We start from the raw sequence: 72089 nt of genomic DNA, 5'->3' as shown, positions 1-72089 counted from the left end.
AAGGTAACTGCTAGCTTTCCTAAAAGGCCCAGCAAATACTTTATCAAGCACCTGCTATGTTCAGAATGACCACTTACACAAGAATAGTGTTTTGCAATGTACAAAGCCTATTTAAGCTTCCTGATAGCCCTGTAAGAGTATTATCATACATACTTTATAAAGGGAGAAATCAAGTTCTGAACAGCCAACTAAATTTCTCAGATTTTTCCTAAGGAGAGGAAAAAGTCTCCAACTGACTTCAGAATCACATTCCTTCCAATAGAGGCTATATGTGCAAAAGTGCTTGCAAATATCAAAAGCATTGTACAAATAAATGTCAGTTATTATTTGTCTCCCTGGCTGGCAGGGGAAAAAAGGTGAGAAGTTTTCCATTAAGGAGAATAAACAACATATCAGAACCTAAACTCTACAGGACACCTACGGGTATACAAAGGACTCTTCCTGTGGAAGATTACCAGGAATTCATATTCTAATAAGACATTTCAGGTCTGAGAAGATGCAATGTTCTCTAGAGATAATGAGAGGTCCCATAGGAAATTCTGCATTACTGAAGGCCATTCATATGCAGCTTAATCCATCCCACCCCTGTAGAAAGGGTCTGTTGGGATGTTTGAAATGCAGACAGATAAAACTCTGTCTGAGAGGGAACCTTAGTAGGGAAGAGAAAAGGGATCTCAAAAGACCAGAGGGTTAAAAAAAAAAAAAAATTCAAGCGATGGATTACATTTCCTATAGTTCCAGAGGAAAACCTTCATTGAATGTTCCCTCACCATTCCAGAAGTCTCCTACACAATTCCACTAGTGCAAAAAGATTGAGAGGGGATTGGACTGTTGTTTCCTACTATCTTCACACTTTTTTTACACTTTTACAAAATCCCCCATCCTTTCACCTGTGTCTTTTATTTTGAGATCGCTCCATCAGTATATTGAAGTCTTCCTTTAAACAAAGCATTCATTCTGCACACTGAAAAACAATGCATATGTTAATTCCCTCATGTATCAATGTAGAAATGTTAATTTTATTTATAATTATTAAGACATGCTTTCTTGCATGATATTTGCAGGAAGCACCTTGAATATAATTCTAAACCACCCCACATCTACGGAAATCACACTTTAAAGTAACTTAGGGTTTCATATATTCTAGTGACTTCCTAATGATAGATTAACCTAAATGAGTCCACTAAAAAGTCATAATTAAGCCAGGCACAGTGGCCTATACCTGTAATTGCAGTGACTCAGGAGGCTGAGGCAAGAAAATACCAAGTTTGAGGCTAGCCTCAGCAACTTAGCAAAACCCTGTTTCAAAATAAAAAATAAAGAACTGAGGATGGAGCTCAGTGGTAAAGTGCCCCTGAGTTAATACCCAGTACCCTGCCCCCAAAGTCAAAGTCATTATTTTTTTTTTTAAAGAAAAGCTTTTTTTTTTTTTTTCAGTCTTCTGAGGATCTTTGCAAAATCAAGATTTTTAAACTTTTTTTTTTCCCACCTAGCTTTTTTCCATAGATAGGCTGGGGGAGTTTTTGTTTAAACTAGAGTAAAATTACCAATCTCAGTAAGGCACATAAAACACAGTTTCTCCTTTGGGAATCGACTGATGGAGTTAAGATGTCAATCTTTCATCCAAGCAGCGCTGGAAGGTTCTGAGATGAGTAGAGGAAATCATGGCAGCAAGGAATTGTGGGAAAGTCTCTGACAGACCTTGACCCTTGTTTCTATACCTCCTATCCAACCTTGTTCCCATCTGGAATTCTCACTTCCCAGTACTCTGAGGGACACTCCCTCCTGATTTTCTTAAAATAGAATGTCAAAATCCTCAGGGCCTCACCTTGAAAGATTTGGGCACTGCATGAAGACTTCCAGGAGCAGGGGTCTGGAACAGGACGTTGTAAAAGCTGGCAGGGGTGTCCCTGCAAATCTTGAAAATATTTTAGTTATTTTTTTTTTCTTGGTGGTCTCAGTCTTGAAGAGGGACAAAAGAGGCTAGGTAAATTTAGGACTAATAAACATTATATTACCAGTTTTCAGATGATTAACATGCTTACTTACAGAACTGAGCAGGAATCTGGAGATAGATTCAATAATGAAGGCAGGAATGCCAAGCTTGATCCTGCTTGTTACCGACTGGGCATCTGCAGGCCCAAATGAAGAGTCAATGCTTTTAGCAAACACAGCTTCCAATTCTCAGCTATATTTTGATCCTCATAATGAGCCTAAGAAGGAGGGTTATTTTCCATTGTGGGGTGTGGAACCTGAGGCACACAGACACCAGGTAATGTGCCAAGTTCTTCAGCCAGTTACTATGAGCCAGGATTGACCCCAACTGTCTGACTAAAGGCCCTGTACTGCTCCTGATCAGATCAAGAATTGAAAAAGAATGTGTTTCTATGTGTGAAAAACAAAAAATGGCCATCAATTATCTTTTCTTGTTGCTCCAAAGGCTCAAAACAGACATTTTTTCTCATCTGAGCTTAGTAAATAATTACTTGACGCAGTGCTTGGGTTCTCCTGAGTGATAGAACCAGCTGGGAACAGACCTCTTAGCCTGGTATATTTTGTGAGGGTTAATAAGCAGCTAATGAGGATTTGGAATTTAAATTGTATATTGAAGTTTAAGCAATGCTGACCACAGATTTATTTTTAAAGTACAGTCTTAAGTAACAGTTGAGATCTTGTTTGTTTTGAAGAACAGAGCTCTATTGACTGAACAAAAACATTTGTACCACATACACCTTTGCTCCAAAAGAATGTGAATAAAATCTCCACACACATCTGCTAAAATCCCCAAACAAGGAAATGGTGTGGTGGGCGTGCACCCTCTATGACGACGGTAACTGATTTTCAGTGAGGTCAAGAGTATTCCTAATGTTTCACGTGTATTATTCATTTAATCCTCAAAACAAGTTTTTCAGGAAGCTCCAATGTAAGCCCACTCTAATGCACTAATAAAAGACAAAAATGGGAAAAAGGAGAAAAAATTTTAATTTGTTATATATGACAACAGAATGTATTACAATTCATGTTACACATATAGAGCACAATTTTTCATCTCTCTGGTTTTACACAAAGTAGAGTCACATCCTTCATGTCTTTATACATGTACTTAGTATAATGATGACCGTTAAATCCCACCATCTTTCCTACTTGTATGCCCCCTCCCTTCCCCTCCCTTCCCTTTTCCCCTTTGCCCTATCTAGAGTTCATTTAATCCTCCCATCCCCCCCACCCCCAAGCATATTATGGATCAGCATTATTAAATCAGATAAATTATTCAGCATTTGGTCTTTTGGGATTGGCTAACTTCACTTAGCATTATATTCTCCAGCCTCATCCATTTACCTGCAAATGCCACGATTTTATTCTCTTTTAATGCTGAATGATATTCTATTGTGTATGTATCCACCATATTTTTTTTTATCCATTTATCTACTGAAGGGCATCTAGGTTGGTTCCATGGTTTAACTATTGTGAGTTGTGCTGCTATAAACATTAATGTGGCTGTGTCCCTGTAGTATGCTGTTTTTAAGTCCTTTGGGTACAGACCAAGGAATGGTATAGCTGTGTCAAATGATGGTTCCATTCCCAGTTTTCCAAGGAATCTCCATACTGCTTTCCATATTAGCTGCGCCAATTTGCAGTCCCACCAGCAATGTATGAGTGTGCCTTTTCCCCCACATCCTTGTCTGCCGCAGTCTGGCTGGGCACAAAATCACGAGCCACTCAAGCAGGAACAAACTTTATTTTGAAACTGCGTAGGCTCCCGGGAAAAAGCTGCCGACCGTTCTCCTGGTCCCCAACAGGAAGTCCCTCCTCCGGAATTCCCTCCTACCGCACTTCCCCAACCAATGGGAACTCTCCAGGAGTCCGTAGCAGGCCGAGGTGGACAGCAGGAGTAGCAGGCCAAGGTGGACAGCAGGAGTCTAATATCCATAAGAATGCAGATCTTAACATAATCATATTATCTCAATGGCTTGCTGGCATCATCTTTCAACCAAAAATGCCATGCATCATACTGCTTGGCTATGGCTCTTAGCACTTGTCAACACTTATTGTTGTTTGTATTCTTAACAGCTACCATTCTGACTGGAGTGAGATGAAATCTTAGAGTCTTCTAGGTATAGAATCATTTGCATTTCTCTAATTGCTAGAGATGTTGAACAATTTTTCATATATTTGTTGATTGATTGTATATCCTCTTCTGAGAAATGTCTGTTCAGTTCCTAGATCCATTTATTGATTGGGTTATTTGGGTTTTTGGTATTAAGATTTTTGAGTTCTTTATATATTCTAGAGGTTAGTGCTTTATCTGATGTGGGTGTGGTAAGAATTTGTTCCCAATTAGTAGGCTCTCTATTCACTTCACTGAGGAGAAGCCTTTTAGTTTGAGCATCCCATTTATTGATTCTTGATATTAATTCTTGTGCTATAGGAGTCTTATTAAGGAAGTTGGAGCCTAATCCGACATGATAAAGACTTGGGCCTATTTTTTCTTCTAATAGACACAGTGTCTCTGACTTAATTCCTAAGTCCTTTATCCACTTTGAATTGAGTTTTGTTCATGCTGAGAGATAGGGGTTTAATTTTATTTTGTTGCATATGAATTTCCAATATTCCCAATACCATTTGTTGAAGAGTCTATCTTTTCTCCAATATATGTTTTTGGCACCTTTGTCAAATATAAGATAATTGTAGTTATATGGGTTAGTCTCTGTGTCCTTTATTCTGTATTATTAGTCTACAAGTCTATTTTGGTGCCAATACCATGCTGTTTTTGTTATATTGCTCTGTAGTATAGTTTAAAGTCTGGTATAGTGATGCCACTTGCTTCACTCTTCTTGCTAAGGATTGCTTTGGCTATCCTGGGTCTCTTATTTTTCCAGATGAATTTCATGACTACTTTTTCTATTTCTATGAGGAATTTCATTGGGATTTTGATTGGAATTGCATTAAATCTGTATAGTGCTTTTGGTAGTATGGTCATTTTGACAATATTAATTCTGCCTATCCAAGAACAAGGTATATCTTTCCATTTTCTAAGGTCTTCATTAATTTCTTTATTTAACATTCTATAGTTTTTGTTATAGAAATCTTTCACCTCTTTTGTTGATTCCCATGTTGTTTTTTGTTTTTGTTTTTTTTTTGATGCTATTGTAAATGGGGTAGTTTCCTCATTTCCCTTTCAGTGGATTTGCCATTGATGTACAAAAATGCTTTTGATTTATGGGTGTTGATTTTGTATCCTGCTTCTTTGCAGAATTCATTTACTAGTTCTAGAAGTTTTCTGGTGGAATATTTTAGGTCTTCTAGGTGTAGAATCATATCGTCAGAATTAGTGCTAATTTAAGTTCTTCTTTACCTATCCGAATCCCTTTAATTTCTTTCATCTAACTGCTCTGGCCAGTGTTTTAAGAACAATGTTAAATAGAAGTGGTGAAAGAAGGCATCCCTGTCTTGTTCCAGTTTTTAGAGGGAATGTTTTCAATTTTTCTCCATTTAGAATGATGTTGGCCTGGGGCTCAGCATAGATAGCTTTCACAATGTTGAGATATGTTCTTGTTATTCCTAGGTTTTCTAGTGTTTTGAACATGAAGGGTGTTGTATTTTGTCTCATGCTTTTTCTGCATCTATTGAGATGATCATATGGTTCTTATCTTTAAGTCTATTGATGTGATGAATTACATTTATTGATTTTCGTATGTTGAACAAACCTTGCATCCCTGGGATGAATCCCACTTGATTATAGTGTACTATCTTTTGGATATGTTTTTTGTATTTGATTTGCCAGAATTTTACCGAGAATTTTTGCAACTATATTCATTTGAGATATTGGTCTGAAGTTTTTTTTCTTTGATGTGTCTTTTCCTGGTTTTGGAATCAGGGTGATATTGGCCTCATAGAATGAGTTTGGAAGTGCTTCCTCTTTTTCTTTTTTCTGAAATAAATTGAAGAGTAATGGTATTAGTTCTTCTTTAAAGGTCTTATAGAACTTGCTGTATATCCACCCAATCCTAGGCTTTTCTTGGTTGATAGGCTTCTGATGGTGTCTTCTATTTTATCGCTTGAAATAGATCTGTTTAAATTGTGTATATCATCCTGATTTAATTTGGGCAAATCATATGACTCTAGAAATTTGTCAATGCCTTCGATATTTTCTATTTTATTGGAGTCCAAGTTTTCAAAATAATTTCTAATTATTTTCTGTAGTTTCTGTTGTGATATTTCCTTTTTCATCATGTATGTTGTATGTTAGTAATTTGAGTTTTCTCTCTCCTTTTCATTAGCATGACTAAGGGTCTGTCAATTTTATTTATTTTTTCAAAGAATCAACTTTTTGTCTTGTCAACTTTTTCAATTTTTGTTGTTGTTGTTTCAATTTCATTGATTTTAGCTCTGACTTTAATTATTTCCTGTCTTCTACTGCTTTTAGTGTAGATTGTTCTTCTTTTTCGAGGGGTTTGAGGTGTAGTGTTAATTCATTTATTTGTTGACTTTTTCTTCTTTTAAGGAATGAACTCCATGCAGTAAACTTTCTTCTTAGAACTGCCTTCATAGTGTCCCAGAAATTTTGATATGTTGTATTTGTGTTCCCATTCACCTCTAAAAATTATTTAATCTCCTCCTTGATGTCTTTTGCAACCCATTGTTCATTCAGTAGCATATCATTTAGTCTCCAGGTTTTGAAGTAGCTTTTATTTCTTATTTTATCATTGATTCCTAATCTCATTCCCTTATGATCTGATAGAATGCAGGGTAGTATCTCTACTTGTTTATATTTGCTAAGAGTTGCTTTGTGGCATAATATATGGTCTATTTTAGAGAAGGATCCATGTGCTGCTGAGAAGAAAGTGTATTTGCTCACGGAAGGATGAAATATTCTATATATGTCAGTTAAGTCTAAGTTATTGATTGTATTATTGAGTTCTATAGTATCTTTGTTCAGCTTTTGTTTGGAAGATCTATCCAGTGGTGAAAGAGGTGTGTTAAAATCACCCAGAATTATCGTGTTGCAGTCTATATGACTCTTGAACCTGAGAAGAGTTTGTTTGATGAACACAGATGCTCCATTGTTTGGGGCATATATATTTATAATTGTTAAGTCTTGTTGGAGTGTGGTTCCCTTGAGCAGTATGTAGTGTCCTTCTTTATCCCTTTTGATTAACCTTAACTTGAAATCTACTTTATTTGATATGAGGATGGAAATCCCTGCTTGCCTCCACAGCAGTCCATGTGAGTGGTATGATTTTTCCCAATCTTGCACCTTCAGTCTGTGGATGTCTTTTCCTATCAGATGAATCTCTTGGAGGCAGCATATTGTTGAGTCTTTTTTTTTTTTTTTTTTTTTTGTATCCAATTTGCTAGTCTATGTCTTTTGATTGGAGAGTTTAGGCCATTAACATTCAGGGTTATTATCGAGATATGATTTATAGTCCCAGCCATTTTTGTTTATTTTTGGTATTTAACATGACTTGGTTTCTCCTCTGATTAATTTTTCCTCCTTATACTGATTTTTATCATTGTTTTTCATTTCCTCTTATTTTGCTGAGGATGTTCTGTAGTGCAGGCTTTCTAGTTGTAAATTCTTTCAACTTTTTTTATCATGAAAGGTTTTTATTTCATTATCAAATCTAAAGCTTAATTTTGCTGGATATTTTGGTTGGCATCCATTTTCTTTTAGAGCTTGGTATATATTGTTCCACGATCTCCTGGCTTTGAGGGTCTGGGTTGAAAAATCTGCTGAGATACAAATTGATCTCCCCCTATACATGATCTGATCCCTTTCTCTTGGGATTTTAAGATCCTATCCTTATTCTGTATGCTAGGCATTTTCATTATAATGTGCCTTGGTGTGATCTGTTGTAATTTTGTACATTTGGTGTCCTATAAGCCTCTTATATTTGATTTTCCAATTTGTTCTTCACGTTGAAAAATTTTCTGATATTATCTCATTGAGGAGATTGTACATTCCTTTGGTTTGAAACTCTGTGCCTTCCTCTATCCCAATAACTCTTAGATTTGGTCTTTTGATGCTATCCCATAATTCTTGGATGTTCTGTTCATGGTTTCTTACTATCTTCACTGTGTGGTCAATTTTATTTTCCAGATTGTATACTCCATCTTCATTATCTGACATTCTTTCTTCCACGTGATCTAGTCTGTTGGTTATGCTTTCTATTGAGTTTTTTATTGGGTTTATTGTTTCCTTCATTTCAAGGATTTCTGATTGGCTCTTTTTCAGAGTCTCTATCTCTCTCTTGAAGTAATCTTTTACTACCTCTATTTGCTCTCTTATCTCTTTGTTGAAGGGATCAATTTTTGCCTATATTTGCTCATTTAGGTCACTCTTTAATTCACAGATCATTTTAATTATGAACTTTCTGAACTCCTCCTCTGACATTTCATCAACTGTGCTGTCCCTGGGTTCTGTTATTATAGTGTCCTGGTTTGTTTGGGCCACTTTCCTCCCTTGTTTTTTCATGTTGTCTATATGTCTTTCTTCCTTGCAGTGTGGGTCTGAGGGATTACAGTTCTACCCTATATTCTTGTAGTACCCATGCAGATTGTCCATACCTCACCTTGATGTTGGGCTTCCAGATCCTGCTGGTGTCCCTCAATGGACGCTACTGCATCTAAAGGTGGTGGTGGCAATAGCCAAGGTAACTTAAGATAATAGTGGGGGTGCCCCAAGATGGATGCAGCATCTTACAGAGATGGGGCTGAAAGGGTGGGCCTTACACTGTCTTTGGGATGCCTGCTCTGAAATGCAGCTGCTTCTGGGCCCTGTCTGTTGTCAAAAAGTTAGGGGCTACTGCATGAGGGAGGCTATGGCAATGTCTGCAGTGTCCCAAGATGGAAGTGAGATAGGCTTGGGCTCCCAGGTGGGGGTGGGGGTGGAGTGGCAAACTCAGACCTACCCTTGGCCTGGGTCCTGTGTATGTTGGTGTGTGGGGATCTAGGCCGGGCCTGGGCTCCTGTGGTAGTCTGCTGGTAGGAAGAGGTACAGCTGGCCAGTGCCTGCCAGTGGTGGGATGGACCCGGCTATAAACCCATTTTACAGATGAATAAAACCAAAGCGCAGAGAGGGTAAGTAACTTCCCAAGTTGCAGAGCCATGAGTGGTACAGCTAGGATTCAAACCCAAGCTGTCCATCCCAGAATCCATGTTGTCACCATGTTCCTGTAACAGCTTGTGTGGTGGAATGCTTTGTGCAGCCACCATGCTGAGCATCTGACAAGCATGATCTCACGAATCCCCTCAGCAGTCCTGTGAATTAACACTATTGTTATTCCCATTTTACATGTGAGATTAGGAGAATCTAAATTTGTTCAGTCTGGGCAGGGGATATAGCTCAGTTGGTAGAGTGCTGGCCTCTCATGCACAAGGCCCTGGGTTCAATCCCCAGCACCAAAAAAAAAAAAAAAAAAAAAAAAAGTTCAATCAACTAAATCCACTTTTCGAATCATATCAATCTTACTCTAAAACTTTAGCTCTTAACCAAAGCACAGCCAGTCACACTGGGCTTGGTGCACTTTGCAGATTCAGGTGACTGGACACAATGCATGGAGTTAGCAATAGTGACAGTTTTCTGATCTACACGTAGAAATGAAAATGAGAAAAATTACTACATAAATGTGGAACTTTGAAGGGGCTGGGATTGTGGCTCAGTGGTAGAGAGCTCGCCTAGCATGCTTGAGGCACTGAGTTTGAGCCTCAGCACCACATAAATGTAAAATAAAGAGTGTCCACTTAAAACTAAAAAATAAATATAAAAAAATAAATAAATGTGGAACTTTTACTTTTTCATAGCATTAAATATTCCAGGCTAAACATGAAATTGTTTTCAATAATTATTTGCTGAGTCCACTGTATGTTCAGTAATGCTTCACCTGAGGAGTAATCATTTACAGACAGAATGCTGATAATAAACAGCACATTCTACATAGTACAGTGCACTGATTCTTCACCTCATTCCAATGCCTCCTTTACCATCTCTGAAGTGAAACTGATAGCAAATAAAATTTACACGTGTCATTTTTTTACTATATAAGGGTCTGTTTTTTATTTAAATTATAAAGAGTTATGTTATTATAAAGAAGAGATTCATTGGGCTGTAAGAGTACATTACACTTGACATCCAGTTAAAGATGGTAGGTAGGCATATGTGTTAGCTTCCACTCCTTCCTAAGGACCTCTGACATCAGGGAGTATTAAAATAAACTGTGAAGACACATGAAGACAGAGAACAGAAAAATGGAGGAACTGAAAAGGTAATTGAGTTAGAAAACCCATGAAAATGGAACACTTTCCCAGTACTAGGAAAAGTCAAGAAAGAACCTAATATAAACTATAGACTCACTAAAAGCTGAGGCTCTTCAGGAAGAGGTAAAAACTGGAGATTTGATTAAAAGTCCGTATAAGTGGTTGCTGAGACGCCCATATCTAGTCTTTCAGCTTGGATTGTCCCTTCCCGCCTTAGTAAAAGAATGGAGGATTATTGTCTGGAAAGAGTAAAATGAAGGATCTCTGGATGGGGGAAACCAAGCATCACTGGGTGGGGGGGTGGGGTGAGATATAAGAAAAAGGGATTGAATGACAACCTCTCGGTCATTGAGACCTCAGTGTCCCCCACACATGATTTTCTGAAGGGTGCCAGCCAGGCTTCTCCAGACAGGGGACCAGAAAATCTAAAATCCACTTCAAAAGAAAGACTGGAAGATATAAAACTCAAGATGTTCCCCAAAATACAGCATATCCAGATCACTCTACACTGAATCCCACTTGCCCACTCAGTGAATCCTAGCTCTCCACTCAGCTTTGGAATATCCAACTGCTAAATATGAGCAGACATCCAAGGATCGCCAACATTGAAGATTTTAAAATGAAAAGCATTTGCTGGGTATGGTGGCCCACACCTGTAATCGATCCAGCGACTCGGGAGGCTGAGATAGGAGGATCACAAGTTCAAAGCCAGCCTCAGCAACATAACAAGGCCTTAAGCAACTTAGTTAGACCCTTTTAAAAACATAAAACGGTCTGGGGATGTGGCTTGGTGGTTAAGTGCCCCTGGGTTTAATTCCTAGTACCAAAAAGAAAAAAAAAAAAGCAAAAAAGAAAACTAACCAGAATTTTAAAAAGGAAAATTATAATAAATTGTTTTTTTAAAAAAATTATCATTAATTTCCTCAGGAAAAATAAGACAAGGTACTCTGTCCATGAAATGTGAATAGCATTTAAAAGAGATTTTTCTGAGAACAATAATGTGCTTTAAATTAAAATACAGTAGGAGGGGCTGGGGATGTGGGTCAAGCGGTATCGTGCTCGCTTGGCATGCATGCGGCCTGGGTTCGATCCTCAGCACCACATATAAATAAAAGATGTTGTATCCACCGAAAACTAAAAAAATAAAATAAAATATTTTTAAAAAATACAGTAGGGGAAATCTTTTAAAATGCTCAAGAAGACTTTGAAGTTAAAGTTGAAGAACTATCTCAGAAATTACAGCAAAAGATAAAAAAGAGAAGATAAGACTTTAAAAAAAAAAAAGCAATAAAAAAGATACAGAAAAAGCTAATTGGGAAAATAAAATTTAAAAATCATACATATAAAATTTCCAAATATGAAAATGAGTTTTTAGATTAAGAATCCCAGGTGCAGAATTCTGTGTTAAGACATTTTTACCATGAAACTTCGTAACTGAAGTCAGGGATCAAGTCTCTGAGTAATGTTAAAATGGTCAGGAGCAGTACTAGAAGACAGAAGAAAATAGCGTACCTGCAACATTTTGAAGGAACATGATTTCTTACCTAGACTTCTACACTCAGCCAACCCTCAATTAAGATGAGGGTAGAATAAAGACATTTTCCAAGATGCAAATTTGCAAAAAGAATTGTCTACCATGCATTCTGTCTTGAGAAGTTATGCAGAAAGTGCTCCACCAGAAGGAAGAAGTAGACAGGAAAGAAGTAAATTTGGAAATCATGTTGTGATTGTAAAAGTTTCAGTAGATAGCTCCCCCATAGAGGAGAAGGCACAAAACTGAGCAGAAGCCGAGCTCATCAGCCTATGGTGGCACAGGGCATACTGCTCCGTTCTCCCTGCAGGCGAGAACCTGCTGCGGGGAGAGAAAGCTGTACTAGCCTCCAGTGCTGTGGCTCCTGAATCTACATGGGTCTCATGCCAGCACCATAGTCCTCAGGGGCTACCCCCAGTCAGCTCTGAGCTTGGCAGGGGTAGGAGGCCTGGGCCACTCCACCCAACGTGGCTCTCTGATGAGGCTCCCAACCAGCTGTAGTGAGGCTTCATCAGAGATGCACTGCAATCTGAGGATGTTCCTACCTGGTCCTCCCATGTCACTTCTCCTGTGTCCCACCTCTCCCTTCCTGAGAGTCAGAACTGCATCCTCCTGTGAATGCTCTCCCTGCCTCTGCCTGCTTCCATTCCACAGGTGTTTTCCCTGATAACACTCTTGCCCTTTATGGTGTCTTACTTTCTGGAGGACCCAAACCAGTACTAATCCAAAATAAACAGGAAGACTCCTGGAAAAGTTTCTTTAAGAAGATAAAATTATTAGAATCCCTGTGTTTGATTTTATTGGGTCATATTAACATAGGTAGAAAAAAGTTAGGGATTAATTAGTGATACATATAAAGAACATAATTGTCCTTTAAAAAGACAACTTTGGGCTGGGGGTGCAGCTTGTGCACTTGCCTAGCATGTTTGAAACCATGGGTTTGATCTGCAGCATTACACACACACACACACACACAAACACTCAGGGGTGGGGAGACTTAGTTTACTACATGACTCAGCTCAAAGTAGAATAATAATAATACATATTAATCTAACTACAATTAAGTTTATGTAAGAAAGATAGGAGACAGGGAGTATCCACAAATGTCGGGAGGTGGGTCATGACAGGGAACTAAATCTTCATCTTTCATATTCAGAAATAAATAGATAATGCTTAAAACAGGAAAATGAAGAAGTAGCAATATGAGCGTATTATTTAGTGATGAGATGATGAATACTCAAAGAATCAAAATTGTTGAAAATAGTCATCTCTAGAGGTGCACAAAATGGAGGAGCAATGTTTTAGGGAAATTGTTATATTTTTGTTTGTTTTATTAAAAAAAAGAATTAATTCTTAAACTTTGAAATATCTGAGTAACCAATGCAAGGTCTCTGTGGCTGGAATTTGATGAGCAGTAATGACAAGGTGCAACAGGAGCCTGGACAGGTAGGGGACATGGAGGGCCTTGTTAAGCCCTGTGGAACCCCACAGAGCAAGATAAGCTGCATTATCTTGTGACTTGATTTGGAGGATCCAAGGAAGCCTTGGAGGGTTTTCCCTGGGAAGATGTCCCAGATTTATGTTTTTGTTTTATTTATCTATTTATTTATTTATTTGGTAGTTGTAGTTGGACAGAATGCCTTTATTTTATTTGTTTATTTTTATGTGATACTGGGGATAGAACCCAGTGTCTCATGCATGCTAGGCAAGCATTCTACCAGTGAGCTACACCCCTAGCCCCCAGATTCACGTTTAAGGAGCCCCCTTTCTAGGGAGCTGAGAATGTGTTCAGGGAGATGAGAGAATAGCAGAAGGGAGAGGGAGTGTCCTGAATAACGACCAACCATGGGTGTTACCAGCAAAGCATATAAAACACACTGAGGAACAGAAGACTTAAGGACAAAGGACATGAAGACATTCAGCTTTCATGAGCATGAGTTTGAACTGTCTGAAACCCATGTATGGTAGGATGTCGAGTGGGCAGTTAGATTTACAGGCCCTGGGCGTAGGGGAACCGACTGGCCCAGATGTATTAGTATGGACGGGAGGTCCTGCAAAGCCCACCCAGGGGAGCAAGTGAGACAGCCTGGGAAGAGAGTTTACAGTGAAAACACTTTGGGTCAAGCCCTGTGGAACCCCACAGAGCCAGTTGGCAAGGTAGCAGAAAACTGCAGGAGGTGTAACCAGTGAAGATCATGAGCTCCACCCAATTCAGATATTCAAGTAGAAATGTCTCAGCACCCGAGTTCAGCCACACAGAAAGAAGAGCCTCCAGAGTCGACAAATATAAAACAAATCAGGCTAGAGGGCTGCAGACTGAACACCAAGACTACTATAGGTAGAGGGAGAGGATAGAGTCCCCACTACTGGAAACACTTCAACATGGTGTGACCCCAGTCACCATAGCTGAAGGAGGCCAGGGCTACAGGAGAGTGCTCAAAGGTGAAGAAAAACAAAAGACAGGGAAAAGCACAAGACTACTGTGACAAGAAATTAGCTAAACTTCTGGGAGTTTTGAGACTGTCTATCCACCTGCCAAGAGTTGTCACCAATGGTTTACATGAAATTGTTTGATGCGTGAAGACCAGATGGTGTGACTTCCTTGCTTTCCATCGTGCATTGGGGCAGACTGATGTCAATGCTCCTCTGGTTTAAGCTCAGCCACTGCAATGTGTCATTTCTGGGTGGTTCCTCCTCTCAGTGGGTGGCCTTGGGCATGTATTGTCAGAAGTCCCGGTCCTGCCATGACTGCTTATCACACTGTGTGACTGAGGTCTTTCCAACTGCTGAAACCACTTCCTAAGTACGAGAAATGAGCTGTTTTTCTCTTCAGGTAGAATACAAAATATAAACACAAGTTCTCTTGAAAGGGTAACTGAATAAAATTATGCCAAACTGGAATGCCTACTTTAAAAGTCTGAAAATAATAACTTCTTTGTTGAAATGGTCTTATCAATTGCTGGTTTTCTCTGTGTAATAAAACAAAATCAAAGAACGTGATGGGAAGACATTATACTTTTTTACTTTAGCAAAAAAAAAAAAAGTCAAAGAAACATAGTGAGTGCACACCTTTTGGGAGTTTGGAAGAACCATATAGGTACAGTCCACATACATATATTCTGATTGTTATCGATACTAAATAAATAAATAGTAAATACCTTAAAAGAATGTTTAATGTTTAATGTTTTGACACTAGCCCATCAAAGGCAAAGTAGGGCATCAGAAAAATCACAGAACAGTGGTTTTGACTTTACAGGCAATGGTTTTATATGGTCATCTGCTTCAATAAAAGGAGATATTCACGTCTTTAACTAAAAAACTTTTGAATTTTTAGTAAAATAATTTTTTTTTACTAAAAATTATTTTCTTGCTAAATAATTATTAAAAAATAAACTATAGGAACATCTCTCTCTTTTCATCTATTTCTTTACTACTTCATTTGTATCATAATATTTTGATGCTTCAGAATTTAGAGAAAGGGAATAGGTGGATCACATCCAAAATTCAAAAAAAAAATACATAAATATTACTCAGTCTTTGGTTGCAAACAATAAAAATTAACTCTGACAAATTTATGCAAATAAGCAATTTACTGTAAATATATTGAAACACTACTGGATCAGAAAACAGGTAGCAGCCAAAAAAGCGGGAGTGCAGCTGGACATGCCAAAGGATAATGCTGATTAGAATACCCCCCTTTCCTTGGTTAGCAGAAACTGGTCACCCTCCATCTTTGATTGGTGGTTTGTGCCACTCAACCCCATCTTGCCATCGTGAATAATCTCTACCCGAATCTCTCCTTCTCTCCTCAGGATTTAAAGTTCTTGATGAGAATATCCAATTGACCTATTTTGGCCAACAGCTTACACCCTTGACTCCTGGGAAAGGGAGACAGAATAAGTTCCCCATTTTTGGTTCTGAAGAGGAAGACAGGATCCTGCTGCCATCAGTACCCACAGAAGTGGGTATTCCCTACACATAAAGAAAGCTCCAAAAGAAAAAAAGAATGACGTGTGATAGGCACACAGAGTGCAATGCAAATAACTTATTCCCAGAGTATGCAGCATGTGCAACCTGCACAACCATACCCAGCAGCCCTGGGAGTGATGCACTGTGTTCTATTGTCTTCTATTAAGATTTTTGCAGTCATGTGTAACTAATTAAAACAAATTTAAAAAAAAAAAAAAGATTTTTGCAAAGGCTCATTGCAAACCAGCAAACTGACTTCGGAAGCCACTCGTTAGTCTCAACTCCACTATCTGAGAAATACGATGTTACATTAGGCTTAGAACAATGAGTTTTAAATATGTAGATCTTTTAAAAGTCCTTTTCTATATTAATTTCCCAAAAGGCTCCAATGGCTCCAGAGAAAAGCCTGTTCTGAACTTCCGCCTCCCACAGGGCCCCCCATTTCCCTTCCTGAAGCTTCCCCCTGCCCCTTCATTTGCCACCTCATTAACTCTACATGGGGAAAATGCACAAAGAATCTCTCTCCCCTCCTCTCCTTCTCATGGTCCCCTCTTTTCTTGTTCCTTCCTACCCCCATCCTCCTTCCTTCTTTACTCTTTAAAAAATGGATTGAATCTTTATCATACCAAAGGCTCCTTAAGCATCAATATCTGTTGGAAGTAATTTCATCAACTGTAAACAGATTTTTTGAGTACATAAGGATTAACACTGAATATTTGGCTTTGGAAGCTTTGTTAAGTCTTATTATAGTTTTACATAAAGGAATATACAAGACTACTTATTTTTAATTTGAAGCAAACCTTAGTCTCACCCATCACATGAAGCCTAGTCTAATGTGGTCTAGGATTAGGACATAGACAAGACCCGTGTCTATTGAAGGGAATAAATTAAATTATCTTTAAAATTATCCTGGCTGCACCTTGGTCCTGCTTATCTCATTCCATTTCCTCTTAGCTGTTCCACTGGATTCCCATGCCAGATAATAATATATTTTTACTTGCCCCTTCCTCTCAGCGTCTCCTTGAGTTCTACACCTTAAAAGGTCAAAAAGGTAGGAATTCTCTTTCACTGACTTTCACTCTATGCCTGTTACATTTACTCACATCATCCCCTTTTATTATCATGCCTCTGGGTAAACCCTCTTACTCCCACTTAACTAGTGAGGTATCTGAGATTCAGGAAAGTTATACTGTCTTTCAAAAATCCTGCATTTGAATATCAGAGTGTCCTAGACAAGGGCTCCCTTGATCTACTGCTCTTTGAACATCCAAAGATTGGCACTGCACCTAAGTGTCCTGGATGATATTGTTGTCTTATATTCTTTGGCCAAATAGGTTTCCATTTGCTTAGGATGCATTCTGTTGCATTTTAAAGACAAATACTCCAGTTTAAAAGCTTTATGGCTTCCCTAGTGCTTACCAATACATCTTAAATTTCTTATATCTCACTTCCCAAAATATCTATCATTTGAATCCTCCCATTCTAAAACATGATACATAAATCCGTTTCTTTTGCACATGATGTAGGAGAAACAGGATTAGGCTAGCAACCCCAAGAACCAAGAACCCAGCCTCTTGCTCTCGTTCAGACTCTTGGCAACCCTGGGTCTTTTAAACCATCAATTTATCTTCCTGGAAGATTGTCTACAGCCCTGAAAAAATAGGCTTCTACAAAATCTTTTCTAAAGTCTCTTTCTTATTTGAAATGGAATGACCCTTTCACCTTATAGCCCACTCTCAATTCACTGCTTAGAATTTTGTAGCCACAAGACCAAAAAATGGTGCTAAGTTGTTTTATTTAGTTGTAGATGGTTATTATTTCTAAATGGCTACATAAAATACAGTGGTTTAGAATTAACACTGTTTTCTTTATATTAGGTGTTAATACAAAGGCTTAGGTGTTGACAGTTGAGCATGTCAACACTGGCAGGGAAGGTGTGGGAAGGAAGTGGTTAGAGCACAGCCCTTGGAGTCCACTCAAACAGGCACTGCAGGACTGGGGAAATTTCTCTCCCTTGCCCTGCAAACAGAATCGCATGCTAGAGTGATTCCCCAGCCACTAATTCTGTTTATGCCATCTGCTACTCTCTGGCTGGGCCATGGTTGCAGTCCTTGATTGATCAAATAGTTTACTTTGGGTGGCCAGAGAGCTGGTCTCACTCTCTCTTTTCTTCTCTTTATTTGAAATGGAGTTTTAGCTTTCCATGCAATAAAACTGAACAAAATTGAGCAGAAACTCACAAGCTCATCTGCTTATGAACTTTCAGCTTTCAAAAATGCAAACAAATCAACCTTCCAAAGTACCAGTGCATCAAGGTATTTGGATTTTTTTTTGGCCTCTAAGTGCATCTTAGTCCACTCAGAGTTCAACTATCTCAGGTGCCTTTTTGTGTTCCTTGGCTAATCCAGCAAAACTACTCTCAAGATGCATGAATGTCTTAGTCCATTTGGACTACTATAACAAAATTTCATAGACCGGATGGTTTATAAACAACAGAAGTTTATTTCTCATAGTACTGGAGGCTGAAAATCCAAGATCAAGGTACTGGCAGACTCGGGCCCACTTCCTGGTTTCAATGGCAGCTGTGCTGTGTCCTCACCTGGCAGAGGGACAAGAGAGCTTTCTGTAGTCTCTTTTATATAAAAGGACATTAATCCTGTTTGTGAGGGCTATACCCTTATTGCCTAATCATCTCTCGAATGTCCTACCTTCTGAAACCATTGTTCTGGGAATTAGGGCTCAACATACAAATTTGGGGGAGACAATTAGCATTTAGTTTATAGTTTTTTGTTTTGTTTTGTTCTTACTTTGGGAAAATATAGACAAATGAGGAAGATGAAGAAAAGGAAATTCATAGAACTCTAAATAGCATTGAACCAGCCAAGTTCCAGGCTAATGGGGAGCCCACTTTCCTTTAGGCGCTTGGAAGTTTCTTTTAAATAACTCATATTAAGACTGGTAAATGGTCTGAGATGCAAAAAGATCATAGCAACATCTTCTTCATCCTGTTTTGAATTTGCAGAGGGGTAGAGCTCACAGTCACATGCACAGTATATGAGGAGGGGGGGGGGGGTCAGAAGGATCACCATGCCACTTATTCCCTGCAATGTCTGAAATTTCACCATCCAATAATTATTCCATTTAGTCAAACAATACCCTTGCTTTAGTTTTCATTTAAATTATAAATATTCTTTGGAAATACATGACCTTCATTCCTTGAAACTTTACTGTGAGTAAGCAACTAAGTGGTACAAAGAAACAAGGTAAGTCAGCAAGAATGGAGATGAGATAGGATGAAAAGATGCTGTCTCAACAGAGGGGAAAAAAATCTTGTCCTTCATCACAGATTGGCCTAGGACCAGCCTGTCCCTGTGAAACACACTTCATATCCTCCACAAGGGAAAATCTGCGTATATGCGTGGGTTTTCTTGACTCATTAAAGCATCTTCCTAAGATGATCTAGACTTGAAAAAAATGGACCAAGGAAAAGAATCAAATGAGAAAAACAGCATTGAATATTCTTCATGGTGCCTGTCATTTTGTAAGTGCTCAGTAAATATCCCTTCTTTTCTTTCCTCGTGCTTCAGTGTCTCTTTTGTGTCAATTTTTCCTGTTTTAATTATATTCCCCAAAAGTATAGGTTTCAGATCTCAAATGACCAGAAATTCTAAAGAAAATTCATAGGAAATCAATCTTCAAGAAGGAACTATTGCTTGGATATTAAAAGGTGCCTGTAGCTGGTCAACTTGACCTTGGCTAATTCCAGCTTATTCCGTTTGGTTTACAGGTGGGAGCTCGCAAGAGCCAGCAGAACACTGAGGCTCTCAAACACTCATGTTATAGAGAAGGCACTGGAATAAAGCTCTTCCCTACACATTATTTACTGTCACAAAAATTCCCAACCATTCTACGTGTGAGCACTCTAACTGCACAACCCTGCTCAGGCGACACCATGATACTTCTGCCTAGTACTTTATCCTTTCAAAGGAAATAGACCTTCCTTGTTTCCTCTTTGGTTTTTAAACCGTTTCCATACATGTGGAATAAACTTGCTATCTTCACTGATCCCGCCAAACGAAAAGCCTTCACCAACTGATTTTGTTTGAATTCCCAAGGCACGACCTTCAATTGTTTCCCCCACTCTGTTTCTCAGGTTTCCCAGCCTGCAGCCTGTGCCTCGAGTGTTCATGGTACCTACACTGTTCCCTTTTCATTTCCCTTTCTGTCAAGGCTTTCTGGGCAGGGGGCAGTTTCCTGGTTTTGTGTTTCACGTTTTGTGTCCTTTCTACTTTTCCTTGCCTTTTGGTCCTACTAGCTGTATGTCTACTTCTTGCTAATGCTTGTCTCCCTTCAGTTTCTGAAAGGGTGATCTATTCATCCGTGCATTGAACACACATTACAGGCTTAACACATAAATAAATGCAGGAGAACCAGAAATGAAGGGCACAGCCTCTCTTTAAGGGAATCCAGTTGAGGGAACAGTTGGGTAAGCCAACCTTTATGGGTGTAATACATACCACAAAGGAGAGGCGGAGGCTGCCAGAAGTTGACACTTCTAAAAGACCAAAAGTCATCATCCTAGGCAGAGAGGGGGCTGGATGGTGGGAAGGACATTTGAAGCAGAGAAAAGAGTATACAAAGGCAGGAGGCAAAGGAAAGCATGCACCAGGCTGGATGGTGCACTAAGCATTGTTGGAGTGAATAGAGTACTGAGGGAGAGTGTGCAGAAACAGGACTGGAGAGTGCAGAGGCAAGCTCTTTGTAGACTTTGTGTGTAGTATTATAGTATTTGAATTTTATGTTAAAAGGATGTGGTGGCATATGCCTGTAATCCCAGTGACTCTAAAGGCTGAGGCAGGAGGGTCACAAGTTTGGGGCCAGCCTCAGCAACTTAGTGAGACATTGTCTCAAAATTTAAAAAAATAAAAAGGGATGGGGTATGTGACTCAGTGGTAAAGCACTCCTGGGTTCAATCCCCAATACCAAAGACAAACAAAAAATACATGTAGAACCATTGCATTTAAGGAGTAGAATGATATATTTAGAAAGACCAGGCTTATAAGTCTTGCAAGGAAATCCCCCTGTGTGAGAAGGGAGGCAGGAAGGGTGGGTTGATACAAAATGGAAGTAGCGTGGCTCCTGGAGAGATAGAATAGGATTTGATGAGCAAGTGGCCTAGTGAGGTCCTCAAATTGTGCATTACTCAGGGTTCTCCAAAGGAACAGAACCAATAGGATATACGTAATTATAAGAGGCGGTTTATTACATTATCAGAGGCTGAATAGACCCATTGGCAGGCTGGAAAGCTAAGAAAGCCAGCAACTCCTCAGTCGGAGAAGCTGGAAGCCTCAGAACAGGAAAGACCAATGTGCAGCCATGGTCTGAGGTGAAGGACTGGAACCTCTCAGGAAAGCGGCTGATGCAAGCCCACGTTCAAAGGCTGAAGAGTCTGGAGACTGACATCCAAGGGTAAGAGCAGCAGCAGCAAAAACCACACCCACTCAAGAAGAGGTGAGCGTGCACAAAGGGAGCTTGCCCTTCCTTCCACATTTCCAGACTCCCAGCCTACTGAATGGTGCCATCACATTCAGAGCAGGTCTTCCCCACTGGGTTCGCTAACTCTCATGCCAATCTTCTTTGGAAATATCCTTACAGACACATCTGGAAGTGTACTTTACCCATTAACTCAATCCATTCAAGTTAATAACCAAGATAGACCATTACAAATGGCCCTCAGAATTTTGACATTGGCACACATCATAAGCGGAGGAGGTGGGGGCGGGGGGAAGCTGGCTTGGGAGAAAAGGAGAGTTTCCTTTGGCAGGAGTGAATGGAGCTCCAGAAGGAAGTCTGGGCTGGATACAGCTTTAGGAGTCTCGGGTATGAGGTGGTAGCAGGTGGCAAAGTGAACCCAGGGCTCTTCCTCCATAGCCCACAGCCCTGAGTGATCTGGCCCTTACCTATGCCTGACCTATTCCTATGGCTCTCCTGCCACTTCCTCGCACATGCCAAACTCGCTCCTACCTCAGAGCCCGGTGCTTGTATTTCCTCTACCTGAAAAACTCTCCTTTAGTTTTCCATTCCCTCATCTTTTCGGGTTGTTAAGTGGCACCTCTTCAGAGAGGCCCTCCTGGCTGGATAAGAACACCAGTCTTTCTCTATAACAGCACCACCTTCCTCCCTTCCTTCCTAACACCAGGTCAACACGTGGTTGATTTACTTCCTTCATTCTTCATTTTCTGTCTCCCTCACTATGCTTCAAGGCAGCAGGGACCTGGTCTGTTCTTGCTCATCATTGTATCCCTGACCCCAGAACCATGCCTGACACCTGCAGGCACTCAATCAATATTTACTGAAAAAATATGAATGAAGAATGAACCCACAATCTTCTCCATAAAAGAGAACTACATCAGCAAGGTCTGAATGGCAAACATAAACTGAAGAGAGTTTAATAAAGAGCCGCTCATAAAGGTATGGTCAGAGTATTGAGAACCACAGGAATGTGTAGGGCAGTGCACAGGATGAGGGACAGTGGAAGTTCCATTAGCATCTCTAAGCTTCAAGGGTCCTGGAGGGAGAAACTGCCAAGCCAACAGAGGGAGCATGCAAGGAGACAGCACCCGGGGTTCAGGGTTGAGGGTAGGAACCAAGAAACTGAATGTCCTGGTCTCAGGCTGCACCTCTTTTCCTTTGAACTAGTGCAGACTTAGTGCACCCGTTTTTTCAGGGGTAGGATACAGTGCACCTCACAAAAGAAGTATATGACACTTCAGTTGCCTAGTAGGTAGGTCATATGTCTGCAAACAGTCAGGTGGTGGTAAGTCCCCTTTGCTCAAATACATCTAGAAGTTGGTGCAGGGGGATTTGGCATGGGAACCCATGCCTGGTAACGTGTTGCATACAGGTTGGCCCACTCTGTAGAAAGCAAGGTGTGGACAGTAGAGAGTGACTCTGGAGAAGCAAATGGAGAATCCACAGCCCACAGACAATAAAACCAAGTAAACCCCCCAAAAAACTAAGGAATTTCCTAGTGGGAACTTACCAACCAAGAAAATGTGGCTGTTATGTTCAGACCCACAATGCAAAGGTTACTGGAGGCTGAGGAGTCATTTTCAACCCCAGCAAAATTGGGTCAAAGTAGCTGAGAACTGTATTTTTCTCTTTCCAAAGAGAAAACAAAACAAAACTGTGTTGCATGGAAAAAATGGCTACCATGGTAGAGTTCAGAAAATTGAAGGGTAAGTTGATTTTTCACTACCGGGTTTCTTGACACTTTTTTTTTTTTTGGTACTGGGGATTGAACTCAGGGACAGTTGACCACTGAGCCACATCCCCAGCCCTATTTTGTATTTTATTTGAAGACAGGGGTCTCACTGAGTTGCTTGTTGCTTCGCCATAGCTGAGGCTGGCTTTGAACCCACAATCCTCCTGTCTCCGTCTCTTGAGCCACTGGGATTACAGACATGCACCAGGGCATCTGACCAAGATTTTTACTGCTTTGTGTTCATGGTTACTTTCCACAAGCAGGATTTGCCACCGTGCTGGAAGGGTGTTTTTCAAACTATGCCTTAGTCACCCTGAGAAGTGCCCTGGGAATAAGGTGTTGGGATTCCAGACCTGGATCTGCCTTCTGTGTGGACACTCCAAGCCACTCAGCTCCCTTGGGTCTTGTTTTCCTTGTCTGCTCAAGTGAAAGGATTCATCTAAGATGTATAAATGTTTAGGATTCCAGAGTCAGGGTTGACTAATGACCTTGAATTTCTCAAGGTAAAAAGTCACAAATTCATCAGAGTAAAGGCTTCCTTGGAGGCTTGGCTGGTGTCAGTCTCCCTCCTTGAACAGGCCTTGCTACCCTGAACTCATTCTTTAACACCTATGCACAGCTCTAGTGTCTGACCATGACAAAAATTGACCCAATTGCCTGCAGCACATTACTCATGCTTGAGTTCCACCCAGTCCGGTTCTACCTCCGTGATTCATTTTGTCTCCGTCTGTGACACCTCAGGAGCCTCCAAAGTCACCCTGTCTCTTCTCGGGAACACGCATCCTTGTGGTTCTGAGCTCACAGGCCTCATCTGCTGATCCACCCATTCTGGCCTTAGTACCTTCTTTTCTTACTGGTGATTTCTTTTCCCTCCCATGTTGTTTATTCCCAGTAAAATCCTCTTTTTTCTTAGCAGCACTGGAGAGAAATTTCATTTGGTTTCTCTTTCTTCTCCAAACTGCCAATTCCCTCTTCTCACTCCTCCTTTGGTCAGCAATTACCATTCCCATTTTATGCAGGGATCATGAAACCCAAAATTCCCTTGAATTATGGCACAACATCAAGTTAGTTGTTCCACTAGGGGAACCACGGAACTTACCATTCAAACCATGACAATTTTCAGTTTGAAACTGAAATTTGCTGTAATAATTACAACAAAATAGTAGATATAAACTAGGACTGTCTTAAATGAGGACTTATGGTCACCCCACTGTTTCCAGATATATGACCTACCTACCAGGCCCCTGAAGTGACACACAGTTTTATTTTATGAGACACACTTATGTCCTAATCTCGAAGAATGGAGGCACTACATATGACAACATATCATATTCAGAGGGTCTCTTGAGTCACATCTGTTGCATGTCTGTCCCTTTGATCAGCTAAAGCTCTCCTCAAAATAACAAGCTCCCTGAGTGAGTGGTTAAGCCTGACCTCATGTTCATGGTCATGGGCAGTAGAGCTGCAGCTGAGACAGCAGCTGGCTTCCCCATCGCCCTGCCCTGGTTTCTTTGAAGCCACCCTTACTCACCCTGCTCCAGCCTTGCAGCTTAATCTCAGTTCCCTCCTTTTTAGACCCTTCACTGGCACTTACAGAAACTGCCACCAACATATTCCCAAAGCCAGGAGCAAGAACTTGTGGGCCTTGAACATCTAGAGCCTTACTTATCTGCTTCTGCTGTGAAGTTTGTGCCTCTCTTCCCCAACCTGCTAGATTCTTCTTAGCAAATTCCCACAGTGTAATTTTATCAGGCTTTGTTTAGTAATTTGATGGTGTGTGTCAGGTCTGCAACTCAAAACTAGGTTAGCACAAAGGAGTTCTTTAACTCATGGATCCAAGAAAGAATTTGACAAGGAGAGGAACAAGCATGCAGCTGAGCTTGGGGAAAGACTGGAACCAGACATCTGAGTGCCCCTCCAGACCCTGTCTGTATCACCTATTCTGTCTGGGTGTCAGCTGAAGGCTCCTTCCTTGATGACATCACTCCCATAATGGCAGGGGTTGCCTTTCCTAAGCAACCAAGTTTTGCACCTTAGCAATGTGTGCATGTGCATGTGTATGTGCGCACACAGTCAAGGGTATATTTCACCATTTCCTATGTACAAATTTGTGGCATAATAACCAGGAGCCCCTGAGGTCACCCTTGGTTGGAGGGCACAGTAGGTCTGGGCAAACATCTTGTCTGGATCATTGACAAGATGCACTGATTGGATACAGGGGAGAGATCCCCTGACAACTTGGTTATTAAGGCTTCTGCAGGAAACAGGTTTTTGATGATAGACACAAACACACTGGCAGTCTGAGTTGAAGCCTCTTTTCCAATTCTTCTGTCGGTTACTGCTGATGACTAGATAAGGAAGAACTCTTCTGTTTCATCGATATGCTCAGTGGAATGCCTGGAACAACTTAGTGTATTTGACACAGATACAACTGACTTCGGTACACTGGTTCTTGGAAAATCCTAGGTCTAAAAGTCCAAGCAGGAATCTACCTGGATCTGCCTCTCCTAAACCAATCAGAACCACAGTGAAAAGTATGGATGTGGTTCTAGGAGAATAGAATTGCTGGGCTGAGGGTTCTATAGATTCCTCTACACAGAATTTCCTGAAGCCCTGGAACCAATTAGATCGATGCTTCCACCATCCAGTGCTCCCATCTTCCATCCTGCAAGTCATCCTCAGTCTCCTGCCTGGCAGATCACACTCTATCAGTAAAACTCACTCCAGCTTCCTATTTTGTTGTTATTATTATTGTTATTTTAAGTCCTTACGTGTTGTCATTCCATTATTGCCCCCAGCTTCCCACTAACCAAGCCAGAAGCTGTCCCTGCAAGCACCTCCACCCAGTCTCTTCCCCATAACAAACAACTTCTCACGTCCACCCCCTCGCCTGTTCCTCCAGTTCTTCCTGGGGCCAGGCAGCATCCTTGCTTACTAGGTTAGTCACATGCGTGTCAACTTTCAGTTGGGTTTCGCCACGTGGGTAGATTTCTTCATCTTAGCCATACTCCAAAGTTTCCTTCACCTTTGACCCCTTTCTTTCTGACATCTCCAATTTTTCCAGTTAAACTCTGATGTTCTTTTCTCTTAAGCTGCATGCATCCTTATTTTAATTTCTCCTGGGGTCTTTTTCTAGAGGCTGTTGCCCAAGTGCTCTTGGATCCACATGTCCACATACATGCACACCCCACCACTGCCACCGCTTGCTTTTCAGGGAGTCCCCCCTGCCTGCCTCCCTCTTTCACCTTATGCATCTAAATGAGCAAGACCATCTTCATCCTAGTGGGGGGTCATCTGCTTCTGGCTGTCCTTTGCTGCCTCTTGAGTTAACCCCAGCTCCTGGCTCAGAATTCCTTCTCAGTTCTACACCATCCTCTGATCTGTCTTGTCTCCCTCCATTCCCCTTCCTGACTACAACTTTTCTTTCTTTTTTTTTTAAATTTTTTCCTTTCTCTTTTTGAATCCAGGGGTGCTTAAATACGGAGCCTCATCCCCAGCCCCCCCTTTTTTTTTAATTTGAGAAAGGGTCCCTAGCTAAGTAGTTTAGGGCCTCCTCCTGCCTCGGCCTCCCAAGCTACTAGGATTACAGGCATGCATCATGGTGCCTGGTTGACTACAACTTTTCGTACAGGATTTGTCTTCTTTAACACAATGGCACTTCTCTCTCTCCCTACCACCATAGGCACCGGCCTATTTCATTTCCCCTCTCAATCTGAGCCTGCCTCTGCTGTGGCCTGCATATGGTTAGTTTATACAAATGTAACTTCCCTCCACTCAACAATTACCCCAGCCATTTTTTATTTTTTTTTTTTCTCAAGAGGCTGTATAGGCACTATGCTTGAAACTCTTCTCAACTGCAATGCTGAATTCAGACAGTTTCCTCTTTTTGTTGCATTTTAAAGTCACAAAGTGACTCTTGACAATTGCAAAAATAATACACAGCTGGAACACAAAATCTGGTAATGAAAATAACATTTTGTTGTTCAGTTATTTCCTTGGTTTTTTAAAAAGTCACTTTTTAAAAAGATAATCTTATATGTACAATTGATCCTTCCATTTTCACTCAATATTAAAATTCATCCATCCAATATTTACTGAGCATTTTTATGTGTGAAGGATTGAATTAGGTGAGATAATGGTGTGGTGTCAGAAGTGATCAGACGCTTGTGATATTGTGCACAAAGTACAAGGTTCTGCAGCCTCCAAACTGGTCTTGAAGGATAGTCAGTGAGGGCTTCCCTTAGTGGAGAAAGGTCCAAGCCAGTTTCTGAAGAATTAGTAGGATTTGGGCAGTAAGGAAGGACTGCTCTAGACAAAGAGCCTGGAAGGGAAGCAACCAAGGGCTGTTTTGAATCTAGAGAGGCAATGAAGGCCTGTGTAAGCCAGGCGTTGAGTTTATATTTTATAATAAGAGCAATTGAGAATTTATTTTGTGCATTATCATATTTGCTGATCAGTAGTTGAGTGCCCCTGAGTTCAATCCCCATTACCCTTGCCACCCCCAAAATCACATGGTAATTGATAATTACATACCATCTATTAAAAATTAAAATAAAATTAAAAAGGAATAGCATCGAAACACAAAGCTCCACTCAAACATGATTGATGATGTTTACCTACCTACATCCACTACTAAACTTCCACTGGATTATTTGATAAAGCAAGAGAGACACTCAAACATTTAATTTTGCACCCAAAAGAGAGACTCCATGGACTGAATTGCATGTATTTTTGCAAAGAGTCAGGAGATCTAGTAGGAGAAAGCATGACGAGAAACCAACCGTGTGTGCACTTACTGAAAGTGTACTGAGAACACACACCAAGCATTTTCAAACACTTCCTCTTTTGCTCAGACCCTTTTTTAGTTATCCCAGATCAGTTCTTAATTACCATCAGTGAGTGTAGAAGAGGAAGGAAGCAAATAACACCCTTCTTGAGTGGTTGTGCTATTTTCAGTCACATGTGATGGATCCACAATTTGAAACGTTGTTCTAAAAGTTCTACTAAGCTTCCCACCAACATCATAAATCACCAAACCTCATTGCTTCAGTTGGATTTCAAAGAGCCAAAGTGTGTGCTGGATACTCTATAACTCTTTGGGGCAAGTAGTATCCCTCCATTTCTAGTATTTTCTACTCTTTGAAACTCTTGTTATTCAGTCATCTTTCTTGACCATATGCTTCCTCTTAAACTATATTTTCTTTATTAAGGAAACACCCTGTTTTCATGGTTGGTAATTTCTTGCTAACCAGACTGTGTATAACCAAGATATAAAAACTCATGCCATAGTTTATAAATATCTTGGAAATATCACACTACAGCCCATTTCATTCTTAGTCCCATTTTAGTGTGTTTTAAAATCCTAAGTCCTGTTAAGAATGCCTAAGCTCCTTTATGCAGAAGGGGCAATGCCAGACAATAGAATACTCCATGAACTTATTTATTCATTTCTTGTTGCAAGACATATTTATGAAAGTCTCCATGATGCATGTGCTTTGTGATATATACTCTACCAGGAACTAGGCCAAATCAAATAGGAGCCAAGTTCCAGCACAAGATTCAAACCATGCTCAAGAGTCAAGAAGTTATTCCATTTCCTGAACACCCTATCAGAAAAAAAAAAAAAAAAAAAAGAGTTCTTCGTAAACTTACAAAGAAAACTCCATTGTGATGGCACACCTAATATAATTAACCCCTAAAGCACATCATTTTTCTCCCTTCTTTCCATGATAAAATTATTTTCAGCCATTGTCATGAAATGAACTAAATAATAGTTATGGTCAAAAATGAAACAGATAACAAAATATTATTTTATTGAACTTAAAAACATAATCATGACAATAAAAATAAATAAATAAAAATATTATAATACAAAAAAATCAAAAAGGCAAATGATTATTTTTAATGGCATTGATGTATTTTAAGAAAGAAAAAAAATCAGAGTATATTTATCTGTGTCAGGAAAGAATAAAAAGTTAGTGTTTTCCAGTGATAATTCCTGCAAATCTCTCAGTGAGTTTGTGAAAATCAGTGTTTACATATTCATATGCAATTTCTATGCTCGGATTTGCCCATCTTCACTAGTAGTTACTGAAGAGCAGTTTACGCTAATTTTAAACTCGAAAGTTCCCTTCACATGAGACAACAGAGTTAATAGAGAAGGGATATAGTTTAGCAGAGATTCACTTAAATGCCATTTCATAAATACATCGCAGAATCCATAATATTGCCCATAAATTTACTTCTCTAAGTGATTCCAACAGTTTTCAAAAGACCTCACCTTCAAAAATTTCCATTATCTTCCAAATATCTTTTCCAGAAAAATCTTCATGTGTTTCTTCTATGTTTGATAAAAACTTTCAAAAATTTCTCTTCTGCAAAAAGGTACAATAATGGCAGAATAAGAGAAAACATTGATATTATTTGATCTATCCCTTGAGGATGAGTCTTCAGTTCTTGGGGAAAAGGGATAGGGCATTTATACATCACTCTCTGAGTTTCTTCTGGCATTGCGAAGCCAGTAAGTTTTGTGTCATTTTCCTGCATTCTGCTTCAAAATTGAAATTTATTTTCCATATAAATGTCACTTGCTAATATTTGGGACCTTCACTTCTCACAGCTCCTGTTACCAATCTCAAGGAACTATGGGTTGGTTTGTTATTTTTTTTTAAATATTTTAGTTATAGGCGGACACACTACCCTTATTTTATTTTTATGTGGTGCTGAGGATCAAACCCAGTGCCTCACACATACTAGGCAAGCACTCTTCTGCTGAGCCACAACCCCAGCCCACTTGCTAATATTTGATCCTTGCAAAGTTGAAGGTCATCTCCGTAATTTGTGGGCAACAGTCTTCAAGGAACAATTTTAAAGCTCGGTACTTACTGTATGAAAATCATTTAAGGCTGAGGCCAGCTGTTGGTGGCAGTTTAGGTCTCATTCACCTCATGTAAAACTTCACTAGGGTAAAAAATGTAACTTACAAAATTAAAATTGCGTGAAATAGAGACCAAAATCTAAACTGATCCTCTCAACCTTAGATCTTAGTGTCAAATTTCAAAATTAGTCTTTGTGGAATACACAGCTTCATACTAGGCACTCTATCTTGTCTGGGAAAGACTTTTTTTATTGATTGTCTTCACTGCAATACACTTCATTGATGAAAAAAGATTACAAATAATGAAGACAATTCATAGTTCCCAAAATGTCACACATGAAGAAACAGGTCAGGAAGCATAGATTCCGCAAAGGTTGAGAGGATGGTTTGCAGAAAGCACTTTAATAAGGACTTTGATCAATTTCTCCCATATCTGCCAAGCACCACTGTGAACACTGGTTGTGATTCTGTGATTTTTATTTACTAGACCACTCCAGAAGTTTATGCTCAACCCGTCCATATGCAGTGTTCCAATGGATGTTCAATACATTCAGCAGCAATCTTCCCATAAATAAAAGAAATACCCCAAAATGATTATTTTAACTTGTCCCACTTCAGTATGACTATATCTAATCACTTCAAATATTTAATATTAAGAATATTATCAAAATTATAACAGTATAATTCACTTTTTTTAAATGTGTCATGATTCTCGTGTTGATACAATTTCCCAGAAGATGATTAAATTAATTTTGCATATATATATTTTTTTGGAAATGGGTACATGCTATGATTTGGATAAATGTTCCCCAAAATCCATGTGTTAAGACTTGGTAACCAGCCTGTGGTGCTATGCAGAACCTTTAAAAGGTGGGACCTATGGGAGGAAGTTAGGTAACTGGGGCATGTCCTTGAATTAGATTTTAGAATTCCACCCCCCACTCCCCCACCCCCATCTATTTTTTGAACTGCCATGAGGTGAGCAGCCTGCTCCACCACACATTGGCCACCATGATAAACTGTCCCACAACAGGTCCAAACCAACAGGGCCAACTGATCATGTACCAAAAGCTCTGAAACTATGAATCAAATAAAGAAATCTCTGCTCTTTTTAATTTGATTATCTCAGGTATTTGTTATGGCAGTGGAAAACTAATACCATATGAAATCAAACCATATTCTACAGTAACTGTGTTTAAGAAGTTCCTTCAGAGCTACATGACAATTGAAGGCAATTCCCACCGGCCTCCAAAAGAAACAAAGCACCCTTTCATGTGCTAATATACCACAAAAACAAAGGTCTTTGTTTGGCTAAAAACATAAGGTACAAATGATACTATAAAATTTCTCACTATTTCAGTTTCTTAACTTATTTTCACCTGATGAATTTTATCCGTAGTTTTAGGAGTTTCTGTCCAAAATTTCTCACTTTTCTTAGCAGGAAAGGTTTGATAGAGTAATCTTATATGTGAGAACTTCAAGAAATGACTTCTGGCAGATTTCAAAGCCAGTTATAAAGTTGGGTGTTCCCTTTCTTTCTGTGTGTGTATGTGTGTGTGTGTGTGTCTGGCCAGAGATTGAGGCCAGGGTCTCATGCATGCTGAGCACATGCCCTACCACTGAGCTACACTTCAGACCCTCATTATTGTGTATGAATTCTCTATAGGTAGGCACCCTCCTATTATCTGCACCCTGACAGACACCTTCCACTGCCCCACTCTCAGTACACTCCTGTCCTGTCCCTCTATAGTTAAGAAATTTGGTTCTTCATGGCAAGATTAGACTAGGAGATGATTAAGTTGTGGGTCTCCTCAGTTTCAACATGTCCCAACCCAAACCAGTCAACACCCAGTCCCCAACCCTTCCCTGAATGACCACCTAGCCTCTGTCTGTCAAACTCATCACTATCTGTCCATTCATCAACACTTAAAAGCTTCTGTTCATCATTGACTCATTTTTATCTTTCACTCCCATGTCAAGCAACATGACTTCCTACCAGTTTTTCCTTGGAAAACATCTTAGACTGTCTCCTCTACCATAATCAAAATTCAGGCTTACACTACTCCACTTCTGAATTTATTTAATAGCTTCTTAAGGTAAACTCTTGGAACTAAGTGGACTTCTGTTTTTTATGAAGTGAATCTTGTTCTTCTTAAGCTAATCTTATTTCATGGTGCTTTCTTCTCGAAACTTAATAGCAAGCTACTTCCTGCCACACTAAGGGGAAAGTGACCTACATTATTTCCAGGCCCTTCAAAGTGTGACCCCACCCACTTACCAGTATTTCTTTCAACCCTTCAACTTCTATTGTGTCAGGACCACCCCCTTGATATTCCACAAACTTGTCTTGCTCATTCCTGCTTCTGTTTATTTGTTCAACCTTCTTCCCTTCCTTCTGCCCAGCCATATCATACTCACCTTGTGTATTACTCAGATTTCTATTGCTGTGACAAAGTACCTGAGGTAGTCAACTTATAAGGAGGGAATGTTTATTTTGGCTCTCAGTTTTCGAAGTTTCAGTACACAGTTGCTTGGCCCCGTTGCTTTTGGGCCTGTGGTGTCCTAAATACATCATGGCAGGAGCATATGCCTGAGAGGCCTATTCACCTCATGCAGCTGGGAAGCAGAGAGAGACGGAATGGGATCAGGGTCCTAACCTTCCCTTCCAGGGAACACCCCAACATCCTAACTTTCTTCCAGTAAGCCCCACTCCTAAAGGTTCTACCACTTCCCAGTAGTGTTCCAGGCTATGTTCCAAGTCTTAAACGCACAGACCTTTGGGGGATCCAAACTATAGCATCCTGGAAAGGTCTTTCTAGGTGCAATAACCTTGGATAAGCTTGACTTCATCTCTCATTTAATTATTTAATTAATTTACTTATTTACTGTGGCACCAGGAATTGAATCCAGGGCCTCATGCATGCTAGGCAAATGCTCCACCATCGAGCTACACTCCCAGCCCTTCTCACTTAATAAAAACAAAACAAACAAACAAAAAAGCCAAGGATGCAGTGAGAAAGACCTGAACTAAATTCCTTTTAAGAACCTATGCTAGATATCTTCATATGCTCCTCCAGATCCACTGTCCTAACTTCTCCACCCAGCTCTGACCCCTGGGAGGCTTATCTGTACTACCTACCTCAATAAACTTTGACTGGTTTCTGTTGCTGCTCTTACCCTCTAACTCTTTTCTCTGTGAGACAGTGTTGGATTGGTGGTGTTCCTTGACCAAAGGTCACTGATATCCCTGGCATCCTCACGAATGTCTGCTTCCTTCCAACCTGAAGTTGATAAGAACTCTTCTGTCCATCCCAAATTAACCCCCATGTTTTCCTTATGTGATTATCTCCAGAAAAAAAAACAAAAAACTTTTTGAATAGATTCTTCTGAAATTACCCTAATTTGAGAGTCAAACTTCTTTTCCCTTAGAATTCTGTATTAGATGCAATGTATCCACCTCCTCAGGTTTGCCTGACTCCACCTGCCCCTGTGCCTTTGTTTGCCTACCCATAGACTCCTCCCACACACACATGGCTGCCCATTGCCACTGTCGCTACCATATTGATGATCTCCAAGCTTCCACCAAGGGAAGTGTCCAGCGCCAACATGGCTTCCAGTGCAACCTCATTGTTGCTCTGACTGGACCTGGAAGCTCTGGTTCCTCCTTTCATTTACAGATTTGGAGGAAGTGTTAGACCGCTGCACTGAACACTGCAGCAACTCCCTCAAGGTGTGTGGAGGCCTGATCCAGAAAGACAGGAGAGTGTTCATGCTCATGGAAAGCCCTTGACCAGTGAGAGATAAGATATGGGAGGCAGAGAAAGTGAATTCCTCTTCCCTTTTCTCTTCACTAGGGTATTTCCAGGACACTGCGACCTCTCCAAATGGACCCCATATGGTTAAGCAACCTACTGGGTCTTCTCCTAAAGCTGTAGCTGATGCAGTCCTCCATTCCTTTTATTTGCTTTTCTTCCTCGCCTGCTCTTCCCTCTCCCACTTCCCATTTCTCTCATTTGCAGGGTCCTGGAACTGAACTTCTCATAAAACATTTCACTGAAGTTTTGCCTCGTGCACTGTTTTTTTAGGAAGCTGAGGCTAAAAAAGACATACTGAGGCAAATTCTTACCAGTTACATGAGTTAATACAACCCTCATTGCCTCTACTTTGTATCCTGCATATACTCCTACAGAAGTCTATGTATGAAACAAAAGGACGTCCTTAATTACAATGAATGATCTGGTTGCTATCATTTAAAGGTCCTGCTCTTACTGTCTTTATGATTAAAGACCACATTCTCTATAGTTCTGTGTGTGGTAAAGAAGAGAGCATGTTCCATTAACAAACACTATATATAATTCAATAACTTTACTTCTGAAAAAAAGGAATAATATAATAGTCATAGGATTTGAAGGCTTATTTTTGCAAACTTGGGTAGGAAATTTCTCTTTATCCTTCCCTTCTGTGACATTGTGAAACAGTAGAATTTACTGGGAATGGCGTGAGCTTTTGAGTCAGATGGACCTGTATTTATATCTCAGGTCTGCCGTGTTCTAGTGGTGTGTGCTCATACGATTATCGGACCTCTCACACTTGTTCCCTAACATATGTAAAAATGGCTGTCACAAATAATCCCTCAGTAAACAACTCCTTTCCTCTGAGGTTGTTCTCCTGCTTGCAAAAATAAATAAATAAAAAGAAAATACCCTCATGGGACAAGGGCTCAAGCCATACCTTGACCATTACTAACTGAACAGACTTTATAAATCCCCAGCATAGCCCTTCTCTGCCCAGGCATGGGCTCTGATTTACAAGTGACAGGTCTGACCCAATCTGTACCCCTTCTTTCTGAGCTTCAGTTATCAATACAAATGATGGAGGAAACCAATACTCCCAACACATCTACCAACTCCAGAGTTAGTGTTAGTTTGGAAGGGCTTTGCTTTTAGAACATAAGGCATCACTTTGCAGAACTCACCATTTACTGAGATCCTGTTCCTAACCAGAAACACATAATATGGCTCACATGGAAAGTAGTTTGAATCCCACAGTATCAGCTCAGGGACTATGACTTTGTGTCTTCCCACAACTGCATTCTGGAATTCTTGGGCACACAACCACTATAGCAACTTCAAAATTAATTTCAGTGAGAAGTCCATGACTTTACTTTCTTGCACCAAGAAAATCTATCAGTTCTTCTCTCACAATTCTTTCCCTTCAATATCACTTTGATTTTTCCTCTGATGTAGAATCTTTTCTCCTCTCCATTCTTTATCCCAGAGCCTATTCTTATCCACCTGCACTATATCTCATGACATCAACTTGAGACAGAATCCGGTATCTTGCTATCAATAAAAGGGAACTGAGTCAGTCTAGCCAGATAGTTCCTATCAATTCCTCATACCCAAAAGCTAACCTAAGTATAAACTGCTGTCTTGCTTCCTCTGCTCTGGGATTTCCCAGACCATCAATATTAAAAAGGAAAGTGAGCAGCAAGAAGCAGTATGGTGTGGTGGAAAAATACTCTTTTTGCTGAAAAATTTCTTCTTCTTTTCCATCTCCCTTGATGCCTTGGGAAAAAAAAAATTAATTAAATTCAAATAGTTGAATACATTTGGATTTACAGATGGACCACTATGGATATGTGTTCCAATAAATTGCCATCTGAAATTTTATGTTTATGTGGGAAAGATAAAGCTGAAGTGTATTAAGCTTCATAGAACATGTAGCATAATGAACTTAAAAAATAAAAATAATAGCCAACATCTGTAGAACAATTCCATATCTCTTCTAATCTTAGTGTTATTTCTGTGACGATATAATTACTAGGCCAACTCAGGATACCTCCCTGTAGACCTGTAGTGAGAGACTGCTCTGTTCTTAACCGATTATTCATGGATTTGTATTTCCAGTTGGCCTCCCTTTTACGGTCACCAGAATTAACAGGATCTCATTAAGTCATTCATTGCCTTCTGGGCAACCAGCTAGTCAGTTATTAACATCTGTCATATATGGTGAAGCAGATGTCCCTGAGTTGGTTAAGTACTCAGAAATTATCCCAGCACTGAAAATAAATGGGGCTCAAGCTCTGTTCTTATGGGTGATAACTGTGAATGGCATCAAACTAAACCAATTTCTGACAATAAGGTTAAGCATAGGTAATATGGGAAGAAATCTGCAGTCCAAGTACCAACTGTTGAAGGTCAGCTGTTGCTCCTGGAGCTGAGAGCTTTTTAGCAGCAATGTAGGACATGATTTTCTCTTTCTCTTCTTGAAGTTCTTACCTGCACACCCTCCCCTCCCCAGAGGAAGCCAAGCACAAATCCTGATGAGTGTGTACACAGATTAGTTTAAAAAAAAAAATGCTTGGTAAACAGCTGCTTCACATTTTTCCTTTCTCTGGTCCAAAGTGACTTTTGAAACCTGATAGTGGTCTCAGTCATGTTTTATAAGCATTATTTTTTTTATGCATTTGAGGTTAAATTGACATTTAAAAAGCCAGCTCTCAGGCAAAAGGTAAAATTACAAGTAAATACTTAACCAAAAAAGTCTTTTTGAAAACAAATGAGGATATAAATTAAAGCAAAAATCTTCTGATGATTCCAAATGTGTTTCCTTTTCAGCTGGAAATGAATGTATGAGCGGCCAGGACCTTCTCTTATTTGTGCTCCCTACAGGGCCCAGCACAGTTTTGCTTTCTTTATGCTCAGAGTGGTTGCCCTAGGGCTTCAACTCTCCATTAACAGATCTGCTGTCCTGCCGAGCACATTCCACCTGGCGAGGGAAATGGCATCAAGAAGTTCTTATTTCCAATCACATTGGAGACCTACAAAAAGAAAAGAAAATCCCCTAGGCTTTCCAGAAGATTAATGTTGAGTTAAACCACAGAAATGTACTATCCATGAAAGATCAAACTGCAGTGAGATCCCACCAGGGAAGAACCAAAGAAGCCAGGGATTGACAGAATCCCTTTCAGGTCCCATTCTAATACTCAGTGACATGGCAGAGGTTCAGTGGAAGCTTATCTCAAAGGACATAGATGCACTAGCTGATACCCAGATAGAAACCATCACTTTAAGGCTAGGCAACTTCCCATTAAGTCTAGCAAATTCCTGGTAGGCAGTCTTTGTGCTTGCCTTCTGGTTATTTTATAGATTTTGCAAGGAAAACATGAGGTGGGTAGTGAAGATCAGAAGATGAAGCTGCAGATGGGCCACATGACCTCTCTGAGCTTGTTCAACTACACATCTATATAGCAAGGGGCTTAGACTAGATACTCTCTCCACCTTGAACTGGAAAGCCCTCATCTCCTGCTGCCTGGAGCTAATACACCAACTGTGGGCAGAAGTTGGTTCCAAGAGGTGAGGATTTTATCCTAGCTACACTGAATCTAACTATCTCAGTGCCCATCTTCTCAGGGGGAGCTAAATGACAGATTCCCTAGGAACCCACTTACTTCTCTTAAGCTGAATCTCTGCCTGATGACCATGCTAGGTTGCAACTCCTGGCCTTGCAAGTGTACAGCTCTGCAAGTCCTTGGTGCACAGGACTCAACCGTGAACTTCCCCTTCTAGCTCTTTCTCATGACCACTTCCTCACACACCACCACCTCAAACCTACTCTTAACAAACATACCCAGAGCTCTAAATGATTTAAAAGGAATAGTTCTCTCCATTCCAAATGGAATTAATTAAGTGGAACTCAATTCCTATTGACTATATACATTAAAAAAAAATTATCAGGAACTATTCTTTTACCCAAGGGGTGAGGGGTGGTCCAAGTTTGGTTAGGCCTCATCTGGGGTAATTTGAAACTAGTCTAGAGCTATGAAGGGGCCCATACGAGTGAGGAGCCCTGAGACTGTGCTGTATTAGCTTCAAGGTAAATGCACTCTGTCCTTTCCTAGGAAACTGAAACCAGAGGGACAACTACACTTCCTCTGCCATGAGATGTTCTCTCCCTTGTGATTACTCACTACTTGTAACATAATAAGAGCCTGAGTATGGGAGTCAGAAGGTCCAGGTTCAAATACCATCTCTGTCTCTCTCTCTCTCTATTTTTTTAAATATATATATATTATATATATATATATTTAAAAAAAAAATATATATATATATATATATATATATATATATATATATATATATATATATTAGTTGTTGACCTTTTATTTATTTATTTATTTATTTTTAAATTTATATGGTGCTGAGAATCGAACCCAGTGCCTCACACATGCCAGGTAAGTGTGCTACCACTGAGCCCCAGCCCCAGCCCCCATCTCTGTCTCTTTACTTGCTTTGTGATCTTGAGCTTAAAGTTGCCTCACTATGCTTCAATTTTCCTCCCTGGGGGGGAAAAAAAATGAGTAAGAGCTGGGTGCTGTGGCGCATGCCTGTAGTCCCAGTGGCTCGGGAGGCTGAGGCAGAAGAATCACAAGTTCAAAGCCAGCCTCAGCAACTTAGCAAGATCTTAAGCAACTCAGCAAGACCCTGTCTCTAAATAAAATGTTAAAAAAGGGCTGGGGATGTGGCTTAGTGGTTAAGCCCCCGCAAATGCCCAGGTGTTAAAAGCTTGGCTGCCAGCCTATGGTGCTATTGAGAAATGGCATAAATCTTTAGGAATTGAGCCTCATGGACAGGAAATTAGGCCACTGGAGGCGTCCTCTTGAAGGAGATATTAGGACCCCCAGCCCTCCTCGCTTTCTCTTTCCCTTTTGCTTCTCAGCTATCATGAGGTAAGCAGCTTCCTCTGTTACACGTTCCTGCCATGATGTGCTGCTCATCACAGACCCAAAGATAACAGGGCCAAGGGACCGTGGTCTGAAACCTCTGAAATCATAAGCCAGAATAAAACTTTGCTCCTTATAAGATGATTATCTCAAGGGGGCACGGGGGAAAGAAAGATGGTGGAATGAGATGGACATCATTACCCTAGGTACATGTATGATTGACTGCACATATGGTGAGACACTACATTGTGTACATCCAGAGAAATGAAAAGTTGTGTTGCAATTGTGTACAATGAATCAAAATGCCTTCTTCTGTCATATATACCTAATTAGAATAAATAAATAAATAGACTTTTTAAAATCACAGAAAAAAAGGTGATTATCTCAGGTATTTTGTCACAGTGACAGAAAACTGATTAATGCATAAGGGATGGCATTTTTTTACTTAATACATGAAAGAGTCTTGAATTCTATTCACTCAGTGAATGAAAGATAGTATTCCCATTCAACAATTTTCATTAGATTTGGTGTGTCTTAAATTTGCCTTACACAAAGACAAGTCAGTTATTAATTTGAAAATATTAATAAGTAAAGAACATGAAAGCCTCCATTCATGGGAAATATAAACGTATAAAAACAAAATACAAAACAGGACCCCACTTACCATAACCAGTGGTTTATGATTTTTTTTTTTTTTTGTACTTCAACATATCAGAGGATAAAACACATGTCAGTTGACAACAATGGTTTTAGAGAGCATCAATGGAAAAAGAGTATACAATTTGCAAAACTACTAGGTATTTTTTTGCCTTCTTAATTCTCCTTCAACATATATCCCAAACTTATGACCCATCCCGACCCAGTCAAGAAGCACACTTTTATAATAATTAAGACAAAATATTAAATTTATTCAGTTGATTTGATCAGTCACATTGGACAAAAATGTTGGGTTTCCTTTGCATAATGTAAAAACATATTTTAAGTAGGAATACTTACATACTTTACAATGCTACAAATATGTACATATATGAAAAATTCATGAAGGCATTTGATATAAAACATACACAGTATGCTATTTTCATATACAAATGCTTTAAAGAAAATACTCAGAAGAATTACAAAAGTAGTAGTATCACCAAGAATTTACAAATGTTTCCATTTTCTTAAAGGTCACATTTCTCATCCTTTGGGATGTACAGAGATTATGTGGTTTACACAGTTTTATCCACATTCAAAACATCATGTTTCAAATGCTTTAAGCATAGCATGTACAGTACAAAGTGTTTCCATAGGAACATAAAAGAGACTCACTAGTGGCCTGCTGTCTGATGGCTCCTAAGTAAACAGCCATTTTTAAGGCACTAGTTAAGCTTATTGCTACAATAGTCAAGTTATTCTATTCACCCAAAATATAATGTATTCAATTGATACTTGAATCTACCAACAAAGAATTATCCTACTATATACACCAATATATACAACACAACTATTCTGAGTTAAATGAAGATCCCACATTTAAATAAGAACCAAGAATAGTAATTTTAGGCTAGTCTCCTCATGATTGGTATTTTTAAAATTTCAAGCAAAATGCACATTGAATGAAACCAGTCACCAGAAATGATCCTTCTATCAATTCTTCCCTTTCTTCCTTTAATTCCCGCCACATGAATAATGAGAACCTTGAGACCTGGCATATACCAGAGTAGCTTCACAAATCAAATCCACAGGGGGCCACTTGGAGTCCCATTCATATGTATGTCACTGGAATCCCCACTGCTTGCTTTTAATAAAGGGAATCCAGAGCCACTCTGTAGAGTCTGCAGAACCAAAGTCCAGGAGATAAAGGCCGTCTTTAGTTGAGGGCAAATAGTGCCATCCATCAGCCATATTCCAGTGTTGGTGGGCCCCGAACAAGATTGAAGTAGCCAGCCAGGGCACCAAGGTCTATGTAGAGAGAACGCTGTCTCTTGAGCATCTCAGATTCCTCAGTGCTTCCTGTGCATGAAGAATCTGAAAAGGGAAACATTGCAAAAACACAATAAAATACAAGGGGCCATGTGAAATAACAATGTATATTCCTTCTGCAAAGAAATGATCCTTTGGAGCCTACTCAAACAGGGTCCAAGCTCTGGTTTTGTTACAGATAGCCCTCTAAATACACCATGGGCTAATTAATGGATCATGACAGAGACCAAAGAGTTCAAACAGGAGTTAATGATGACAAGAAATTTGTTAGAAATCCTGGCACATTTTACAACAATCCAGATGATTTTCTTTAAATACAGAAAAAAAACAGACAAAAAGCAGAGAAATGGAAACAAGCATTCCAGACTTGACATCTGGGTTTGGGCCTCAATGGACTATGAATGCCACAGATTAATAAAAATGAAAGTCCCTCTCTGTGCATATCCAGTCTCCTGGAATGCATAATGACTTTCCTAGATGGAAACAATTCAGAGCTGACAAAGAGAGTTTAAGCACAGAAAGACAAAAATGCAAGTTGACTTCAAACTCAGTATTTTATCTGTTCAGAGCAAAGCAGTGCCAGGAGGCTTCTAACCCAGGATGGGATGGACTTACCCTAATTAAGTTAAACATAACCTGCACTCACAGCAAAGCTGTTGTGCTCTATTTGTTTTTAATACCAAATAATAGTCTCTGTTGCAAAACAGCAAGTCAGAGGCAATTTTTAATGATTATGTTAGGTAACATTCACTTACACTGAAAAACTGCTATAATTTGATGGTAAATTAGCCAATTTTTTAAAAAATTGCTTTTGTTAATGTTTTTCTTGAATTTCTCAAACAACACATGGTATTCAAGAACAGTGCCAGCCCAGTTGAATTCTTGGGCTCAAGGGATCCTCCTGCCTCAGTCTCTTGAGCAGCTGGGACTACATCTAGGCATGTGTCATTGCACCCTGTCATTCCTCTTTTTTTGGAATACATTCCTGAACTACATCAGAGATCTGACATGAACAGAGAAAGAATGGAGGCCAGAGGCACTGCATGCCACAGGGTGTCCTACCAGCAATATTCTCAGGAAGCTCCAGCTCCTTCCTGCTCAACAGTCTCTTTCGTTCAAAGAGAGCAGAGTCCAGGCTCTGACAGCGTGGCTGATCCTCTCTGGGGGGATTCAGGGCTTCATGTTTTAGCAGGTCTGCTGCTCTTGGACGGTGATTGGGGTTCCTCTCCAGGGCGGCTTCTATCAGCTCTCTCATGCCTGGACTGCAGTCATCAGCTATATCTTCCAAAGGAGGTGCTTGCTTGTGGATCTACCAACAAACCAGTTCTTAGTATCAACGGCAGGGAAACAGACCCTCAACAGGAAATGTGCTCCAGACCCAGAAATTAATCTGCTCCCCACCATACGATTTACAACAAATATGGTTCATACTCTTAAAAGAAGATTCCCTTTAATTTTCTAGGGCACTAAGTTAAACCCATCTTTTGGTTTAATGCTGCAAAAGGTACATGCTAGGTTTGAATAAGCAATGACCACTTCCCATGGATGGCCCAAAGGTCACCATGCAATAATAGGGAAACATTTACTCTCAATAGCAAAATGGGAGTTGCACGTTCCCCTATAAGCCAGGCTGGAGCAAAGACCAATAATCTACCTTTTCTTTAAAAGTAAGAGCATATAAAATTTCCCTGGTTGACAGATTTGTAGTATTTTGACACTATTATGTGGTATTTTATTATTACATATACAGTGCAATAGAATAGCATATAACTTATGCCCAATGGACATTTTGGTATGTTCCCATTAGAAGAGCCATGTTTTCTTTGCAAAATGGAGCTTACTTCCACAGAGGAGGAACCCACAGCTACCTTTCATAAACACTATTTCACCATCACCTCATTCAGGAGTGGGTATTATGGGAGGTAGAACAGTCCCTCCCCATCAGCAGGTGAAACTACCCCCATCCCTGATTGACCCTCACTTACTATATACAGGTAAGAGGGATAGGCTGAGCGGGGGTAGCGCTTCACCCAGGGCGGGGTGCCCGTCTGCATGTGGATAAGCGTGGCTCCCAGACTATAGATGTCTGCCTTCGTGGAATGGCCTCTGCATAGGATCACCTCTGGACTCATGTAAATCTGGAAAAGATGTGGGAAACGTCAGCCTGATTCCTCTCAGTTGTCTGGGTTTCCATTTCTCCAATCCAGTTCTGAAAATTGGCTCATTCACTTTTATCATAGTTTTTGCATGTTTTGTCCTTTCAGAAGACAATGTGATGTCATTGCTGTGTTCCCTTAAGCTAAGGAGTATGTAGCAGACATTCTCTTGGAACTAGGCAGATTTGGATGGATGCATCCCTGCAGTCTGACAAAGAATACCTCCTTCCACAGACAGAACACATGCTTCATCGGACAACAAAGGGCCTAGAATAAAAAAGCCACCTGGGACTCCCACCAATGAGAGTTCTGCAAACACTGATTGGGTATAGTTAATTTTTCTATTAAAACACCAATTCCTTTCATATATATATATTTTTAAACTTTTGGTAGCAGGTATTGAACCCAGGTATTGAACCACCGAGCCACATCCTCAGCCCTTTTTATATCTTATTTAGAGACAAGGTCTTGCTAAGTTACTTAAGGCCTTGTTAAGTTGCTAAGGCTGGCTTTGAACTTGCGATCCTTCTTCCTCAGCCTCTCGAGTTGCTGGGATTACAGGCATGTGACACAGCGCCCAGCCTTCTTTCATATTTAAGTGATACTACAAATATACTTCCTCATCTGTTATTTAGTTGCCAAACCTCTAATTATCAGTAGTGTTAAAAGGTGGCAGAAACTTATAGAATATTAACACCAATTGCTTGGAGGGGAAGAACTTTAAAAAATAAAGTGTAATGCTGCAAAAGGGGTCCTAATGAGTCATTTCTTTTTTTTTCCTTGTGGTGCTTGGAATTGAACCAAGGGCCTTGTGCATGCAAGGTAAGCACTCTACCAACTGAGCTGTATCCCCAGCCCACAGTGAGTCATTTCCATGGACCACCTTTTACTTCCACCTACCATGTAAGCCCAGTGACTGAAAATGAAATGCCTGTCACATTAATGGTGTCTAAATTCTATTTAGTGTAACAGGTAGATACTAAGTAAGTAGGGCTAGTTTTATAAATAATTCTCTAAGAAGTGCTTATTTCTAAACTTTTAAGAGATAAAACCAGAAAAAATTAGTAGCCAATAATCCATGTTTATGGCTAGGTACAGACATAGTAGGTAATATCCTAGGTTTTGATTTAGGTTGAACATCCCTAATCTGAAATCCAAAATTTTAAAGGTTCCAAAATCTGAAGCTTTCTGAGTCCCGAGAAGATGCCACAAGTAGAAAATAATACCCTTGACCTCATATAACTGGTCATGTAACACAAATACACAAGGCATGGTGGCACATGCCTGTAGTTCTAGCTTCTTAGAAAACACGGGCAGGAGGACCAATTAAGCTCACAGATTACAGAACAAGCCAGGACAACATAGTGAGGCCCAACTCAAAACAAAAACAAAAATAACTCCAAACTACAAAAACATAGGCATACTAAAATTATTGTAAAAATTGTCTTCAGCCTCTGTGTATAAGTTGGGCATGAAACATAAGTGAATTTCATATTTTGGTTTGGGTCCCATCCCAAAAGATATCTCATCATGTATATGCAAATGTTGCAAAATTTTAAAAAAAGCCAGGAATCTTAAACATTTGTGGGATTTAGTATTTTGAATGAGGAATAATAAAGCTATTATTTAGATTTAAAAAGTTTGATGCTGTCTGTCATGTGAATATGGAGAAAAGGGTAATGTTCCCAGAATACATCTCTGAATAAGTAAGTAGAGAACAAGCTTACAAAAACTGGGGAAATTGCCCAGTTTCCCCTTCCCAGCCTCAACTTCGTCCTAAAATACACTTCCAGGCTGACTTCCTTTCACTCTCAGCAAACATGCTAAACTGAGTTCTCTGTTCACAAACTTTCTCTGCAACAAAGACAGAGTATTTAGATACTGAATGGAGTGGGCGTTCATATCAATAGAGGAGATCCATCTCCTTCAGCCCCCCTCAAGGTAAAGTAAGGATTAAGCCAATTGTATATTTGGTATAACCAACTGTGGCCATGCACAAGTGGCTTTGCAGACTCTATGTGACTGCACACCGAGGGTGCATCTGGCAATGGCAGCATAGGGTACAGCCTGGTGACCTGGATGCTGGCCCTCAGATAGATACTTAGAACTTCATGGCTCAGATGAAGTTTATATCATATAAAGTGAAACTAAAAAAAAATACATGCAGATGGACCCTTTATATGTTTTATATGGTTATAATACAATGCTCTGAATATGAATGCTGAGAGCGAGAGACAGACAGAAAGACAGAAATCCAACACAGATGACTGATATTTGTAAGCTATTATGGTTAGGGATCAGAAGTCATCTGGCTGTGCAATAGCCATGTAACTAAGTTCTAAAGGAAAGCAAATCCATTATATGCGTACAGTTGACTTTGACTAAATATATCTCATTTGTTATGAGGAATAAAAGCAAGTTTATTGAAAGGATTCATTGATGACTTTACGAAATTTATCACACTCCCTATTAGCAAATTTTAGTCTGTGAACACTGCACAGATAGTAAATGCAGGTTGATTAAAAGAGAGTTTATAAACACCAAAGCCAGTTTTGCACTTCACATAAAGTAGTTTGCATTAGCTAAAAATACTTGTCTAAACACTATTCAGTGGTGAAGTCTGCTATTATGTCATATCCAAGTATCCTTCGAGAATCCCAGAGAAGACACATCTTTCTCTAGCATTGCAAAATGTTCAATTTGACTGCATTGCCAGGAAGCAAAAGGTATTTTCCATCTCTAATACCATAAATAGTTTCTCATACTAGCTCCAGGAAAAAGGGTGGAATGTCACATATCTGAACTCCTAAGTAATGCCAAAATATGCTGCAACATTTTCCAAAGAAAACATGTCATAAGCATCAAGTCATATTAGATTTTGCTCTGGCAAAGTACTCTTAAGAACTGAGTACTAAACATAGTTGTTGTTTTTTAACACTCTACAGTTTCTCTTCTGAATATTATTCTGCTCAAAGATGATGATCAAGAAATTTCTCTCATGTCATGCAAAACAAGGCATGTTAGCAAAACAAGGGTATCTTCACTGCCCAGGGAGTCTTTGCTTTGGGAGAGTTAAGAAGAGCATAACAGAATCTCAGTTTGGAAGCAAGATTTTTTTTTTTTTTCCCCTCATTGCAATTCAGTAGCTACACTATGGGCTGTCATCTGGTTCAACAGTAAGACTGACATGGTAAACTTGAAGCAAACATGTAGCCAAGGACTCTCTCCACTTCCAGTGGCCACTATGGGTGTGGGAAGTTCATGGCAGCAGGAGTAGCCAAGAGGCAGCTTTACCTTTCCCAGGTGCATGGCTCTGTTCCCATCACATCCTATTGTTAACTCAGCTGCTGATCTCTTAATAATTCATGTGAATCTCAAAGAGATCCTTCTGGAGGAGGGAGGGATGGGGAAAGGTTGATCACTGAGAGCTCAGTTGTTATTAGATATAAGCAAAAAGTTCTGGTGTGCTATTTGTGACTATAGGTAGTGATTGTGTATTGTCTCTCTTGAAATGCAAGAAGAAGGATTTTGAATGTTTTCACCATAAAGAAGCAATATAAGTTTGAGGAGAGAGATGTTTAAACTGATATATATGTGTATTGAAACATCACAGGGTAACTCATCAATATGTACAATTTATGTCTTTATGTATGCAGTTAAAAAATAAATGTAATTAGGCACCACATGATATGGTACGTGCCTGTAGTTTCAGCTACTCAGGAGGTTGAGGCAGAAGGATTCCCAAGTCTGAGGCTAGCCTGGGCAATTTAGTAAGACCTTGTCTTAAAAAATTAAACTAGAAAAAGGGCTGGAAATATAGCCCAGTGGTAGAGCACCCCTGGGTTCAATCCCCAGTACTGCAAAAATAAATAAATAAATTTAGTTAGACAATAAAATAATATGTTAGAATAACTTTCTAAAAAGTAAATCAATTAATCTAATTAACTATACAGTGGGGACCAAGAAGTATCACCAAGGGCACATGCTTGCTGGTGTCCGTAACAGTCTGTCACATGCCAGACCCTCAGTAGACACTGGCTATAGTCAACCACTCAGCCTAATGATGGGAATGTAAAATATATTATTTGAAAGCCCATAAATGTTTGCCCCAGAAACTCATTTAGATTCACAGATGAGTTAAATACTATAACTATTTTATATCTTCAAATGAGATGTGTTTGTGCTAATGACTTCAGATTTATTATAAGACACCTAGAATGAGAAATAGGGCTTTGTAGGAAGTTCTCAATAAATAGTAATGATCATGGTAATTAAGACCATAATTGAAACAAAACATAATGGTATTAGTTATATTAGTAGTACATTTTAGCAATATATTTATTATATTAAATGGGCTATATGTGTTATTCAGTGGTAGAGTGCTTGCCTAGTTTGTTTGAGGCCCAAGGTTCATTACCTAATACTGAAAAAAAAAATTACACAGTAGGTAGACTTTTGGCTTAAAGAAAGAACAGAATTCAAGTCTGAGACCTGTTAGTAGCTAAACAACTTCAGGTATTTTATTTTAATCTCTTCAAGTTTATTTCCTTATAGTATAATAATAGTATTAGCTATGATAACACTATTACCAATAATAGAGTTGTCAGAATTAAATAACATAATTCATTTACAGTGTTAAACCTATTTTTACAAAGTTAACTATAATTCCATAATTGCTTTTAAAGCTGAATTGTGGACGTGCAAGCTGACTTTCTCTTATCTGAAATACTTAGGACTAGAAGCATTTCAGATTTGGGAGTTTTTTGGATTTGGGAGTAGTTGTATAAACTTTACCAGTTGAACATCCCTAATCTCTGGATTTTTCAGGTTAGGATGAGGATTGCTCAACTGGTAATCTATTTTGGCATTAGATAATTTCTAAGTGTTTTATATATATACACACACACACACACACACACACACACACACACACACAAATATATAGGTGTACATGCATAATATTATATGATAAATATTATAATGTATTATAAATAGTAGAGAATAAAGAATTAAAATTAAAGTGTCAAATTTAAAACTTGGTACAAAACAAGTGACCATTAAATTTGTTCCAATGACAATGACTTTCATGTAATGCTTTTCATCTCCTTCTTTGTCCTTTCTCACAGTAATTCTAGAATACATTTTTTTCTCAAGATACTAAATATTTTCATATGAATATAATTACCTCTGTTCCTCGCAGATCCTTAGGGAAATAGATATCTTCAGTCATCTGAACGCTTAGGCCAAAATCCACCAACACAGCTTTTGTGGACATGAAAACAATGTTGCTAGCTATAATGAGAAGAAAAAACTTTAGCACAAAATTGTTTATATATCCTATGTATATAAAATGAAACCATTATCTAAAATAAAAATGAGTCTCAAATCAGAGCAGACTGAAACGTTTTCTCTAATGAGAGGGCATATTATGTTTAAAAGAGGAAGATGAACCTTGATAAGAGTTTAGGTGAAAATCACTTCAAATCTGTCAAGAATTAAGCCAATGCTGGCATAGATGATTATAGCCATGAATAATGCTCAAGAGCTTGAGTTTCAAATTTTAAGATATCAGCATACTATTATCAAGTCACTTTTTTAAAACTGGAAGTACAATATCCTTCTTTTTTTTTTTTTTTTTCAGTAAAAAACTGTGCTAGTCCAACTTAGCATTAGGTATTTTTTTTTTAATATTTTTTTAAATTTGTAGATGGACATAATACCTTTATTTTATTTATTTATTTTTATGTGGTGCTGAGGATCAAACCCAGTGCCTCACACATGCTAGGCAAGTGCTCTACAACTGAGCTTCAACCCCAGCCCAACATTAGGTATTAAAGGTTTATAATGGGTTTCTTCTTTATTTCCTCACCATATCTTAATTCTAGAAAAGGGTCAGTAAAGCCTGGCTGATTGAATTATTAAATAGTTGGTGCTCAAAATTAAAATTAAAAAGTTACTTTGTTCCTAAATCTCTTGGTTTATGTGTTTAAAGAAGTAACTTTTTTTTTTTTTAATTCTTTCAGTTTTGGGGATCCAGTCCAGTGTCTCAAGCACATTAAGCATGCTCTCTACTACTGAACTCCACCTCCAGCCTTGTTAACAATGGCCAAGGCAGAATATCTAACAGATGTGTGGCTATAATCTTTGAACTGACTGTTGGGTTATCATCCTTTCATCTGACTTTTAAAGTGCTATCAACCCAGCCCAATTCTAAGACCTACCTCAGGTGCAAAGAGAAAGAAGGTGAACTGTGCTGTCTTCCCTGTCACTGAGGCTTCAGGTTAAAGAAAAAAGCCCATTTGCCTCCCACCCCAAGAGTCTGCTTAAGCTAAAATGGTACACAACCCAAGCTACTCACGTTTAATATCATGGTGAATCACTTTCTTCGAGTGTAGAAAATCAAGTCCCTTGAGAACATGCTTTGTCACCCAAATAATTTCAAATTCTCTCATGGGTCCACAGCTCTCCAATTTTTCCAGAACAGACCCACCCTCGCCTGCTTCCATAAAGAGATGGACAGTTTCGCCCCAAAGGATAGCACCATATAATTCAGCGATGTTCTCATGCCGGAAGCAGGCCTGGATTTCCACATCAGATGGTTTAAATTGATCTACGGGGATCTAGAACACAAAAATAGGAACAAGAGTCTACACAACCTGAGAATAATTGAAAAGTATAGAATACTGGTCAACCAACAAACCAGAGTGCAATAAATAAACTCAAAGCTACTTTGAACTGTATGAAAAGGTATGTCCACCTTAAAGTAATGTTTACCTCTGATCTGCCTCTACATTATATCAGCTCTCGGTATAAATTTCAAAGTACTCTAGTGAATCTTTAAGAAGGAACAAATGAGGATAACATATTGTTGGTCCTTTAACTATGATAAGAGATTGAAACATAATATTCAGCAATTCGTTTTTATTTTATTTTTTGTTAAATCCATATTTTGAGTATTGGGTCTGGGGATCTAGCTCAGCAGTAGAGCACTTGCCTAGCATGCATGAGGCCCTGGGTCTGATTCCCAACACCACGGGAAAAAAAAATGAGTGTACTTTATTTGATCACACTTAAAAGTCCATTTAAAACAAACAAACCAGACATATATAACAGTGTAAAGATAGTGAAATGTCAAACTCAATGAACTATCAACTGAACACATAAATGAAATCCCCATCTAAATATAAACACAGAACTCTACCAGCAAACCAGAAATCCCCTCTTTGACTTTTCCAGTCACCATTCTACAAGGGTTCCCCACTATCCTGGTATCAAGCAGCATGGATTTGTTTTGCCTGTTTCTGTCCTTTATATTAAGAGAAATCTCATTTAATGGATCTTATTTTGTGTCTGTCTGCTTGGGCTCAACGTGATGTTTTTGAGAGGCATCCATCTTATTTTATTTCTAAATCATTTATTCTCTTTGTAGGACAGTATTCCAGAGTATAACTATTCTATCTGTCAACATTGGGAAAGTTTCCAGTTTGGGACTCTTACAAATAGTACTCATATGAACATGCTAGAACTTAGTTCTAGCTTTTTAATGACCACATGCACATGCTTCTGTTGGGTGTACCTACAGGAGTGGAATTATTGAGTCACATGATGTGTGAATGCTCAGCTCAGGTAGATTCTGCTAAACACTGTTCCCAGGTAGCAGCACCTTGGCAGTTATTACTAATAAGAAGAGATCGGGTCTTTTCAGTATGTGGTATATTTAAATTCAGCCCTTTAAATCTGAAGCCCTGAAAAGCCTTCTGCTTTCCTAGTCTGCTTCTCTGCCTAGCCCCCTTGTTTGTGGACAGGATCAAAGGAGCTACACACAGATTCCTCTTTCAGTGCAGGAGAGCTGGCCTTCACTTCCCTTTAAGGGAGGTGATGCTGTCCAAGCTGTTACTAAATATACCAACACATTCCTTTAATTTGATTAAAATCAACCAGGCACCTATGCAGACATTCAGGGGCTGAATGGTACCAGGTAGAAAGAAAATCCAGAAAAACAAATGCCTTGGGGTAAGATACACCTAGATAAATCCAGTGTAAGGGTAAGAAACTTGGATCAATACAATTTTTTTTTTAAACTCATAATGTCAAACATGCTATATGAATGTACATACCAGTTTACACGCCATTCTTTTCTTGGTCTTCATATCTTGTGCTAAGTACACTTTTCCAAAAGCCCCCCGAGGAATGAAATCGGAGCCTATGTTCCTATAAGTCAACTTCCAAGGGATGAGGAGAACATCAGAGTCTATTTGGTAGCGCCCATTCTGGGGAGTGATTACCTATAAGAAAATAAACATGCAGCAGGTTGAGAATCTCAGCAAGGTTGTCCACCCAATAAAAGCTGGTTATTTTAGAAGCATTCTTACACACTGCATTTAAAATTAATGGTGCCTTGTGTAACCCTAACATTGTACAGAGACTATATTTAGAACTTGAGCAAGACAGAGAAAGCATGTAAGAGAGACAGAGATCCCTGGTCGGACCTAGTCACATTTCCATCTATGCATGAGTGATTAATTGTCAAATAGAACTTCAAAATTATTTATCTAAGGAGGATGACCCAAAGGCGGAATATGAAGATCGCCACCGTGCCTGCACATTGACTTGTTTCTATTAAAATGTGCTAACCTGTTTGTCTGCATAGCTCTTACTCACACATGATGCATAGAGAGAGCGTGGAAATTACCTGAGGATCATGGAGGATTTTGGAAAACAATATGTGATGCCAGAGCAATGACTTAACCATGCCACATAAATAAACTCAGGGAAGGGTCATTTCTCATCCACCTACTCATTTAATATCTATTGCATGCCTAATGTGTGCCCAGCACTGGAATTGGCGCTCAAGAGGCAACCATGAGTGAGAGATAGATGATGCCTGACCTCAGCGGGTTTGAGACCAAGCAAACACTTAGAACCGGTTTTCAAAACTAGTGGATGCAAAGAAAAACATAAATAAATAAAAACAAAATTAGTCAACTCAAAAATTAAGAGCTAATAGCAATGAGGCTGACGAGGCTGTGGGCATTTGCAAAAAAGAGCTCAACAAACTGGACATTTAAGCTCTGTGGGTTTTACAGGGTAGAAAGTATATCTCACCTTTTAAAGAGAAAAAAATGAAAAGATAACAATTAAAATGAACACAAATTAACATGGTAATCCATGGGAAACATGACCAGGAAGACATATCAAGAATGTCTACAGTGTTCTTTCAAGGGATAGGTAGGTAGTCTCAAAAAATTAGTTTTTCCTAAATACAACAAGCAATATTATGGCTTCAGATTATTAATTCAGGAATTTCTGAAACTATCTAAGACATTATACTGTATCAAGTACAGAAGCACCTGAAGGCGGACATAAAAAACTGCCATATCTACTCTACAGGGCAGGAATGAGCACCTGACCCAGCTGCAGATGGCTGGGATTCCTCACTCATCACTGTTTCAGGCACAGTTCTAGAAACCAGAAGGGTTGTTCCCTCAGCCTCCATGATAGCTCATTTTAGCTATATCAAGGAATGAAGCAGAGAATAACCCTGAGAAATGCAAAATCACTAAACCTAAAAATCAGACATTTACTGAGTGCTTCTGCTTGTATGGGACCCTGTGCAGGGCCCTGGAGGAAATATGACTAGGTACAGACCACAGTCTTGCCTTGTTTGAAACATGACCTCTTTTCTTCAAGTGTCGCCTGTAGTTGCTAGAGGCCTCTTTGCAGCATGCTGAGGATATGGTGCACATGTAGACAGAATTATACTCAGTACTCAACTGAACTTCATTTGTGGCCCTTTCTTGATGGCAAATATTAATAGACCCAATTTCACTGCACCCTCCAGAATTTCAGGGCTTAACTAACCTTCATGAAAGTTTTACTTTTGTCCCAAATAATTTTGCTATGACCCGGTTTCACCCTCTTATTCTGTTCAAGAGGATAAGGACATTAATGGCATTGGATTATTGAGTGCTAATTATGGACCAGGCAGTATACTCAGTACTTTAATACATCATCTCATCAAAGTCTACAATGGCCCTCTGAGGCAAGTACTATTTTTATCTCCATTTCATAGATGAGGAAACTGACTTCAAGAGGTTAAATTAATCTACCAGTCAGTTCCAGAGACAGGATTCAAACTCACCTCTGTCTTAACCCCAAAGCCATAGCTCCCATTGTCTGCCTAGGAGCCTTTTGTGTTCTAGAAGGCTTCCATTAAAGCTGAGCTATGATGCAAACCCAGTTATTAAAAGCCTACCTTTACTTGTCACTGAGCACATTTTAGTCTTCTCCTCTGCAAGTCTCTTCAACCCTAGTTTACCCACTTTTGTGTCTTAAGGGCCCTGCTCTGAATGTCCTAAGTTCCCCATGGTTACTTTGATGACAGGCTCTGAACTTGTGATGTACAAATGCTGACCAATGGACAGTTCTGCAAAGTTCCTGGTTCTTTCCCTATTGGGATTTGAGATTTTCTTTTATTTATTTATTTATTTATTTATTTATTTATTTATTTTCCTTCTTTCTAGAGGTCCCACCAAAGAATCTTATGGAACTCCATGCTGTTTATCTCTGCCAATTCTTCAACTTGCCAAGTGCAAACATTACATCTTCAAATGTAAACACTATGATCCTGCTTTCTATTTCCTCATCTAGATAATAATCTATCCTAAACAATATTGGGTCCAGGAAGAGCACTTGAAAAAATTTCTTAAGTATTTTAGTAAGAAAAAATTCTGTAAATGACTACATGATGTAAACTTGGGTTACAGTCACAGAAACAGATTATCTAGAACAAAGGCAAAGCTAGCTGTGTCCTACTCTGCTGGTCACAAAACACATGGAGCCTTCACACTCAAGTTCTGGGCTGTAAGACAGGTGCAGGGGTGTGAGTTCAGAGGCCACTACAGATGCTGAGGCAAGTTAACACTATAACACATGAGGAGGATTTTTGAACCCAGAGAAACTCCGACTCCATGACTAACCCCCAGGGAACATCACCTTTGAATTCTTTGGAGCCCTTCAGCTCCACACATAACCACGAGGAAAGAGTTGAGTGTTTGAAACCCATTTTGGGTTATCTATCCCTGGATCAAGTCATAAGACAGCCTAGGTTATTAAAAAACAAAAGAAAACTTGTAGCGTTCTAACACAAAACAATTGCTAGTTTAGTCTCCTGAAGTTCCTTTCCTACATCTCACTGGATGTCAGTGGAACCTTTAACAAATATTATTTTTAGGAAAATAGCACACATACATGCACACACACACAGAGTACCATTCAACATGCCTATGCTTCAGGTTATTTTTATAACTCTTGGTACTCCACCCTGCCTAATTAACTCTGCAGCGTTGTGGTTGTTGGCTGCCTGAACACACCTGGTCTCTGTGCCTCCAGGCCTTTGCACATGCTGTGCCCTTCTTCATCCACAACACTCCCCACCTCATCTGGCTGACCCCATGCTTCAGACCTTGGCTTAGGTACCAATTCTTCTTGGAAGCCTGTGCTGTCATTCTCTCTTCCCCTTCCCATACTTGTGTCTCTGTGTGGTGTTCTGCTGAAGCATTCCCAGAACAACAGGGGCGTAGTTGTATTGGGAAGTGGCACACTGTTTTAAAATTACCTACTCACTTGTTTCCTGCATGCACCAGGCAGTAAACTTCCAGTCTACTCAAAGTTCTGTATGTAGCTTCTGGAAAAGAACCTGATATACTATGGATGTCCCAACTATAGCTAGCAAATCAACCGGTGAATATTGCAATCAAAGTTGTCCACCCCTATAATACAAAGGGATGGACATACAGGTACAATTTATAGATAGATTTTACCTTGGAACCAATCTAGATGGTAGATAATTTCCTACCCTGTTCCATCCCCACCCCCAAAAAAGACATTCTTAATTTGTAGAACCACTACTAAATTATGGTTGACTCTTTAAATGGAAAACAGCAAATAAAGCCCACAAGTGTAAAGTTTTGATAGAGTAGTGGATGGAGATTGATGAGAAGAAAAAGATCTGGTATATCAGCTGGGTCCACAGGAAGCACAAGGCTAGAAGGAAAGGAAGTTAAAAGCAACCCTCTGTCTCACAGTGGCTGAGATCAGAGGTGACAAGTCCCAATGCCTAGGCCATTACTGATGAAGTAGGTTACCACCAGTCACAGAGGTGGAGACAATCTTTATGTCAGTGACAGCAAAGTCAATTGTAGCCCCCCAGACCCACTGACCACTGGCCTGGTGAGACTTGATCCACATTCCTGTGCATTTTGAGGTCCTTCTCTTATTCCATTCTGTTTTTCAGACTTCTTGTTTTTGCCCATTGTTGATCATTTTTGAAATAAAAATATTGTGAAAGCTTTCAAGATCCCTACCTTTATGGTAATGTCCTATTTTAAAATTTTTCTTTAGTATGCATTTGTTCCTTTATAGAGCATAGGCCCCTGGTCAGAGAATGACAACATTTTACTTTTACTCTTTGTTTATGAAATTTTCACTTCCTTTGAATGGCTTAGTTTGTCACCTCTTCTGTCTTAGCTTTCCTGGCCTCACTCCTAAAAACTTTCAGGAGGCTATTTCTTTGTATTCCTTGTAACTTTCATGAATTCTTTTCTATACATGCCCCATCTCTCCAACAGCCTGATGGGCCAGGGGAATGGCTGATCATACCTAATTCTTTATATGTTTACTAGCAAGGGCAATTTGCTTATTCTGAAGGTTTTCATTTAACAAATAGGTAAAAAAAAAAAAAATCAAACATAAAAAGTCTGTTCATCATTATACACATTTATATTATTAAAATCAGTCATTGCTCCCAGTTCAAATTATTACTTCCTATTTATAAAAGCAAGTAATACTCTGAAAGCAAAGGAATTAGTGAACTATAAAATGCATTTTATATCCAGTATATCCAGACCAAAGGAAGCCACACAATAATGCAAAATATAATCTTGCTCCACATTCACCTGAACATAATTGGCTTCTAACAAAACAACACAACATAGTTGACCTAAATTACTGTGTTGTTTTTCATTAAATAGTAGCAGACTGTATGCTCATTTATTCCCTCAGCATTGGCCGTTCTGCCATTCAGATATACTAAAGGAAAGAGAGTCACTTTCATCAATAAGCAGGTTTTGCAAGCTACCACCTACTGTTTTGCAAACTGTTCTTTTTTTAAAAAACTAGATCACCTTTAAACAGCACCCACGTTCACCTCTAACATACTAAAAGCCTGGCAGAAAGCCAGTTACACCTAAACATGTCACCTGATGGAACTATTGTGGCAACAAAGTGTTGTCACAATATTTTGGATTATTTGCATACTTGGGATGACTACACAAATACATCATCTGTCTTTCAGGCTGGCGATTGCAGAGTTGATCTGTGGGTAGCTATCTGCTACTTACAAACTAGGTTTCTGCAAGAACTGAATTTAGCCAATATTAGTGTATTATAACACTTCACAATGTGGTAAGAGAAGAACAACTAAATCAGCCTTTAAAAGTATTAAGACAAAGAGTTTATTCACCTCTCAACTGAAGGAGTCTCATTAAACCTCTCTTCTGGGTAAATGATGAATGAACTTTTTAATAATTTTTTTTTAATAAATGCATTATTAAGGACTGGAGGAATAGTAAAATAGCACTTTCCTAGCATGTGGGAGGCCTTGTTCCATCCCCACTCCCCAAAAAAGACATTCTTAATTTTTAGAGCCATTACTAAATTTTTTTTATGATTGACTCTTTAAGTGGAAATTTTCACGAAGACCTTTTTTTGCATTTTTAACATGGAGGTTATTCTTACCAGTAATTGCATTCAAAAACCACACCTGGCAGACAGTGTAAACCAAGTTCAAATGCCACTCTGCATTAAATGAAGCCACACTAGTAAAGCGGACACACAGCACTCAACTGATCAGAAAAAACATACCATATTTAATAAAATTCCAGATTCTTGTGGTCGGTGTCCATAAAAATGCTTTGAGGTATTTGATATATGGTTTGCAAAAGCAAGCAAATCCTCCACGGTTCCATATCTGACGGATGACAACAAAGGCACCTCTTGGCCACTAAGCAGCAGAGAGTCCGAACGCTCCTCGTTTTGATTACTATCTTGACACATGGTCCTTAGACTGGGTTTGTAAACCGCTGGCTCTTCACTTGTATAAAGATTTTCCATGATGTCTATTACATCTGATACATTTAAGTGTTTAATTAGTAAATCAATTTCTTCTTTATTGTCACTTCCAGTGCTCATGTACTCCATTACTGTGGTGCCTTCTGGAGAGTCTACAAAAAAAACCCCACAAAACACTTAGTTTACTATTGATATTTGCATTCGAAACCAATGGGAATCTGAATTGAAAGTACTGTGACCAGGCTTCTCCCCACCTTTGTTCATAATGAGGGCTCTCTATCAACAGTGTGTGTGAATTCAAGTGGACAGGCAGTGTCAGTTGAAAGAGACCTTAGATAATCTTTCATGCAGCTAGCTTTGCAAAGGGAAACCTGAGATCCACAGATTCTGCTGGTTACTCACTGTGGCATCAGCTACTGAAAATGAACTTCACTAAACATAAATAGGAATTAAACAGCAGCTCAGAACTCTTTAGTCCTGAGGTTCCCTGCTCCTTACAGTTTCCAACTTCACACAGCCCAAGTGTACCCCAAAGTAGTATCTCCCTGCAAGAATCACTGTGTCTTTTATGCTTATAGTAACTTCAACGAAAAAAGAACTACTTGACAAAATTCAGGAACTAACTTACAAATAAAAGCCAAGTCGAAAACCCAAAAAAAGTAAAACAGATTTTAATCCAGGCAAATGTGATGTTGATAGGTCAAGTTTTCAGTAAAATTCTTACACAAACAAGTTTAAAAGCTCATTAGAAGGGGGATGGGACCTCAGATCCTAGTTCTGCCAGGGGTAAGTATGAGAAAGGAGACAATTTGTCTAATCTGTGATACAGCTCTCCCCTTCTGTAATAGTATAAAGCAAACATACTGCGAGTCCCAGAAGGTTAATCTAATATCTAAACCAATGACCTTCTAGAAGTTGTAGCAGCAGAAATAAGCCAAGAAAGCCCAATCTATCATAAGCAAACCACAGGTTAAGATCAACTGACTACCTCAGACAAAGCTGGATTTCAGTTCTTTTATGCAATCAGGTGCAACAACTTGGGAATGCGTAGATGAGAAAAAGAATGCAAAGCAAGGATAAAAGAGAAGCTGTTCCTGTGGATGTTAGAACAACTCAACCCCATTCTCAAAGTGAAAACAACAGGATCCAAAAGATCTAAGCAAACTTTGAAGCTGTCTGTCTGCTTAAACCACAGCATTCCTGAAAGTAGGGCCTCTTTCTCAGAGATGTTTCTGCCCTGGTATAGCTCAGTGGTAGAGTGCTTGCCTACCATTCAGGAGGTCCTAGATTCCATACCAAACACCAAAAAAGAAAAGGAAAAAAAAAAAGCACAAGAATTAATACACACAGCACTACCAACGCTATGTATCTCGATCAACCTGGAGGTTCAGTTCAAAGCTTTAGGAAATGCTCTACCCGTGGCCACTGCATGCATGACCCAGCCATCCGCTTCTCTCTGAGTGCATTTCATTTTTCAAACAAACCCCACATAATTGAGTATCATCAGTTTCTTACCATCCTGCAGTCTAATATTCCTCTAGACTCAGGCAACTTGGAGTCAAACCTTAGCCTGCCTGATGTTAAACAAATACCTTAATCTCTCGGTATCTCATTTTCCCCCATCTTAAAATGGAAAGAATACCAGCATCTACTTCCTGAGAATGCTGAGAGCATTAAATCAATTTGTGTGCACATGTCTGGTGCACAGTAAATAAACGGTCATGGGTAGCTGCTTTATGTGTATGAAGAGAGAAGTACGAGTCATAGATCTGGCTTTGCAGATATCGCATTAGCCACCTTTCTTATCAGCAAATGGGATGTGGCTACCTGTTCCGCAGCCTCCTTCGCAGTAAACTTTTGAAGATTACCTAAATTAAGAGTCAAAGAAAAAAAGAAAAAGCAGAAATCTATGAAATGCTTTGATGGTTGCTACCTCCACCCTTAATCTAGAGAACGAGATTGCTCCCTCTCAGAGATGTTGCATGTCTTCCCCCCCCCCAAGAGCTCAGTAGTTTATAAAGACAGATCCAACAGCAAGATCTTGTACATTTTTGAGGGGAGACTGAGATTCAAGTTCTTGGCATCTGTAACGTTATGAAGGGAACTTCTCAGGATAATGGAAGAACATTTGACTTCGGTTTCACTGAGCCATTTAGTTGCAGTTTCTCCTCATAGAATTTACTAGAAAAACAGAAGTAACAACAACAACGGCAACAAACCAGTCTAATTTATGGCCCAACTAGCTGCAAGGATCCAAGCCCCCTGGACTGACTTAAATGGATCACTTGAAAGAAAATAAAGTTCCCAATGCTAAGATGACTTAAGAGAAGAAAAGTCTATATAATTTACTCAGTTGATCTAGAGAGGAAAGACAGCTTTTGGTTTTTAAATCCTGCAGAAAGTCTCAAGCATTTATATGTAAACCAAAGAGGTTACACACACACACACACACACACACACACACACAAACACACACACACAAGCACACCCCTAAACTTTAAGGTGAGGAGAAGAGAGACCTGAAGGGGAGGACAGGAGAGGTGAAGGAGTGTTTGACACTGAGACTTTCCCCAGAGCTTGCTCCATTCCTTAGCAACTTAGGACTCTTGTCACACAAATCTGTGCTCCCTGGCAACTCTGATGACCAGTCATTCCTGCTATACACTCCAGCAAAGACACTGAGTATTTTCTCACCTTAATTAAGCAGACAGTAGGCTAACAGTTTAAGATATGCATGATCACTACACATCTAGACAAAGTACAGATGGTGAATACATTTTAGTTTAGCAATAAAGACTTTTAGCATAAGATGACTGACCTAGATACAGTTAATAATAAAAATCCTCATCAAATTTTGGCTTTCTAATAGAATAAAAATTATGCTAATTTTAGAAATGGAGAGATGGGCAAATACAGTCAAAAGTATGCACTTCAAATTATTTCAGAAATCAGCAATGAAATCAAGAGAAAATACTATTCGTAAACATTAATGTAATGCTCCTGGCTACTGCCACTGACATAAACAAAACTTGAGTGTTTCCTGGCAAGTGTGAATGAAAATGGCCAAGATTGTTAGGCATGAACTTCTGCCTAACAAAAGATGAATACATCTTGTGTTACTTCCCAATTAGAAGATATTTTTCCTGCCAAAATAGTTCTTTGCCCCGCAGGGCACATCTCTTAACTGTATTTTTGTTCTCAAAAAGTCCCAGAATGGTGCATTCCAGCCCTGTATAATCTAAGTCGCTCTTCTTCTAGATACCACAACTATCCTATTTCCCATAAAAGACAAAGCCTTAGGGCCATACGCCAGAGCTGACAGCACACAAACCTCAACCCATCAGAGGGATGAGGGCCTTGACTGGAATTGGAATATACTCTACTTGACAAATGCGTTTCTCTCCCTGTTTTTATCAAGAGCAGCCTTTAATTCCGGTCCAAAATTGTCTTTCAACCTAACACCCCCCGCCCCCACACACACACACAGCACCATCACCACCACCAAACACACACTCCTTTCTACCTGATCCTTAAAGCCAAGGAAGCGTCAAAGGGCTAATAACTTATAAAAGTGCCCATCATTTGAGCGAGTAGCAGAAGGCTCCTCCAGCCGCCAAAGGTGCACTCACCGATTTCAGAAGGGAGAGTGCAGCCGCCCAGGCGGCGTCCCCCGAAGGCGGCGCAGTGACAGCGCGTCCCGGGTTCACAGCTCACTGCCCAGACCCGCACTGCCCAGTAGCCGGGGATCCGGGAAGTAGGAGGAAGGGGGAGGAGCCGCGAGTCCATACCTCGTGAGACCCTTGCGCAAGGTGCTTTCCAGCTGTGCCTGCCTGCAGCTGGCGACCAGCGCAAAGGGCCGAGGCGGAGCTGCACGGGCTCACCGCAACACTCCTAACTCACTTGGCCCCGGACTTCTCCCCTTTGCGGGCAGTACACTCTATTTCTGAGTGTGAACTCCCGGAGCACGCAGGGGAGGCTGCCAAATGGCACCTCGAGCTCCCAAACTCTGGGTTACCTGCGTTCTCCGCGCACTCCCACCCCAGCGCTCCAGCCGGGTTCCCCCGAAGGCTCGGTGCGCAGCTGGTGGCCGGCCTTCCGGAGCCAGGCACACCGGGGCACCGAGGTCCTGCGGCAGGATAGGGAGCCAGGGCGATCGGCCCCCGGAGCGTGGCGTGTCGTCCAGACTTGAGCCGGCGAGTGCGTTCCCGGCGGCCCGTGCTCTCAGGCCGTCCTCGTCGGCCCCTGACTCACGGCGTCTGAGCCAGCCTAGGGGCGGCGCAGCGGACGCCAGCCGCCGCCTCCCCGCCTTTTCCATTTCCCCTTTCTCTCCGTAAACAGAAAGAGACTGCCCGTTTGCCGTGGAAGCCCGAGCCCCCGCGCTGGGAAATTCCGTCCTCTCACCGCCCCCCGTTTGCCCTCGGGGCGCTGGGGCGGAGCCGAAGGCGGGACTAGGGAGGAGCGGAGAGGGGCGCTGGAGTCGTGTCACCTCCAGCAGGGGAGGTGTGTGTGTTGAGGGGAGGGGGGATCTGAGGACAGACTCCACTGGGACCCTGGATAGCAGCCGCAGCCCTAGTGGAACTTAGGCCACACCGATGAGCTTGCTCCCGGACCTGTGAGCAGAGGACGTACTCATGGCAGAGTCGGAAAGGGTGACCGTGTCCTTGCTCAGTCTGAAGGAAGATAGTGTATTCCAGTGTGCTCACGCGCTCTGGCCTGCTCCAGTGTCCCAGGCTGCGGCAGGGAGGATACGCTCTTGTGCGCTCCACGCCCGGAGCAGGGAGTCCAGGCACCTCTTCCTCTCCAGGCCGAACTGCGGGAGGCATGGAGAGCTTCTGGATTTCTCGGAACCAAGTCTATTGGAATACCCGCATTACGGACCGGCTCCGCCCAGATTTCGGCTCAGGGCGGTGATAGTGGTCGCAAGTAGGGACTCTGCTGTAAAGATTTGGGAGAGGCTGCGGCACTGCGAGCCCAGAACCTGGGGTCGAGCACCCAGAAGGAGACCTGTGTACTTGGCCAGCAGAAACTGATTTTGTTATGTATAGTCACTATTAGTACTGGTGGTTCAGGGGTACCACCCCCACTACGAAATGTACCTGTTCTGATCTCCCCTTAACCTTTAGCACCAGCTGATAACCAGGGGTTTTCCTTCTTGAGAGGGAAAAGCATGAACTTCAGGTGAAGCCGGAAGAGAGTTCTATGGAAAAGCACCGCTCTCCACGAAATTCACTCTGCTGGGCATTCCCATCACCTAGGTACTTGAAGCACACGCCTCCCTCCCTCCCTCCCTCCAAATTTCCCAAGTATCAAGCACCTAGTAGAAGCCAGGCATTTTGCAACACAGGCCAGAGAATCAGAGGTAAGGTAAGGCAGACATCCTTTCGGTCCTACCGACGGACGAGAGCATTGGGCGTCCCAGGCACATTCTAGATGAAAACACCCTAAAACTTCTGTCTCTTTCCTACTCTGTGCGGTATCCATGGTCATTCTCCCTCCGCAATTTCAAAACTGCTTCTGACCCTTACTAGAGCTCGCCACAGGACTCTTTGAAAAGTGAAATACTCTTCTGAGTAAGTCCTGAGAGAATTGGTGACCGACATAGGCTAGCCAGAATAAGAAGCAAGGCCCTCATTATAAGACCTTAACTCGCCTATGGGCAAGTCCAACTAGATAATACAATGACGGGAACAGATTATTTTAAATGCCATCGCTAGTGAGCGCTGTGACAGGAGTGACGCAAGACGTTTGCTATCCCCTCAATGGTCCAGGCGGTTGCATGCACCTTGAGGAGAACCCTTTCTGGGGGGCAGCGGGGGTTTCTAGTCTCGGAGGAAAGGAGTGGAATTTCCACCCACCCTGCAGCACTGGTTTGGCAGAAGCAGCTGAGCCCAGGTTGAGGTGGAGAAGCCCCGCTGGCCTAGACGCCTCTCAGTGAAATTTGGCACTGGTTCAGGAGCTGATTATCCCAGTCTCAGTTGAAATGGAAGTTATTTGTGTGTACCCTTTTAGCTTTTTCGCTGGAAACCAGGTTAGCACAGATTGTTAACCTCTAATTGAAACGTGAGAGAGGTCTCTCCCTCATCTGTTGTCTAAAGACAACAGAGAATGACCTTTATAAGCTTTTTAAAAATAGAACCTTCAAGCCACTCCCTTCTCCGCCCCTTCCCCCACCCCCCCTCCTCGAATGAGCTCATTAAAACCACACCTAATCTTCTGGGAACTAAGTATTAGTTTTACTTCCTACATAGAGGTCTCCCAAAGATAGCTGCATTTAGGGAGCTGGTGCAATGGCTGCTTATGGCTGGCTACTCCTGACTTATGCAATAGGAGATTTCATATCTGTTGGGGTGAAATAGATGGTTTTACTTTAAAACACTTTTAAAGTCTAACAAAGATTGAGGCTGGCCACCTTGAACAGACTGAAGGGAGGAAACAAAAGAAAGAAAAGTTTGTCCACTTACTACATTTTTCTTAGGACTTTTTACAGGCTTATAAGAGCAATTCTGTACTTTTAGGAGCATGCTAGCATGAGTTTTAAATGTGCCAGTGAGAAACCACCTAAACCAGAGTGCGGGCCATCATAGGGGGGTTATGAGAGAAAACAATTTAAAGTACATTACAAAATGGCTCTCTTGAAGCTGCTGACAGCCAACAAAATGCACTTATAAATTGGGTTGTAACAGATTGCAATTTATCTAAAAAGGCTATCTTCACTCAAGTTGAGATAATAATGGGTTTATGCTCTATTGTTTGGAAATCGGAATTCATTTGCTCATTTCTTCATGCAAGAAACAAAAATTAACTAATTATCTGGCTAGTCTATTAATCTATATAATCACAAATGTGGTTGTGTAGTAATAAATATAATACAGGGTACTATTTTCCAGTGTCTTCATAATCATAAAATTTGGAATTTTATGAATAAAATAAACTGGAATAAATTCAGTGGTACTTATATGTAGCTTAGTGAAAACTGTAGTTTTTCTCTTTAAAATTATACTCACAAAACACAAAGTGTTAAAGGAAGATAATTGCTGAATTTGAAGAAAGTTTAATGAAGGTATTTTTAAAGCTAAGAGGAATTTGAACCTGATTTCATGAGCATAACTTTTTTTCAATATGGCTTTATATTGAAACAGCTATATCTACATTTGCTAAGATGTTTGAATAATCTCTTCACACTTCTGATAACTTTCTAAGGAGAAATCCTTTAGACATATAGGTAATACATTTAAATCTATTATTATGTTAAAAATGTTTAAGCAGTTGAAACTGGATTTAAAGATCTAGTAACTCTTCTTTTTCTTTTGTTGACATATATAAGTTTCTTTTGATAATGCGTATGGATTTCAAATGTAATGGGACTTTTTCACATTAAGTATTTGAAAATGACAAAGCTTTAGTGTGCACAACACACATGCTTCAATAGAGCACTTGGCTTGGACACCACTAAAAGGGCACACAGCATCATGGATAATATATTCCAGGGAGGTGGAGAGTCAAGGCTCTATCCCTTTTGTGGACCGGGAATCTATCTCATGCTCCACTCCTGCTACTGACTGGGCTTCTTGGGCTTTGATCATGCTCCTCTGCTACCTGAAATACAGGCTTCTTCCTCTAACACCAACTGGGCCCCCTATCTCACTAGTAGCAGAGCCTTTTAGAATTGAGAGATGAAACTTCTCAGGGGAAATAGGACAGCCAGGCTAGATCTTGGTTTTAGGGAGTCAGGAACCATACCAGAAAATTGGGCATCAAAAAGTGAATCAGTCCTCAAGGCTCTGGTAATGAGATGACATGCCAGGAGATGAGAGACTGAGAAGCCAGCTCAGCTTTTGAGATTATGTGGTTAGCAAATGCTAAGGAGCTGGGGTCAGAAAAAAAAAAAATCACTGAAAGTAGCCTACTAAGGAGGACAATAGTTTGTCCCATTCTGAAAAATATATCAGCGGCTTTTGTAGATGATAAAGGGCAACTCCAGATGGTGAGGGGCAAACACACACAGAGAAGAGTCACTAAAGTAACTACAGTTACCTTTACTTTATTAGCATAATAAACACACACGGCAAGTACAGTCTTAAGATGGTATGAGACATGCCACTCGTGAAGAGGCATGAAGAAAAATGTAGATGTGGCTATTCCATACATGATGACACAAAGAGACTGAGTTCCTGCTGGCCCCATAGATGCTGTAAAAGCTGATCCCTTTGTCCTTTGCTTGAGCTGACCTGAAACTCTTGGTCAATGCTGTCTTCCTTCTGACTTGAACAGAAGCCCCTAACAGTAAAACCTTGCCTATACTAAATCCTTTCTGTGTCCAGTTTTCATTTCTACCCACCCTGGACCCAACGACCTGAGTTAGGTAACAGTAGAAGTGTGTTCTACAGCTATGGGTTGATGCAGGACTTGCTCAGTCTCCGCATCTTGGGTGGATCACCATCTTGGATGGATCACCTTCTTGGATGTCTATCCCTATGTGATAAACACAGGGATGTCTATCACAGCTGTGGGGACCATAAGGTACATCATTAGATTCTGCTCTGCTCTAGCAGTCTCCTAAGACATCCTGGATACAGTTGCAAAGATAAAAGGCCCTGGAGGGCTCCACCTGCCTGCCTTTGGGAGTGAATGGAGTATTTCTAACACATTGGAGCTCCTTTGTGTATAATCCTATGCACTCAGCTCTTACAACCCTCTGGGCTTCCAGTCCCCTATAGGACTATAGGGGAGGGATGCAGACAAGGAGGGAAATATCTGTCTTCTCTGTCCTCCTCCTACCCTTTGGACCTTTACTGTACTAAACAACTTTCACCATCATTATGTGAAGTGGGAACAGCAACTGAACAGAGAAACAGGGCCCCAGGCAGAGAGGGAGTCTTCACGTGTGGGAAGGGGAGAGAAGTCCCCATAATCTTGGGCAGGGAAGGGGAGTTCCTGAATGCACTCAGCAGTAGCTGTTGTTTATATGTGAAGGCTGTGTGTAAACTGGGCCTGTGTGTGAATCACACCATCTGTTCTCATGTGCAGAAAGTTAAAACCTAGGCCTCTCCAAGTGCCTAAATTGCACTGTTCTGTATGTGTAATGTTTTGAATTTTACTTGCTTAGTATTGACTTCCCCAAAGTGTGGTTCACTTGGACCACATTTTGAAAACAGAAACATTTGCTCTGAGCTTCTCTGTTCCACCTCCCCAGTGGAAACTTCTGTAGCATTTCTCAATTGTGGCCTTCCAAAATGACCACACAGCTCAGGCCCACTCCCAGGAACTGTGCTGGGCTTTGTACTTATTTGTCACATATTTAGAGAGTGAGAAAGGCTCAGTAATGATTATCCTCCTATCGGATATTCCTCCAAACTGCCTGGGTCAGATGTTATGGAGTAGCCCAGGTGGACTTGTGGAGATTACCCACGTACCATTTTATATGTCTTCTGCTATTCCTTTATCTACTAACCTTTACTTACTAACTTCACAGTCCTCTCTGTCCCCAATACCATACATGCAACACAGAGAGGGCCCTGCCTATGATCTGAGAGAACTGTTGACAACATGTTGTTTGGGTGGGGGAGAAATTGGTTAAAAAGAAAAGCATATGTACAATCTGATCCTCTCTCTGTACATGCAATAGTAGAGAAAAAAATAACTAGACTATTGTACTCTTCAAAAATAATAATTTTCTAAACCTCTATCAAAATGTTGTTCTTCACAGGCAACATATTAAGAAATTGATGAGATTACTTCAGTAGGTTGAAGGGGTGTGGCATGCTTACCTTAATGTGAAACTTGGTTTAAAATCAATGTTAAACAATTTTTTTTTTGGCCTTTCCTTGCTTTGTCCTTTTGTGCTGCTATAACAAAATATCTGAGTCTGGGTAATTAATAAAGAACAAAAATTCATTTTCCACTGTTCCAGAGATTGAGGAGTTCAAGATCAAAGTGACAGCAGGTTTAGTTGTCTTGTGAGGGCTGCTCTGTTTCCAAATCAGTGTCTTGCTGCATCCTCTGGAGGGTCCTCCTGTGAAAGTGGGAGGAACAAGCTAGCCAAATGCTGCAAGGTGTCCCCTTTGTAAGGGCTTTGGTCCTATTCAGGAAGGAGGAGTCCTCATAACCAATTACTTCTTGAAGAACCACCTCTTTATTCTGTCACATTGACAGATGCCTGGATTTTAAAGGGGACACATTCAAACCATCATAGTTTTTGTTACAGTACTAAAAGCAGCTGCCAACTGATTCAATCTCTTCAGTGTGGATAGGGAGAGATTTCTTTCCTTCCTTTATTAAATCTATGGATTAATGCCAATCAGACTTTTCGTAATAAAAAAGCATCATTATAGACTTTCGCCATATTAAAATAACTTTCATAGTTACTGCACTTTGAGTGCATACTGTGTTCAAGAACACTGCTAAGTCCTTATATGGATTACCTTCTTATATATTCAGAACACTTCTGAGCTGGTACTATTCTCTCCATTTACGTGTGAGATTTACATGAATTTAAAGAAGTTTATTTACCTTTATTTAAGTGTCCAAGGAAACCAGATTCTAATCCATGTCCATCTGACCATGAACCCAAACCTCCTGCACGTGCTGTGCCTCCCACAACAAAGGCATCTCTGAGCACAGCTGGTATTTGTTGGTGCTCTTTGGAGGAGAACAGGGCTGCCATAGGCTGATTGTGACATGCCTGGGTTGTTTTCTTACCCCAGTCTCTTCTCTTCAGGTTGACTTTTCTATCCAGGTTCTAGCATATGGGCCCTTCCTTAAGATGTGTGTGGGTTTCAGGCAGTGCTTGGTCTTCCATTTGCAATATCCAGAGGAGGGGCTCTGAAGGAATTTCAGATGCGAGAAAGGGCTGAGCCCAGGAAGCCTCAGAAATAGAACACTAGTTTAGCTTTTCCTTAAGGTCAGTCTGCTTCAATTTCTCCAGGTGGCAGGGATCCAGAGTCCTGCCTTCTCTCACACTGAGATTCCGAGGAAGTTGCCTGGGTGCGGTGATGAGGGATGAGAAGCCCTCACAAGACAACTAAACCTGCTGTCACTTTGATCTTGAACTCCTCAATCTCTGGAACAGTGTAAAATGAATTTTTGTTCTTATCTTAATTACCCAGACTCAGATATTTTGGTATAGCAGCACAAAAGGACAAAGCAAGGAGGCTTTCTGAGGCTTGTGGTCTCTTCCTAAGGTGTTCCCCAAAAATGCCTGGAGGAAGCAGATGTTCCCACTGGTTCAGACAGCTCCCACAGAGATCACAGTTCTCCAAGTCAACACCCCCCCCCCTCCAAAAAGGGTCCTTGCTCCAGAGACTCCCAATGTCATACCAGCTCTGGGAGCCAGTGTCAAACTTCTCAGAAGCTGTGAGAGCTAATTATTGAACATGGCCATTATCAAAAAATTAAGATCACATGAAATTAAAAGTAAGTAAAATATACATTAAAGATAGGTAATAAACTTCCTGAGTATTGACTTACCTTTTACCATTACCTAGGACACAATTACTATTATATCTGCTTTATCTGTGTAATGGAAATACTACGTTTGGTGTGCTTTTTGAAACCCTTTCCGATGATCAACAGCTTCACATGGGTAGCCTGAAACACACCTTGGTGGAAATATTTACACCACAGAAAGTAGCAAAGTCTACAAATCAGTGTAGGATTTTCAGAGAGCTTCGTTGTTAAACATTTGCCCAGTACTTGCCTCCAAGGCATCATTTGTTTTGTGGCACTTTTGCAACATTTAAAATTTTAAGTTAGTTTTATTTGTGTACAATACCCTCTTTTCTAATATTTAATAACATATGGAGAATAAAGTATGATCGTGGATCTCAATGTGCTTAGTTGAGGTATTACTGTCACTCCATCCCTATTCACACAGCAGAACCAAGGAAGGGGGTTAACCGTTATGGGTCACCCACATTGCTGGTAGGCTGCTGTGGAGCATGAAACCACTGGCCAGCCAGCCTCCTCACTTCCGCCTGCAGCCCTGCTTTCAGAGTTCACACCAGGTTACCCTTTTGGTCCTCCTCGCTTGAGACCCATACCATGGGTGGTACTGGTGAAGTGAACTCTGCCCAGCCAGTTTCCCCAGTTTCCCCTTTTTGATCCAAGATTGACTGAGCACAGTCTTGGGGAGCAGACCTCTGGTGGGAGGGTGTGGAATAATGAGATGTTTTCGTAGTTCCAGTTTAAATTAAAGATTGGGAAGCTTCAGATGCCCCATCCAGAAGAACACCAAAGTATAGAGCACACCAAGAGTTCACTCCGCTTCCCCTCACTTTTTTTTTTAACTTAAATCTGGGACTGGAGATGTAGCTCAGTGGTAGAGTGCCTGCTTGGGATATGTGAGGCCCTGGGTTTGATCCCTAGAACCACAAACAAAACAAAACAAAAACACTTAAATCTGATTGCTATACAATTCATGTTCAGTTAAGACATTTGGGGAAAGAAAGATTAAAAATTTACTTCCCATCATGAATCCCAGATCAGTAACAACTGCTGTCAATATTTTAGTAATCATCGTTGTGATTTTGTAATAATGCAGAGACATTAAGGTCTTATTACCTTTAACCCTGGCAGCTGCTTCTAAAATTAACTTTGCAAAGTGAGAAGAATTACCACTATGCCATTTCAGAAACAATTTGCTCACTCAACCATTCATGGGGGGTACCGGGGCACTCTACCACTGAGCCACATCCCCAGTCCTATTTTGTATTTTATTTAGAGACAAGGTCTCATTGAGTTGCTTAGCACCTTGCTTTGTTGAGGCTGGCTTTGAACTTGTGATCCTCCTGCCCTTGCCTCCTGAGCCGCTATAATTACAGGCATGGGCCACCACACCTGGCCATGCAAAAAATATTTGAGTCTGAATTATATGCTAGTCACAGTACCAAGTGCTGGGAAACAGCCAAGCACAGAACTCATAGGTTTATAATTTAGTTGGGGAAAGAGACACTCTGGACAAGTAAGTAAACATACAAAAGAGAAGAAGTAGTGCCAAGTGCCACGAAGGAAATGAACAAGGTGGGGAAAGTGAACAGGGTGTGGAGAGATGCTTTTGACCTTCTGAGGTCACAGAAGTCCTTTCGGACAATGTACCCTCAAATAATGGAGATAATGCTGCAGATTATGGCAATCTGGTAAAAGCCAAAACTCACAAGTCACTGCAGATTACTAGCTAGTTGAAGTGCTGGGACTTTAACTTTCTTATTAGCTAATATGGATCGATTTTCAAAGTGAGCAAAGATCTTAGAGGTGATTTAATCCACTATTTTCATTTTAAAAGTGATTAAATTGAGGTCAAGCAGGAGTGGGACTTAATTAGAATCAGTTACTAACCAATAACAGAACCCAACCCAGAGGCCGGTTTTTTGAACTCCCAAATTCCATCTATTACGACCATACCTTGTAACTTTTTTTAGAAAAAAAAGTGATATAAAGAAATGTTACTCCTATAATTCCAAAAAACATACTATAATCAAATACATAGCATTTGTATCTTTTTTTCCCTCTGGTGGAAAGTCTGGAATAAAAGAACATGGGTTTTTGATTTACATGACATATAGATGCCAATTTTTGTTTTCATCTTATTAGCTGTATGATTTGGAAAGGCTATTTAATCCCACTGAACTTTAGTTTTCTTATTTATGAAGTCAGGATACTTGGGAAGCATGTTTATTGTTTCAATTTTAAATACAGAAAACAGTGAAAGATTAAAGTTAAAAATTGGCATAGAGTGAAAAAAATTAACCTCTTCAATGCAGGGGAAATAGAATGGAGCTTAATGGTAGTTGGGTTTTCCTTTCAACCAAACAGGGCTCTAGTTAGTAACTAGAAACCCTGGGTCCATGCGTGGAGAAACCTGGGTAAGCAATGCAGCAGATCACAGCCATATCACTGTGGTTTTTCTTTTTAAGATACCGAACCTTCCGGTTTCCTTTAGTGCCTCTTTTATTACACTTACTTCATTGCATCATAAGTTTTGCGGTAGTGGTTTCATTTTTACCATGTGAACTGGATTATCCCACTGCAAATCTCCCTCTAGTTCTTGGAAAAAAAAAAATCTGAAATTGATAAGCAGCAGGACATTTTTAAGGAAATACCCAACTAAGAAACTGTTGAATATTTGACATACTTTGCAGAGGCTTTGGAGAAATCTCAAAAGTCTTTTTAGAAAGGTCATCTTAAAGCCCTATTTTTGTATCTCAGGGTCATCCTCAGAGTGCTCACTTTTTAGAACATAATGTTTTTCATTCCTTCTGTGAGGTTCCTCAGGCAGGTGTCTTTTTTCCTAACCCAGCTGGGATGCCACAGAGCAAGCAGAAGTGGCTGGACCCAGGGAGAAAAATTGAGGGCTCTATCCTGAGAAGTGAGATGAGATTGCTCCCATATGCAGGTCCCCATCCAACTGCAGGGTGGTTTTCTCTCTGCTGCAACCCCTGGTAGGCACCTATGCCCAGAATTCAGCATCTCGGTGGCAATAGCATTTCCTAAGGGTGCCAGTGGCTTTGAGAGAGGACAAGAGCCTGCAGAGAAAAGAAAAATGGCAAATCTCCCTTACCTTTTGCTTCCTCCAAAGATCTATTCTTTCTTCCTCTCCTCTTTTAAATAAATGAAAACATAAGTTAGTATTAAATGTGGCAAGAGTAGAAATGACAGATTCATTAATGGTGGCTATCTGTCAAAGCTCATGGAGCTTATCAGGGTTCTGACTTTAAGAAATCATTATTATAAGATGGATCACAATTAAAAATCACATATAAGTGAACTAGTAAGACTCTGTAATCTGAGTAAAAAATCAATATGTAAACAAGCATAGAATGCATTTGCTTCCTCTCAACTTTAGCAATAGGTAGATTAGGTGAGATGTTTTTTATGTGGAAAAGCCACCTTTTTGGAAAAGTAAATAAAAACCTAACTATAGAATTCTGTAGATTATACACACACGTCATGATGGTGGTTAGCAATGGTTCCCATGCTTTAGCATACTGAAGAGTTTGTTAAAAAATTGCAGATTCCTGAATCTCACCCCTTAGCTCTCCAGATACTTCTGAAGAAAAGAATGGGATTCCTGAATCAACTTCAGGAACCCTAAGTCTCCCACAGAAAAGGAAACTTAGTTTGGAATATGCAGAGCCAAACACTGAGGTCAGAACATAGGGGTCACATTCCAAAAGCCAATGTCTACATTTTAAAAAACATTTGCCTCAAGCCCTGGTGTG

At 40.2% G+C, this 72089-nt stretch overlaps 1 protein-coding gene across 2 annotated transcripts; it reads right to left on the bottom strand.

Annotated features, from left to right (window-relative positions):
• Positions 1-39510: 39510 nt before the first annotated feature.
• On the bottom strand, positions 39511-61289 carry Map3k8 (mitogen-activated protein kinase kinase kinase 8). Of its 2 annotated transcripts, none has more exons than XM_027928621.2 (8): positions 60890-61289; positions 56668-57026; positions 50862-51029; positions 49103-49364; positions 47930-48036; positions 42574-42726; positions 41651-41897; positions 39511-40633 (listed from the first exon to the last, which is right to left on the bottom strand). In XM_027928621.2, exons 2-8 carry the CDS (start codon positions 57001-57003, stop codon positions 40503-40505), a joined length of 1404 nt encoding a protein of 467 aa, XP_027784422.1. In that variant the 5' UTR covers positions 57004-57026; positions 60890-61289; the 3' UTR covers positions 39511-40502. The 2 variants fall into 2 exon arrangements, with proteins under 2 accessions (XP_027784422.1, XP_027784423.2); XM_027928622.2 differs by lacking the exon at positions 60890-61289 and adding an exon at positions 60504-60866.
• Between the last annotated feature and the right edge of the window lie 10800 nt (positions 61290-72089).

Source organism: Marmota flaviventris, chromosome 12, assembly GCF_047511675.1.
Source record: "Marmota flaviventris isolate mMarFla1 chromosome 12, mMarFla1.hap1, whole genome shotgun sequence".
Lineage (NCBI taxonomy): Eukaryota > Metazoa > Chordata > Mammalia > Rodentia > Sciuridae > Marmota > Marmota flaviventris.
Note: the sequence above shows the minus strand (reverse complement) of the source record. Positions and strands in the feature narration are given on the sequence as shown.

Bases quoted from the DNA above. Each gene is read 5' to 3' on its own strand.
- Map3k8 (XM_027928622.2), bottom strand. From the start codon at position 60,660: ATGGACTCGCGGCTCCTCCCCCTTCCTCCTACTTCCCGGATCCCCGGC. The intron at 48,037-49,102 runs GTGAGTAGCTTG...TTCTCATTATAG, and splicing joins GATTCACCATGATATTAAAC to CTAGCAACATTGTTTTCATG. The intron at 41,898-42,573 runs GTAAGTGAGGGT...GTTTGTTGGTAG, and splicing joins ATCCCTCTTACCTGTATATA to ATCCACAAGCAAGCACCTCC.